This window comes from Chiroxiphia lanceolata, chromosome 13, assembly GCF_009829145.1.
Source record: "Chiroxiphia lanceolata isolate bChiLan1 chromosome 13, bChiLan1.pri, whole genome shotgun sequence".
NCBI lineage: Eukaryota > Metazoa > Chordata > Aves > Passeriformes > Pipridae > Chiroxiphia > Chiroxiphia lanceolata.
In genome coordinates this window covers 5,092,874-5,163,446 of record NC_045649.1, presented here as the reverse complement: position 1 = coordinate 5,163,446, position 70,573 = coordinate 5,092,874, and the positions used below count along the sequence as shown (strand labels likewise).

General features: G+C 42.8%; 4 protein-coding genes and 1 long non-coding RNA gene across 6 annotated transcripts; 2 read left to right on the top strand and 3 right to left on the bottom strand.

Moving 5' to 3' along the window:
* Positions 1-22,718: 22,718 nt before the first annotated feature.
* Positions 22,719-30,833, top strand: MPHOSPH6 (M-phase phosphoprotein 6). Its single transcript, XM_032701027.1, has 5 exons — positions 22,719-22,827; positions 26,526-26,638; positions 28,214-28,304; positions 29,328-29,425; positions 29,856-30,833. Exons 1-5 carry the CDS (start codon positions 22,777-22,779, stop codon positions 30,016-30,018), a joined length of 516 nt encoding a protein of 171 aa, XP_032556918.1. The 5' UTR covers positions 22,719-22,776; the 3' UTR covers positions 30,019-30,833.
* Positions 30,834-33,953: 3,120 nt separating this feature from the next.
* Positions 33,954-44,882, bottom strand: LOC116793287 (arylamine N-acetyltransferase, pineal gland isozyme NAT-10). The gene is made up of 3 exons (XM_032701023.1): positions 44,847-44,882; positions 39,479-42,044; positions 33,954-37,055 (listed from the first exon to the last, which is right to left on the bottom strand). Exon 3 carries the CDS (start codon positions 37,048-37,050, stop codon positions 36,178-36,180), a length of 873 nt encoding a protein of 290 aa, XP_032556914.1. The 5' UTR covers positions 37,051-37,055; positions 39,479-42,044; positions 44,847-44,882; the 3' UTR covers positions 33,954-36,177.
* LOC116793286 (arylamine N-acetyltransferase, liver isozyme-like) lies at positions 40,403-44,949 on the bottom strand. 2 transcript variants are annotated; one of them, XM_032701022.1, is made up of 3 exons: positions 44,847-44,873; positions 43,340-43,431; positions 40,403-42,044 (listed from the first exon to the last, which is right to left on the bottom strand). In XM_032701022.1, exon 3 carries the CDS (start codon positions 42,037-42,039, stop codon positions 41,146-41,148), a length of 894 nt encoding a protein of 297 aa, XP_032556913.1. In that variant the 5' UTR covers positions 42,040-42,044; positions 43,340-43,431; positions 44,847-44,873; the 3' UTR covers positions 40,403-41,145. The 2 variants fall into 2 exon arrangements, with proteins under 2 accessions (XP_032556913.1, XP_032556912.1); XM_032701021.1 differs by lacking the exon at positions 43,340-43,431 and having other exon boundaries at positions 44,847-44,949.
* On the top strand, positions 44,306-54,377 carry LOC116793290. Its single transcript, XR_004359436.1, has 5 exons — positions 44,306-44,518; positions 47,911-48,672; positions 51,281-51,992; positions 52,380-52,535; positions 53,169-54,377. It is a non-coding gene; the product is annotated as an uncharacterized LOC116793290 (long non-coding RNA).
* Positions 46,642-50,685, bottom strand: LOC116793288 (arylamine N-acetyltransferase, pineal gland isozyme NAT-3). Its single transcript, XM_032701024.1, has 2 exons — positions 50,569-50,685; positions 46,642-48,715 (listed from the first exon to the last, which is right to left on the bottom strand). Exon 2 carries the CDS (start codon positions 48,706-48,708, stop codon positions 47,836-47,838), a length of 873 nt encoding a protein of 290 aa, XP_032556915.1. The 5' UTR covers positions 48,709-48,715; positions 50,569-50,685; the 3' UTR covers positions 46,642-47,835.
* Positions 54,378-70,573: the final 16,196 nt, after the last annotated feature.

The window sequence follows — 70,573 nt, the reverse complement described above, 5'->3', positions numbered from 1 at the left end:
CATTATGTTCCTTTTTCTCCTCACCCTCGGTGGGTCAGCAGCACTTCAACGTGGTACTGCTGGCATGTCACCGAGTTCACAAAGTGCTTCAGTCAGCAGGTTGCTGCAGCAGAAGCCTCTTCTGCTCCCCACCAAGCAGCACTGCCCCAAAGCTTGATCCAGCCTTTGAACACCAGAGATATCAGCATCCTAAGGCTGGATCCTAGCCCGAGTTCCCTCCATAACAACCCAGCATGAGCCCAGATGAGCTGTCAAGCTGGCTGATGATGCTGTTTTAAATTCACGATAATATATTTTTCTAATTTAATCTCTCAAATGGAAGTGCACATTTCTGCTCATGATTTCCAACTTATCTTCTATTTCCTTTCAGCTTTTCAATGTTTCTGAAATGCCTTATGCTACAGGCAAAACACACTGATTATGATGGGGCTTTTCTTTCGGCAGCTGCCACTGAGCAATGTCACACATGGAGAAAATGGAAAGTTGACTCTGCCCAGTTGTGTCAAACATTTGAAAAGAAGAGAGAAAAAAGAACACGTGGTGAAATGCAGGTGGTAACTGTTGCTGTTGCACCCTGCTTTAAAGAAGGGATTTTTTAAGAATTTAGGCATGGTGAAACTCTATGATGTGAGTAATCTGATAAAAATCAGCCCATCAGAAATGCATGATATGTTAAGCACAGCGATTAATTGAGTTTTGGCTTTACAGCATGAAGACAAATGCATCTGTGTATCTTCGAGGAGGAAGGGAAGATAGGGAAGACATTAATTTCCATAATGTGACTGAAAGAAGTGTGGCCAAAACCTTGCTTATACCAATACAGCAAAGTCCTCCCCCTCCTCAACAGGATAGGGATGATTTTTATCTGGTCTAAGGGGTGAGTGACACTTTGGAATTTCAATTCTGAAATTAAAGTGAGTACATGTACCCCTCACTTTCACATTGTAGCCTTCGGAAAATACTAGTGATGTACATGTTTGCTGATCCCATCATCATCATTCACACCCAGAGAGACAACTGCAATTAGTATGAGAGCTGGGGGGCTCCCTAATGATTTGAAGCACATCATGCAGCACTGTGGGATGCAAGGCTTTCTGTTCTAGTGTGTCCTCTGCCTACAGTCAGGAGATACAGTACTTGTATCAAAACTGGGGAAAACGCAGCAAGACATGTAGTTACTTGTTGCCTTCAAATAGCAGCTGTTCTGAAGTAGCACATCTCTGCCTTTTTGCTGTCAAGAGACATTGCACTCTGCGAGGGCAACCTTGATTAGGAGCTGCTTGTTGTGACAGCCTGGGGAGAAGTCTGCGTTGGATCAAAAACTCCCGCTTTGTCTTTGGAGAAGAAGGTTCTCCCTCTCTTTTCCAAGGTAACCTTCTCTGAACCACTTCCATTTTTGGATGAAACTGTTGCCCTTTAGTGAGAAGCTGAGCCCAGCAGGTGACAGCCAGGTGAGAGGAACTCATCAAAACCAGCAGCTGAGCGTGACTTTCTTCCTGCAACAACAGTTTTGCAGCTGATTTTCAGTAGACTCAGTACCCTCAAACCGTCTGGGAGTGGGGACCTGGAATTTCTCCGTCTAATTACATGGCTAGAACTTTGACATTTCTTTGCTGTGAAAGAAGGGGCAGGGAATATCATGTAAGAAAAACCTGCCAGAGAAAGTAAAGCCAGAGAGAAACTCTAAACCCAGATTCTCCTTTGGGCTGTGTTTTTGAGCTGGGCACCACGATCAGTCACCACACAGCCCCAGATGGCACTGAACCATGGGTGAGGGCTGCTGGCTCTGCTGATGCACGGGAGGGTGGGAGCCAGGCTGGCACACCTGCAAAGAGGGCCTGCATAAGAGGCATCCTGGCAAGCCCTGCTCTGCTGAATCGGTGGCTTTCCAGCTCGCTCCTGGCCTCCACGAGGGCACCTACTGCCTGGCAGAGCCGGGGCACAGCTGCTTTTTGCAGTCATGTCTCTATCTCTTGGCCACCGCTCTCCCAGTGCCAAGGCAGCCCCTGCCTCTTCTGTCCTTTGAGCCCATAAATGCTGCTGGCTCGAAGGCAAGAGCACCAAGAGGCAACTCTGAACCCTGCGCAGCTGCACACTTTGCCTATGCGACGCATTTTGGAGGAGCGGGAGGCACTGTGTGCTCCCAAATTGCCACACAATTTTTTTCCCTCTCTAACCCTTTTCCCAACAGCTTGGATGTTTCATTTGGGGGATTGTGCAAAAAGCTTTCCCCAGAGTGAAAGCTGGAGGACATATCCCATGGGATGGACATCTGCCATCCCTGCCTAGGGCTCTGAATGCAGCGGAGCTGAGCTGTGCCAGGGCTCGATGGGAGTTAAACCCAGGGGACCCCATCTCCTCTCCTTTGCTTCAACCACTGTGGGAGCTGAAGTTCAAAACTGTTCCCTGCACTGTGAAAATGTGAGGGATTAATTTAGTCCCTCGAAATATTCCTGCCTCCCAAAGCACACAGAGCGAGCGCGGCTCCCGTTTAGTGCTCATGCTCAGTGAAGAGGTTTTCATCCTCGCCGCAGGGAAACAGGGGTTGTTTTTATTCAGAGCAAGCAAGAAAGGTGCATCTGATGTAGAGCAGACAAAAGATGCGATGAAGATGTAGTGCTGGGGAGGGAGGGAGATGGAGAAGTGCTCGTGGCGTGGCTTTCAATTAGGTGCCCTATTTTGCTGGCAGGGGTGGGGAGGCATTTTAATCTGTTCCGTAGGCAGGCAGTGATTGTGCAGGACCAGTGCCCTCTGCGAGGATGCTTATATCTCCATACCAAAGTGAAAGACAGAGGTACTATCAAACAAATGTTAAATAATGAGAGCAGCCACACAGCCCATTAACAGCTGGTGGAGTGCCGTCGCGGCCACGTTCCCGACAGATTGCTGTGCTTTCTACTTCATTCCACAATTCCGGAGATGTTCGTCACGTGCGTGGCTCAGCCGTCCCCCCCGGACTCCTCTTGGATTAGCAACACCTGGATCCAAGGCTTGTTTGCCACCAGCATTTGGTTTTCAGAGATTTAGAGTGGATTTGGCCTAGAAGGTGGGATTTGAGTGTTTGCTCCTACAAACTTGGTGGAGATCCTTACAGCGTGTTCACTAATAAACTTCATGTACTTTCAGAGTTGTTGAAGGCAGTTATTGAGATCTGCAAATAAATTCCTTATGTTCTTCTATTCACAGCTTCTTTAATATAGGATTTCTCTGGATTAAATTTCCATCATGAGATGTCCACGGATCTCCATATGGGCCATTCACTTAAGAGTTGGACTTGATGATCCTTGTGGGTCCTTTCCAACTCAGAATATTGTGTGATCCTGTGAATTTTCAAGTGTTGTCCAAAGTGAAGCAGCCGGTATCATGGCATTTCTTGCCTCCTCACAAGATAAATTATAGCACTGATTCACCCTGTGAATTTAACTTGTCCTAAATTTCTCTTTGCTTCGAGTTCCTGGCTGTAAAATGTTATACCTTAGGAAGTGTAATCATAAGGATAATTAATGAAATTACTGATTTAGGGGAGGTGGTGAACCTCCACCTCATTAGAAAGGGTCAGGAATAAATGGTCTAATGAAGAAGGTTTCTGGCATAACTGATCCTGTCCTGGTGCACAGGGGTGGAGGATCATTTCTCCTGAATTCTCTTTCTACCTTATTTTCTCTCAGTGGTCAACCACACACCTTCCTGAGAGGGGACTTCCCAGGAATAGGGAATATGTATCTAAGGAGCACGAGGAGAGCCTCATTAAGAGAATATGTCCCAGGAACCGTTATTTCTGTTCTCATCCAGCACTTGGATTTGGCATACTGTGCATCACTGGAGCTTGTTCTTTCCTTGCAAACAGAGGAAAAGGCAGAGAGAGTAGAAGCAGACAGGGATCCAGGAGCGGCCACACTCCTCCTCTGGCAGAGCCTGCAGCTTCTCATAGCTGACATTTGCATTGGCTCCACTGCAAGACCACATTCTGAGGATGGGGTTCACCTTGCCTAACTTTAAACACCTACAGTGATTTTTCTCTTCCCAGACTTGCTCAGATGAATTATACCTTGGAAGAAAACCCTTCTCCCTGTTTACTGTGGAGGGAGTATAGCCAAGGGCTCCACAACACAGCACTGGGAGACACACTGAGGCAGGATGAGCCCCTGCTGCCCAGTTCTCCCTGGGAACACTGTCTACACTGTAAGTTCCACTGGATAAAATTAGGTTTCCATAATGCATAGCCTCGTGGCAAAAACATCCAACTTAAAAGATGCACAAATCACTTTGGAGCAGCAGAATCCATAAAAACTCGTTACCAGTGTCATGCTGTCTGGAAATTGAGCTCTGGCTCTGATGCCTAATGAGAGCTAAACTAACACAGCAGAGGCTATGCCAGCAAGCCTGTATAAAAACTGGAGAAACTAAACATACCAAAGACTGTCCCCCTCAGCCAAATTTGACCGAAGTCAGCCCGTGGGTTCAAAATGTGCACAAGTACACGAAGCACAGTGGTGTTGTTTTAATTTCTGCTAAACCCAAAAGGAAACAAGGTTCTGATTCTGCTGAAGTCAATCACATCTCTGTGCCCAGGAGTTTCCTCAGAGCAAACCTAAATTATTTCTATCCACAATAAAGGGATGTTGCCAGCTGAGCTCTTTGGAATTGTAAATGCTTCCCCATAATGCTTTATTTTCCCATTATCTTGAGCACTCATAAACCTATTGCCTTAATTTTAATAAGATTACATACAGTTTGGTATAAATACCTTCTATCCATCACTATATTAGAGAAAAGAGAAACAATAATAACTTAATTATCTCTTATGCAGAAACTAATTATAATTCTCTGGATTCATAATCAATACTTTAAAGCTGTTCTATCTCAGAGAACACTTTGTCAATATTTTATATACTGTTAATAATTCATCGGTTTATTACACAATCAAAGAGGAATCTAACTGCAGAAGGTCTCAGCATAGGAGGAAACAGCACAGGAAAAAATGAAGTGGAAGAATGCAAAACCTCAGGGTATGAGGTGAGGGGCAGATTGACAACTGCTCATATACACCCTGCACCACCAGCTTGCTCCACCTCTGACAAGGGTAAAGCTGTGTTTGTATGACAGGAGAGTTGGTCAGAGGAAAGAAATATGTCAAAAATCCCCAGTGAAAGAACCAGTTAGAAGGGAAAAAAACCACTTTTCAAGCGCGATGTGAAAATTTAGTATCCGTCAAGCAGCATTGTCCTGGCTCAGCTGTATGATGGGCTCTGTCCTAAAAATGCAGAGACATAAATCACAGTCTCCTTCCTTAATATCCTTAAGCCAAACACTTGTCCAGCACTTGTCCTTTGTTACTGTAGTGCAGGAAGTGTTGGATCCATTGTCCACATGCCTGAACCCAAATCACCCAGGATGATGCAGTTTCTCAGTAACCTCTTCAACTGATCACCTCAGGAGATACAAAATCTGCCTAAAACCAAAGGGACACGTGGAAGCACAATCTCTGTGATGGGGGGGGGGGAAGTGAAATATTATTTATGGTGATCTAATTGGTATTTGAAAGAGCTCAACATCACTTTTGAAAGAGGAGAGAACCCAAGAAAATACAGGAGAGGAGAGCCCCTCAGGTCAGCCTGACATTTGCTGTCCCATGCGGGGGAAAACGCTTTCACTGAAAATAAGATGTTACAGTCATGAGGACTTGGAAGCAAACTGGGGAAAGTGTTGGCTGTGATCCTGAGCAATTAGGGACAGCTGCCTCTGCTCGTGGGCTAATGTGTGCTGTAGGAGAACATAGAGCCTGATGCAGAGACACAGTTCTGGAACCTGTACAGAGCTGTGATAAAAGATGCCTTCTGCCTTCAAAATTCTACGCAGATGCAGCACTGAGATCAAGGCTTAGCATCACCTCCTTACCAAAGAGAACCCCAGCAGTGAAGCAGCAAGTGCCCTCATTGGCACAGGGAGTGAGCAGCTCTCACTTCTAAGTTCTTTGCAGCATCTCTCACACAAAACCACCCTCTCTGTCAGTTTGGTTTACTTTAGTGAGTGCAGAATGGGTGTATTGGGTTTGCATGGCAAGGTTTTGGTGCCACAGGGATGGCAGAACCTTTCCCTGAGTCTGAGAGAGCCAATGCCAGCCAAGACAGATCCACCACTGGCCAAGGCTGAGCCCATCAGGGATGGTTGGTAGTGCCTCTGGGATAACAGATTTAAAAAGGGGGGAAAAGCTGTTGTGCAACAGCAGTTGAAAAAAGGAGTGAAAATTTGTGAAAGAAATGGCTCTGCAGACACCAAGGTCAGTGAAGAAAGAGGAGCAGGAGGTGCTCCAGGTACTGGAGCAGAGATTCCCCTGCAGCCCCTGGTGTAGCCTACGGAGAGGCAGCTGTGTCCCTGCAGCCCATGGGGGCCCATGGGGGCCCATGGGGGCCCATGGGGACAGAGATCCCCCTGCAGACCCTGGAGAACCCTACACTGGAGCAGGAGGATGCCAGAAGGATGCTGTGACCCACCACAATGGGAGTGCTCTCTCATTTTTCTCTCTCTTAGCATTTGCATTCCACTTCACGAGGAGCAGTTTTGGTACATGTGTAGTAGAGGTTGGGATAAAGTAGTTCTCAATGCACCCTGTCATTTTTGGTTTGATTACATTCTTTTTTTTTTTTTAATATCATTATCAACTTTTTCTAAGTGTCTTTAAAATAAGTGCAGGATAGTAAAAGTCTTCGGAGTAAGTAAATGGACTGGTGCTAAATGAGTTATGCCTTTGATGCTATTATCTCTAAATCAGCATAGATTATTCAGGCTAGGGGCTTTTAGAATCATAAGTGCCTGAGATCATTTCTCAGTTCATCATCCTATTACCCATAATGAGAAAATACTTCTAAATACAAAGATTACTCTTCCAAAAGATCCCTTGTGAACAATTCCCCAGGCGCTGACAATATTTATTAACTCTTTTCCTTCTGAATGGAAGGGACTGTGAGACACTCAAAATCCTCAAGGATTATCCTGAAGTGTTCAGCAACTCTGAATTTGCTATTGCTCTCCTGGGACCCCTTTGGCTCTGCACTCCCATCTCTAACAGCATTTGCTTCCACCTCTGCGGTGCTTTTCTGCAGTGTGTAAATCCAGCTGAACCTGGAGTGCAATAAAGCCTTTTAAAACTTCATTTCATTATTTTTGAGTGGCTCTGTTTATGCTGGTATTAAGTTTCCATTTCATCAAGCATAAGTTTTGCTGTTGCTCCAGCTGATGATTTCTACTTGCAAGCTTGACAAAGTGACAGCTCCCTTCCCTGCCCAAAGTGGGAAAGATCCTCAGCATAGCTGTGATGAAGCTTCCCTGTCATTCCTTCATTTTTACACACCATCACTGACTCATTTCCTTACAGTATGGGTAGAATTACCAGTTTTATTTATTGGGCTGCACATTTCTAAGAACGTATTTAATGCATAGTTTCATGAGACAGTTTTCATGGAATATAAACTTCATACTCCAGCTCTCAAGTAAGGATTCCTTTTACCTTCTGCTCACTAATACACAGTTCTGCAAAAAAATACCCTTTTTTTTCTTCGAGGTAAGGTGAGGTTTCAGCATTCCACACCTATGAGTTAATCCCATCCAGGAATGCTGCTGCTCTTGCTGAGTTTGGTCCCATTGCATTTCCATGGAAGAAGTTCAGGCCTGTGATTAAGGAGCTGATTAGGTGTCAAAAGCCTCCACACAGTCCTGTATGTCCCTTGTAACACCACTTTACATCAGCTTCTGCAAACTGCACTAGAGAATTCCCCCATAATGTCCATTTACCCAGGTAGTAAAAATCAAACCAGCTACGAAAGGTCAATGTCTGGCTGAGCTATCAATGACTGGGCATCTCAGTCCAAATCCTCTGCACTTCCTTGCAAAAATTACTCTGCTCAGGTTGGCCAAATTAGTGCCATTTCATCAGTGTATTTTCATTTGTGTAAAACCATACTTCTGTAAATCACAGATATAATATCTTTTCCTTTTATAAGAGGATGAGGTAAATGAAAATGCCTTTTTTTTTCTCCAGGTGAGCTGGTATATTTTGCATGTTATATAAAGAGTGACTGCTACCTCCAACTTCTGCCTGGCCTTGCTACAGTTTTCTTATTCTCTTTTCATGAAAAACTACCTGTTCTGGTCTAATTAGTTATTAAAAACTGTGTGTTACTGAGGTTTTGTCAGAGATCTGCATCTGCAAACAGCACATGATGTTTGCATTATTTCAGAATTGTTTGAAAGATTTTACAGGCAAACGCCAGCCTGGGTGTTGACAAGCAGCTCTTTGGTGGCAGTTCATGACAGACTTTTTTTGTATCATCACAGTAGTTGAAAGACTCTCTTGTTAGTACCATGTCATACCAGAAGCCTGAGGTTTACTTGCTGTAATCATTTAGCAATATAAAACATGGGTAGCAAGAATTTAAAAAAAAAAAAAAAAAAAAAAAAAGACTGAAATCTAGTGTGAAAGGTGAATAATTTGACAATATTTGACAATTGATTCCTGCGTGATCTTTACACTTTCAAGCACAGTGTTTCATGTTGGTTGCTGGCAGAGACAACATACTGGGTTAGGAGGACCCCACATCCAAGGCAGACAATCCACATTCATCAAAAATTGGTACTGGCTACTTGTCCAGTCTTTTATCATGAGATAATTTTTCTTAGTCCTTCCACGTAGCTCCATAATTACAGCCAGAGTACACTTGGAAAAACATCACTGGAACTACCAGTGTCTCCCAGACTTGTTCCCCCACAGTTTTGCACACACATGATGAGAGGCTTATACATTATGAAATTCAGTTTTTAAATTAAATGTGGAGGTTTTAACACATCTGTTTTACTTTGCAATGTCCTATTGTACTGAGTATTTGAAATTCTTTGTAATTCTGTGAAATCCTTGTTCTCTGCTTAGGCAAGGATGGATAAAGCAACAGGGCCACACATCTTGGATTCCTTGACAAAAGGTCAGAGCTCAGGCCATTCTTGTGCTATCATAAGTGCTGTGATCAACCACTGTGGGGGCAGAAACAACCACCCTGACTCTGCATTAGAACTACCAGCAAAGTAATGCTGTGCTGTGTGTTCATTTAAACAGCCCATGCCCATGGCCCCAAGCAGCTGAAAGCCCTTGCTGAGCCCCACAGCTGCTCTGGTTTTGACCAAAATACTCTTCAGGTTTTTTTAAAACTCACCTTAGTGGTGAGCTCGGTTCAGTGAGATGCAGCAGCAGCAGCACAGAGAGCAGCAAGGCAGAGGGGTGGGATGTCTGGGGGAAAGGGAACAGCCAGGTAGATCCAAGACAAACCCTGGAGCTTTGCTTAGCATTGACCTGGACTTCGCAGGGATGTGTCTGACCAGCCAATGGACCAGCTGGAGACTCCTCAGAGACTTGGAGAGAGTGCCAGAGGAAATCCAAAACCAATTGCACCCTTGCATGAACATTATTTCAGTAAGTACTGAATTGTACATTGTGTAGGATACCAGAGCTTGGGTTCTGTTTTTTCCTTGTGTAAGAAAGCACCCTCCTAAATAGTAAAAGTCCATTTATTTACACTGTGCTGGCATATGAGATGATAGTTGTCAGAGAGGAGATCACAGGGTGGGTCTGAACAGAATATAGTCCTGTTACATCCCTTCAAAGGATCCTTTCAGACACACTACCCTAGTCTTGAGATTATTTTTTTCTGAACCACATTACTGTTGATTTCTGAATTTAATGTGATACATAAATCAGCCAATTTCAGCTGCATTTAAGAGCCAGCAGTATTTCACTTTTCCTGCGTCTTGAAACCCACCATAAAGCTCACTAATTTTTCTTAAAACAATAATAATGAAAAATAGCCTATCTGTTTTCCAGAATAAATGCTTTTTATAATTTCAGAATGTCTTGTTTAATGATCGTTATCCAGCCATTTAATATAAAGTCTTTCAGGAAAGATGTCTTAAAGAAGATTTTAAATCGATTTTTCTATTTTTCATTGTTTAAGATTCAGCTCAAGAAAAGCAAAGGCTGCCTTTCAGCATAGACAGGCTCCCAACATGTGCTGCCAAAATCTGTACTTGTCATTTTCTTGGTGGAAAGAGTTGTTTTAGGAATGTTTATATATTATCAAAATTAGGTTCCAAAATGAGCTGCAGTATCTATTAAAAAAAGGGGATAATATTAAGGGGATAATATTATTTTAGGGAAACTAATTGGAAACTTGTTTTTAGCTAAAGTAGTTATTATTTCCATTATGACAAGCTGGAAGCAGAAGAAATTCACCTTTATCTTCCCGAGCCTGGTGTCTCACACTATTTATTCAAACTGAAATTAAAACCTGACAAAATCCCACTGAGGCATTTCACACCAGTTAAAGACTATTCTTGTGGAAATTAACTTTTGTTCAACAATTTCATTAAGTTGTTACAAATATAGTTATTATGAAAGGGGGACACAGTCAAAAGATACCTGGCCTTGCATATCTCCCTGTACTCCCCAAAAAAAACCCAAACAAAAAACCCCCAAAGCTTAAGATTGTACTTTTCCCAGGAAACTGAAGCTTTAAGAGAAAGTGACCATGAGTTCATAGAGTAAAGAAGGTGTGCTGCAGTACAAGGAAAACTGCCATGGGGACACAGATGCTCTGCCAGCTTTTGGCACCAACTGGACCCTCACTAGTGAGGGCAGAGTGGCAGAATCACAGAATATTCTGAGTTGGAAGGGACCCACGAGGATCACTGAGTCCAACTCTTAAGTGAATGGCCCATACAGGGGATTGAACCTGTGACCTTGGCATTATTAGCACCAAGTTTTAACCAGTTAGGCCAGAAAAGGCAGAAAATAAGAAAAAAAACCTCTGTTTGCTTCATCCTGCATTTATTCTGCTGTGCCAACCCGCAGCTGTGTGCCCAGAGAGAACTGGAGTGTCCTCCTTGGATCTGCACAAGAGAAAAGGGAGAATTTTGATCCTGCACATTGCATCGTTAAAACCAACACAAAATAGCAGCTGGATGTAATATTTACCAAGGGCTGTGCACACAGGTGTTATCTTCAGGTGAATTTAAAGCTCTGAGTCCTGTCCCCCCCGTGAAAAGTGGCCAACAACAAGGCCACACATCCCAGCACTGCTGTTGGGCAAACTTGCATATGGAAGCAACGGGGTGAAAAATTGTTTCTTACTCTGCTAACTAAAGGATATTAAGAGGGATAGGGCCACAGGGGTGTGGGTTACTTTTCATATTTAGCAGAAATTTTTCCAGAAGTGTAAAATGATAATTGCATGAGGAAAGGGCGGTTAATAATCTTCCCCGTTAATTCAAACGCACAAAAGTTAATTGCGGTTTGGCAGCCTGAGATATACAAATTAGGAGAGTTTAATTCTGCTAATCCTCATTTTAAGTTGTGGGGTATTGAATACAAATATGACTGTCTCACAAAGGGATGAATCCTGCCTCCAATTGGAGGAGCTTTCCCGTTGACTTCAGAAGGAGCTGAGTTCAGTCCCAGGCGTCTGGGTTAGCTGAGCACATGAGTCCTCAGAGAGACTAACATGATTTTTTCTCTCATAACGTGGGCCAAAAATTCCTTGAAGATCCTGAAAAACTTTGGAAAACTTCCCCAGCCCCACTATTCAATTCATGTAATTTTGGCTGCTCACATGCACTGCGAATGAAGTTGAGTTTTCTGTGTTTTCCATTTCCCACTTCATTGTCTGACTCATTAAATAGCCAATAACAAAAATCTCTAAAATTCAAGGGCTTTAACACAACCCGTGCCATTTTACATTCAACAGCCTGCAACAGTCCATCTGCTTTACCAAACTCTCCTCCTTCCCCGTATTCTGTTGCTAACACTTGTTTTTTTATACATCTCATTTGAGACCATGTTTTGTCCTGTGAGTAACCCCAGTGAAATCAGAAGAAAGCCAAGGAAACTTGCTGTCCAGAGGTTGGATATTCTGCTTTGATGGAAGTGAAAATTTTGCTGTTGGTTTCAGTGGATGTAGGATGAGCCTACATGTGATGGTGTAGGAAGACTGCAGTTCAGACCTCTGCCTCTGAGGTAGTACAACTTTTGGGGACAACTGTTGTCTTTGAACACCTCTAAAATGACAGTAAAGCTATTTATCCATCTTTGGAAAGCATACCTGTGTAGCTGAGAAGTGCAATTTAAGGTTGATCAAGTGAGAAGGATTTAATCTCTTATGGTGTGGTACATCTGGGCCAAAGCACCCTGCCGTCATTTAATCTGAATTCACGCCTACAAATGACATGACATAAATAGTACAAAGAATCAGTTCAATCAGAAATGTATACAGCTTGAAAATACCCATTTGGCTTGAAATATTGCAGGAAAATCAATCCAGGATCTCTACAGATCTGAATAAGAACACAAGTTACCAAATACATCTGATGTAAGTCAAACCTCCTCCTCTTGAGTTCAGCTATCACTGACCTTTCTGCTATTATTCATCAATTTAGGAGGAAAAGCTGAACCCAGATTGTTTTCAAAACCTGTATGGTATTTCCAAACACTTCTGTCTTCCTGGTGCTGATTATTATATGCTGTTCTAATTAAACAGCTCAATTTACATCTCCCATCACGAGAGGATAGGAGTAGCAGAGCAGATTTCTCTCTCTGGATCGCTTCCCTCAGTCACTGCTTGTAGCTGGGAGGCTGCAGCAGTATCTTCTCCTTGGACCTTCCAAACTGCAGAAGCAGAAATGCTCTGTGATTCTGAGTGAAATAATTTTGATGTCACAAAAAATGTCATTAAAACTGCTGCAGTCTTTTAATAAGCTCCTTCTTGGGAGAATGGATTTTCAGCCTCTTCGCACCAGCGCTCAGCAGAGTAACTACAGCGAAGCTTTGTGCCAGTGTCCCTGTTACAAAATCCACTTCTCAAGGGTTTATAATTACAACATGCCTATAAAAATTTACTTTAGTCTGAGGCCCAGGATATAGTTTCTCGTACGGGGAGGAAATATTGCTGGCTGAACTCGGTTTAAATCAATTTTGAGTTTCAACAATCCAAAAATAATAAGGTTTGTGGCTTTTATACTCTTTTTCTGTGGTTCTATAATTCAGAAAGAAATCACTTTGTAGAATAAAGTGTCATGTTTGTTTATAAAGTAGAGCGGGAGAAAAAAATAACACAGATAAAACTTTAGTGGCTACTGAAAATTCTAAAAAAACAATCTTCTCAAAGAATTTCCTTATAGTGTCCTCATACCCAAGCCTTGGCCTGAAAAGATATGATAATACATATTGCAAGAACTCAGTGGGTTGTGGAGAGCTCTTTTAAACAGCTGGATAGCTTCTACATCAGATGCTGCCTTGATGAAGATTAATCTGCTCTGTTCCCATATCCAGGAGAGGAGAAGAGTCATGGATGGGCAAGGATGCAAAAGGCCACATTGCTGTGACCCCCTGGCCCTGTGCTCACATGTATTTACAGGGCTGGTCACAGGACACTGATGTGTCAAAACTTACACTCAGAGCTAAGTCCAACAGGCATTTTCCTCATTCCATGTTATGGCAGTGAGAGGGAAAGCAGAATGTGCCCTTATAAAGATTGCTAATGGAAACATCAATAACTGGGCTGCACGCAACTGAGAGTTCTCATTTATATTGGCATTGCCAAATGTCTTGCAATATTTAGCCTTTGGCTTTTATCGATACAGAATATAATGGTGCTGCTAAACTGAAATATTGGTGATGCAAGCAAAGCCCAGCAAACACAGGCAGAAAAAAATAGACAGAAAACAAACCCTGTAAATCTAGGGTAATATTTTTAATTTCACTTCAAATTCGCAATCAAGTCAGTTTTATCCAATTCAGTGTTATTCAGTCTTTGTCAGCTCTTTCCTATTAGGCAAAATATTCCACTTCTCAATATTCTACTTCTGTATCAAATTTACAGGGTCATTTTTCACATGGCAGGCTGAGATTAAGGTGATATTAAACCACTTCAGATACAACAACCAAAAGCATGCTGGAAAAAAAACTGTTTTCTTCTTCTGGTGTCATTAAGGATGCCCCTTCTAGATATTTTGGTGGGTTCCTGAATATCTCCATGTTTTCCAACCCCAGGGGATACTGATATGATATTGCAGGTTTGGAAATTGAGGTTGGACCAGTAACACTCAATTTTTCCCATTAGCATAAAGCAAAAATATTTAGATTTCCCATTTTCAGCATAAAGCAGCAAAATTCAGCCAGTCTTAGGGGGGGTAACCTGAGGGCCCACTAACAGGCAGTACAGGGGTACCCCCAAAATCTTCCAAAACATATGCATTTGCTACAGGTGAGCTTTTTTCTTACATTTCAGGGAAAGGAGGGGAAGTGTTTTTAACTAGTTTGGTTAAATTATTAATTTTAAGACTAGAACTATGACTTCTTTAAAGTCAACCCATATAAGGAGAATTACCTCTTTTTGTGTGTGTTATTCCCACCTTGCAATGTATCAGGTATCTCACTGATACACAAAATGACTGAAAAAATGGTTTTTAAAAAAACCCACCTTTTTAAGGAGTACGGTTATAAATGCATTTGTCCTTCCTTCAACTTCAGGCTTTTAGCATTACTGACTCAGATCCCATATGTAAAGAAATATATTGAGTATGTGCGTGGGTGTAAGAGGAAGTATGTATATCTTCCACATCTGGCTGAAATCCAAAAGTGTTCCTAAATCCTAAAGAAATCCTGGTAGTGCAGTGTGGGAGTGTGTGACTGGGGGAAAGGGTGGGCTCTAATGAGGAGCAGACAGTCCTATGCAGAGAGATGCAATAATAAACTTGATGATGATGGTTTGCTCCAACCTAATGGTTGTCCAGGACTTTAAAAGCTTCATTTCTATAGCAGTTCTGGAAATTCTAGAGGAGATGTTGAACATAAAACAGATGTTTGGGTAATAGAGCCTCAGCCCTCTGGTGTTGTACCATGTTTGGTCATTTAACCAGCCCTGCAACTCAGCTCAGTCATGGCTGTAGGAAGAGGTGTTCTCTGCTGCTAAAAGCCATTAGAGGTCAGATTTTAGGGTAAATTTGGACTGAACCCATGAGGGCTTAACTATGCAACCATGTTTTCTGCAACAGCACAACAAAAACAGACACGGGAGCAATGTCATAAAATTAATCACTTGCTATAGAACCATGGCATGAAGCAATCAATACACCATGAAACTTCACTGTTTGACCACCGTTTCCTTTCAATATTTTCTTTTTAAATGTCATGGAAAGCTAAGCAGCCTGGTTTTTCCGAGTGAGCTTTTAAAAATACATTTTTCTTCCCTAATAGGAAGTTTCTCATGATCGCTCCTGTGCTTCCCTTCTTCTACAGTTTAGTTGGCAAAACAAAAGAGATATTCGCCCATATGAAAGGAGTGCCATGCAATGGTCCACTGCAAGAGAATTCAGGAAGAAAATTTAAAAAAAAAGCAACCTGTAAGAAAGGTAACCAGATAACAGATATACTTCCAAAATGAGGAAAAGTGAGATTCTCACTGGCCTTTTTCCCAGGGCAGCCCTAAGCCAGTAACTTTTCCCATTGTTTTACAATATTACTCCACTGCTTATATCCTCCTTTTAGACCCTGCAGTTTTTTGGCCAGAATTGCATAAGGTCAGGGAGGTTCATAGGGTCAGCTTTTCTCTGCTCTACAAGACTTTCAGACAGTGATTTTTTTTTTCGTTTCTCTTACTCAAGTGGTTTTGTAATGAAACATTAACTTGGAACCCATAAATCCAGTTACTTTCAAATAAGTTTCAGATGGGCATCAGGACTTTAAGGGGCATATTAAAAAAGAAATGGATTTTTTTCTGGGTTTGTCCAGTAGCATCTAGGACTCATAAAACTATATTAAATATCAGCTTCACTTTTTATAACATTGCAGTGATGGGAACTAGTTCAAAATTGATTTATTGATCCTAAAAAGACAGATATATAAGGTTATTAAGTTGATACGCCAATATGTGCAAAATCTATTATTTGAGCTTGTTAACATTCATGTGCTGGTTAACAGTGGATATAAGAAGGACAAGGCAGACACCTCCCCTCTGAAACAACTGCTCACAGACAAGAATTCAGTACTATGTCTTCTGAAGGGTATCTACATCTAGGCTGGAGTCACGGGGAAACATCAGTTGATGTTTAGTCCCTTCAAAAATGAAGTCATGTTGAAAATTTGGATTCCATTTTTCCAGTTTCAGTGTCTGTTGTGGTACCAGGATCTTCCACTTGTGTCTGAAACATTTGGCTCTTTTCCTAGGAAGTTACTTGCAAGGAGAAGAAGGGAATGTTCACTGTGTTGAAAATCAACCGCGAGCCAAAGAATGGATGGAAGGACTGCTGGATGTGCAGCTATGTGTATATTCAGAGAAAAGTGTTTCACTTCACAGATGTAAACAAAGTCCTTTTTCAGTCAGAGAAAGCAAGGCTCTTGTGGTCCTTCATTTTGAATCCATTACAGTTTTCAATAATTTATTCACATGTCGGGTTTCTGTCGCAGTGGGTTTGCTTTTGTCACATCACCTCAGTTTTTCTAATGAGTTGTTAATGAGAGGTCAATTACTTATGGAAATTAGAAAAACATTCATTGAGGAACTGTACTGAGGTAAAGTGTGCTAGCTCATAATGTCATGATATAAATCATTACAGCACTAATGAATATTTTACTTTTTCCATGTTACAGCTTATTTCCCAACCTATAAAATGGGCTTAAGATGATTTTGAAATGAACATGAGTAACTGCCCTAAAAATGTCACCATATTGTATTTACGATAACCGCAGAAGAATATCTTTTTGCTTTTGTTATTAAAGGTTTGCTCATGCATTAACATCTTGCTGTGAAATCTTCAGCTGATTGGAACAGCGGTGTTAGGAACACCAGATTTTTCATGGTGAGTCAGAGCACTGATCTGACTTCTACTGTCCCTGTTTCCAGGCACTATGGGGGGGAAATGGGCATCCTGTAAAGCACCTGGCCAGCTGGATCCTATCCAAACTGAGGCTTGTAAATAGTGCTCCTGATCCCAGGTATCCAGCACCAGCAGCACTGCAGGAAAACAACCAGAGCCTGCAGCACTTCATCCTGACCCCAGCGTTGGTGAACTCTACTCATCTTTTCAGTTAGAGACCGTCAGGAATTGGTGGCAGGTAATAACTTAAAACATTTGCTTCACAATTTGCCTTCTTCCTGGGCACCTACTTTGTGCTTTTTAAAGGTCTCGAATGAATGCTATAGAAACAGAAGAAAAGAGGCAAAAAGAATTCGAGGGACCAAGAGAGATAGTGGGTTATTTGCAGTACCATGCAATTAAATTTAGAGGCCAGGGATATAATTCACTGCTGAAATTCAGCTCTGCGCTGTTGTAAGTTATTATTTCAGAGTAGAAGCTGAAATGGCCAGAGAGGGGAAAGTGTACAAGCAGAAGTATAATTGGACTTCAGTATTTCATATTGATACCCTGAGACTTCCACTGCTAAGCACTGTTTCAGAGTCTGACCAGGGTAACACTGCAGTGTAAGATCTCCCATATTCAGGCCATTAGATTATTCTGTTTCCCCTGCAGGCACTGTAAATCAAAAGCAACAGACACCCTGTTATGTTCTACAAGACAGTTTTGTTGGCCTTTCTTTCCAAACACATTCTGAACACACATGTTTTTTATGTGAGTCTCATTTACTTCAGCTTTACTGTCTCGAATACAGGTTTAAATTGGGGGGAAGTGAAGGAAAGTAAAAAAAAAAAAAATCAGACCTTAAAAGCAAGCAGCTATACACAGAGAAGGAATGTGGTAGGTGGTTAAAAAAAAATGAATGCATCATCATGTGGATGTGATTTTCTCAGTTTCTAAAGAATTACAAGGTCTTTGTCCCATTGAACCAGGCTCAGTCTGGATTTAGGTGAAAACCCTGCAGTTATTTGACACTGTTGTGTTCACAGCCCATCATTTCACTGCACAGAAATCCATTGTGTGTATTAAGGGGTAAATCAGTTGGTCCAAAGTACAGTGCTGCCACTTACTCTTAATTTCACCTTGAGTAGGACTCACATTTATGTTCCTAATTCCCCCTCCCCTCCCTTCTTCTTGGAAAGATAAACATGTGAACAACAACAAGGTATCTGACTACTAATCGAAAGCAATATAGTGCTACACAGATCAGCTTCATGGTGGAATAAAGAAAAAGTGAGCATGGATGTAAGTACCTTCTCTTCATATCATAGGCTCTATGTTGTTTTCAGGAGCATTTCTGTCAGGCAGTGATGAAAGGCTGAGAACAAAGTGAACAAAATTTCCTTTTACTGCTTAAAAATCCTCAGCTGGTTTGCTGTATCAAAACGCCGTCTCTTTAAACAAATAGCATGGTTAAAAATGCCACCTTATAATTCAACAACCAACTCCAAAAATGACAATTTAATCAATCAGAACCAATGCTCCTGAAAAAGGGGGGGGGGGGGGACGAAAAGGAAAAAAATCTTAAGTCTTTCATGCAATGCGAGTGGTTGAAACTATAAAAAGGTTCAATCACTGTAGAACAAGCCTGGAGCATCAATGTTTATTAAAGTCAGGGGAGCCATTTATTGACCTGAGAAACAGCAAAGCACCAGCAGCACTGCCGGATTGCATTTTTACAGTTACCAAATGGAAGGCGATATTTTCCTTTTCTCTTTTAATTGTGATTCCATCAAATCCAAAAAGTTAAAAGCCTCCTGATTTTTAAAGGAAAGCAAAGAGGAGGACGTTCCACTGTGTTCTTCAGTCGTTCTCTCTGTTCTGACTCCTGGCGTGGGGATATATCAAATCATTGCAAACCAAGATCAAATTTTTAAGCTCAAGTTTTGAAGCTTATCTACATGCCAGCGGAATGACAGACTGGTGTGTGTTCCCACCACCACTTTAGGTCTAGGCAAAAGACAGGGAGCTACAATTATGAAGCTGGTTCTTTCTGTAGTCAAAAAGGGACTACTGTATTTATTCATACAAAGATCGCCCGCCCTGCCACGGGGACAGCCAAAAGCACTCAGAATGAATTGTCTTCTCCTAACCTGACAACAGACATTTCTCCAAAGACACATCTTGGTTGTTCTTGGAGATTTTGTAACTCTGTTTTGCTACAAATGCATTTTTTAGACACGCCTTTTCACTCTGCATGGATTGTGAACCACCTAAGGCTATTAAAAGAAAGTATCAGTTTGCAGATCCACGTCACCCAAATTATAGGAGTTGGGCTTCTGCTTCATCCTTTCCGTATTGTCCCCACCCACGGGAAGACTTGGGGTCCACCGAGGAACGCAGGGCAGGGATTTAAAACGTTGTGTGTGTGTGTGTGAGCTGCCACTTAACCCAGTGTCAATGCCAGAAAAGGGGACTTCAGAAGCTGAGAGGATGAGTCAGCGCAGGCTGAGCCGAGAGCTGTCGCTAACCCAAATCCTCCATGGATTAGGTACAAAGCGGGATGAGCAGCGCGGGGCCGGTGGGTTCCACACGCCCGCATCTAAGGGTGAGGAACATGGTAACAAATCCCCAGCCATCGGGACCCGAGCTCCTGTCAAAACGCCGCATGCATTAGCAGCTCAGAGCTTGGCGGGAGCAGGAGAGAGAGAAGACGAGTCCTCGACTTCAAAACGGCGTCTCTGCCACTTGGAGAATTTCACACCATCTCTGTAGGGAGCACAGGGTACAAAACTGCTTTCCTGATCCCGCCCAGTCGTACACAGCACTTCACACCTTCCTTTCAGGTTTGCAAACAGACCTCTGGCGGCTCTACTTCTCATTTTCTTTTCCTCATTCATAGAGAAAAACACATAATATCCCTACTTAAAACACAGTGGAGGAGTTTGACACAAATTAATGACTCACCTGTCATATTTTAAGAATTTTTACATTTGTGGGGGTGGGAGGGAAAGGCTTCAGGTATTCTGAGAGCTGTAAAAAGCTGCTTCAGAATTCAAAGACAGCTCATATCAAATCAAATGATGGCTTGGTCTAAGGTTTGAGATACCCATTTTGCACTAAAATCATTATACTACGAGAATATGAATAAGTAGAAGGTTACAGAAAAAGTAAGACGCGAGTTCCCCCTAAATTAGATCCCATTGGCGTGAAATTAGTTCACAGCTGTAACTTGTGTTGCTCCAAGAGAGATTATGCCTTAAATAATGTTAATGACAACTTTGATTTGACTTCTCTAATTAGTAGAGGGAGAAGGGACCACATTTCCTAGGAAGAAAAATATTTTATTTGCTTGTTTAATGTACAACCTTTGATGAGATGGATCTCCTTTCCCTCGAGTTATTTCCCTGAGTATTTTTGTTTTGAAAAAGAAATGGATTTCCCAGTTGAAAGTGGAGCTGCTGTGCAGAAGTCAGAGCTGCAGGAGCGGTGTCCAACTGCCATTTACAATGACCCTCAATTCTTCTCTAAACAGAGCATCTCTCCTACGTCTCCTCCTCACCCTCACTCTGCCTCACAAGCAGAAGTATTTACAGGGCTGGATTCTCTTCTGAGTTGCCTCCACCACCACCAGTAAATCATGAGAATTTCTCCTATAATCAATGGAGTGCCTTCAGATCTACCAGACAGTATAATCTGGTCCACGAGACAGCTGATTGTTATCTATAACCTCCCCATCCAATTCAAGTGATGGGAGATGTAATCCAAAAATTTCCTTTGGACTTTTTTACTGCCAAAATAGATCAAACTCCGTGGCAGCCTTTTTACAATCTCCACTTTTCTAAATAAATATCACAGAGCCTATAGTGCCTTTACTGCAAAGCACTTCTCCCTGCCTCTGTCGAGGCAGTTTGTTGGCTGATGTGCCGACACACAAGACAAACAGTGGCAGCATCTCTGTGCAAACCCGTAGTGAGGCATCAAGACATGGGGTGTAAGGGGGCTCAGGCTGTGGATTTTGAGTTCTCACTCACCAGGGAGCACCAGGAATAACTCTCACGGTTAGATGGGCTGAAAAGCCCTTGCACTCTCCCCCTCCCCGTTAGACACTGCATGGTGCCATAAATTATTAGACTCAGCTCCCAGAGAGCTGCTGGTATGATGCTCCTTCCCAAAAAAGACATCAGGCAGCTGATATGTGCTATGGCCTCATCCCAAACGGGCTGTAGGCAGTGCCTGTGGAGGAATTGTTGAGCTGGGATGTTCTGTGGGCAGGAAGGAGGGACGGGAACAGCTTTTACAAAGGGCACCAAGCAAAGCCAGGCAATGCTGTAGCTCAGTGGCTGCAGAAGTGCTGAGGTGCCTGCAATAATGTATTTAGAAGAAATCATTCAAAGTACGTTCCTGGACTGTAAATGAAGTGAAACTGCTCAGAGAAGCCCTGAGTGACATTGAAGGCCGTGCAATTAAAAACAGGCCTCTGATTTGCAATGATCAACAAAAAGCAAATACATTATTAGAATGCATGGAAATTAGAAAATAATATCAAAAATGGACAGATTATGACTGTACTGTGCCATTATAATAATTAACAGCTTTTCCCTATTGGTTTGTTCACTAAGATTCAAACACACTCATTCTTTGATGAACATTTGTATTCAGAAAACGGCAAATTTCTTCCCGGCCTTCTTTTGTTGGGAAGGGTTGATAGCTGTTAATGAGAAAGGGAACAGAGAAGGAGCTAAACAGGGTAGTTCTCACAGACACAAAGACACTTTCTTACTGGGGCCTTGAATTTCAGAGCAGCTTCAACTCATTTACAGAGCCTGGGAATGAAGATGCCTTCCCTATATGAAAATTAAATATTTTCTTGCAGTGTTATGACTTTGCCTTGAAGCATTTGTTGCCTCAGTGCTTCATTCACATTTCTGGTCATTTCAACCCACCGAGCTTAACTGTATAATAAGGATGTCTGCATGGGGATAATTCTTCCTCCTTTCCCTCTGCAATCAGGTTTTGCCCTTCATTATACCTTTCTGTGGACTCTATTAGAACATAAATCTTGACAGAGTTCTTCAAGCTTTTGACCTACACTTTGCAAATACAGGAACTTTTCTCCCTAGATTGTCTTTTGGAGCACACCAGTTCATTAAAGTTTTGAACACTGAACCCTCACTCTTATAGCTTTATCACCCAGTTTATGTGCCAAATGTCAAAACAGGCGTCAGAAATCTGATTTATGAGTGTATGTAGAGAAATTGTGGTACCCTGCTTGTGACTGGGAGTCAGCCGGCAATTTCCTATCAGAATTTCCTCCTCGGCTCCCAGGGCCCAGCCCGGCAGCCCAAAGACAGTGAATTCACAGATCATGATTCAGGGCTAACAAAGCTTTGAGGCGATTTATAATATCTTTGAATTTATGTGCTTTCCAGTTTTAATCACATCTGACCACTTTGTGATTGGTGGGATTTTATTGCAAGTCAAAGCCGGTGCTGATTGTAAAAAATGAGAGTTAAAGAAGTCGAGCAGTCTCCAAATGCCAGGGGAAGATTGACCTTATATACTCTTTTTCCTTCCTTTGAAGTATCAGAAAATCACGGGTGAAGCCACAAACTTGCAGCACCACAAGCGTTGATAAGACACATCGGGGTTTCCCTCTTAATTCATCAATTCACACCGGGGCGGATTTACGTCCCGCTCACACCCCCGGGCGTCCCTCGCCCCACACAGCCGCAAAGTTGTTAGTTTTACGGCTGTTTGTGCCTCCCCCGTGCCGTGGGCAGGCCCCGCTCCCCGGCCGGAGGTGGAGCCTCCCCGCTCCCCCCGCCCCTGCCGCGGCCTGGGCGCTACGCGAGCGCGGGGATCCGCCGCGGCCTGCGGGCCGCCATGGCCGCCGAGGTGAAATCCAAGCTGTCCAAGAACCTGCTGCGCATGAAGGTGAGGGGGGAAGCAGGGGCAAAGGGTGCCTGAGCCCCGCGCGGGGGTGAGGGGAGGCTGGAAGCGGCAGGATGGGGGGCCATGCCGGCAGCCGGTGGTCGGCGGCGGCCCCGGGGAGGGTGTGGGTGTCCCCCGGGCGAAGTGCCCTGGTTTGGAGCATTTCTCGTGTCCAGCCCGCGGTCCCGCTGTGCCAGGCGGCCATCGGTGCCTCCACGTTTGAAATCCAGTTTATGGATGGTGACCGGGCCTGCCCCCCCCCCCTCCTCCCCAGGATTCTGGGCTGCTCCTCTCCAGCTTCCCCAGCAAGAACTCGCTGCTTTAAACGCTCTCAGGGTTTAAACTGCAGGGTTTGGTGCCGCAGAGCAGCTTCGTGATTCCAGCGAAAGTGCCTCTTCAGGAGCCAACTGCAGTGCCCCTTTCGAGGGAGCTTTTCTTCCATCTGGCTCCTCTGGGTTGCTTTTTGTGAATATAAATTATAAGACTTGCCCCACCACCACGTGGAAATTAAAATGTTAATGCTGCTTGCTTTACTTGGGGGTGGGGCCTTTAATATAGGGCGGGGGAAGTTTCTTTTTTCTTTTTATTGTGTCCATTTTTCTCACTGTTTACATAGCTGGCTAATGAAATCCCCAACCTGAATGGCAGCATTAACCTCCTTTCCCGGTTTATAAATGTCAGGGAGCTTGGTAACATCCTGGTGTGCCTGTAACTCTTGGAATTGTGAATCTCGTGTCACCAATGTGAAATTAGTCTCTGCTTGCTGGCTAATGGATTCTGCTTCACACGATGTGGTACAATTCCTAATTCAGTAGAGTACATTCTCCTGTGATTGATAGTTCTTTATTGCTGGAAAACAACCAGTAAAATTGGAGTTCCCATTATTTTTTTTTTTTTGTTAATATCCATTCAATTTTTATAACTGAATATGATGGGGCCTTTGTGGCTTTTTGCTTGTAGTGGTGTTTTTTATGGTGTTTTATTTAACCATTTTTCCCCCCCCACACATATATATGGGGCTGTATTTCACATTCTAGCTGAAAAGAGTTTGGCTGACATCAGTTCAATCTTTAACATAAAGTGTACTCTGTTGCAGTAAAATGATGGAATATTTACCCCAATTAATAGATGCTGCCACTCATGAAAGATGAAAACTTGTACAGATGGGATGGAACACATCTTGCCTCCTCTCAGAAGAGAGTAGATGTTGAGTTAGCCAATAGTGTGACACTCAGACTCTTATAACCTGGATTGCAGCATCATTATTTTTTCTTATTTTTATATAATGCTCTTTAAAATTTTTACTCCTGTTGCTTGCCAGTTTATTAACCCCCTGGAGATTTCAAAAGCCAGTTTTTAGACTTTCTTCCACAGAAGGCCGTGAAGAACCAGCCTGTGACATTTGCAGGTTTACAGTCCGGGCAGGAGTAACCAGCTTTGAAGAGATGAGTAGGTTTTGAAAAGGTCATAGACAGACCTTGCATTTAGCACTTTCCTTCTGCGGGATCTTCTTGTTTACAAATGTTTTAATCAAGCCTTTAGCAGCTGCCTCTGCAGGTACTTCTACGATGGGTGAAGTGGCACCCAGAGGTGACACGTGGTCAGTGGTAGTGTTGGGAGGACCATTTGCACTAAGTATTGGGCCACAGGTACCCACCACATAAGGATGGCTCCCACTTTTACATCTTACACCATTTGATCCAGGTCCTGTTGCTTAGGGAAACTAATTCAACCAACCACTCAGTTACTGGCTTTGTGTCTAGCACAATGAGTATATATTTAATTCATCTCTGTGTGTTTACTTTTTAGATAAACGTGACTACATAATTTTTATCTAGTTATTCCTGTAGTAATCTTTAGGAACATAATCTTTAAAATGTAATGTGAAATGATTATTTAATTGGGTGCTTGTAGCAGAATTTCTCCTGTTGAGATTTCTGACTGGCTAACCAATTTCCTTGAGCAATGTGGTTTTCCACATGATAGATTCACTTATTTTCCTCAAGAAGATACTGTAATTTTAATTGGAAAGCTTTGACATATTCTGAATCGACTCAGAAAGCAAAAGTCAATTTTTCTTGCATTAAAGATTTTGCACAGTGGATGCAAATAGAAATATAAATGCAAAATGAGCTCTACTGGCTTTTACTTCAGAGTTTGGTTTGGTTAGCTTGGGCATTTTGTAAGGACTGAAAAGATGTGTGGGGTATATATAATACATATATTACACATCTGTATTACCTATATATTTTAAATAAACTCAGCAGTGCAGGGTTTTGTGGGAGGAAAGTGTTTTGTGATGCATTCTGGGTCTTTATCCCCAACCAAGCCCATTTTAGCTGGGACCTAAACTATGTTCAAGTGTAGTGTTCCCACTGACATGTTACCTGTTAGCCTGCAGGCTTATCTGAACATAACAATGTTGCAGCTCTAAATGAGAGGGGTAAAATTAATTGATATAAGATTCCTCTGCAGTGGTGCACATACAGGTATGCTTTGATAGCCACAAAACAGGTTTTATAGGACTGCCTGTAAACTGTACTCTATCTGAGAATTACATTCCTATAAATGTAGACCTGTGACAGGTACAGCTACTCAAACATTTTCTGGAGATCCTAAGGGAGGTCCCAGCTTCTAGGGGTGTGGGAATACAGGGATTATTTCTGTAACATTATGAAGAGTTCTGTTTTTTCCAGCTTGTTTCTTTGACATTGTTGAGACTTAATTGTCACTCAGTTCAGGCACCAGGCTTGAGACAAATGGAAATTACAGTGATGTTTCACAGACCTCAGGTGTGTAGTTCTGTGCTCTCAGCACTTTTTCAAAGGCTGTGACAGATGTCTTCTACTCCCAGCTGTTGAGAGGTTACTGTCCCTCCCTGCCTGTTCCCATCCTCTGACAGGGGTTATCACCGAGGAAGGGATTGACAGCAATGTCCTTGTATTTGGCAAAAGTAGCAGTCTTGCCCTAAACTTAATCATTGGTCTCAGCTATTTTGGCAGACTATTCCTGCAGTGGGTTCACAGGTGCTTATACACACACCACTCAACTGGTGCTTTGGTGGGTCATCAGTGAGAAGTGAAGAGCTGGTAACACCTTCCTTTAGCACAGCTGGACGCAGAAGACTTTTTTTCATAGTCTGGTTTCAAAGTCTCAGTTACTTTTTTTCCACTTCCAAAGGCAGGTTTGCACCTTCAGAGCTACAAATGCAATCCAGTTCATTAAATTAAATCTGAGAAGAGGATGGTTGAAAGTACAGGTGTTTCAAAAAAAGGACAGCCTGGTATGACCTACCTCTAGCTCTGAGTTGTGTGGGTGGAGTTGGCTTCTGATGTGCAGCAATAACTTCAACACCATTATGTTCTCTTTGGCCTTTGTTGAAACATTAGGAAAACCTTAGCAAAGTTACAGAGTGTGACAACTCAAATCCATCAAAACTAACCAGGAAAGCTGTTTCTTGATGTGTAAGTACAGATGTGACTCCCTGTTGACTTGCTGTGATCAGCAGCTGTTTAATTTTCCATGGCCTGTTTGCCCAGACTTAGACCAAACTCAGAGAAAAATAAAAAAAAAACATTTACTTTTTATCAACTGCTAAATGTTATGTAATGGATAGTTGCCATCATGTAATTATTGCATGTTCAGAACATACTCATGATGAAAAAAACTGACGCTGTGTGTTTATGTGTCTTTTTTTGTAGTTCATGCAAAGGGGTTTGGATTCACAAACTAAAAAACAATTAGAAGAGGAAGAAAAGAAGATAATTAGCGATGAACACTGGTATCTTGATGTACCAGACCTAAAGGAAAAAGAGTAAGTTGTAACCTTTTGTACTTCTTATCATCATTGGATTGTTTTGAAATGGAAATAGTATATTTGTATTTTTTTTCTATAAAATAAATATTACTAATGAACAGTTAACAGAAGCCAAAATAGTAAGGGACTGGCATTACAACTTTATTACTTACTTTCAGGGCTGTTCTCAAGGTTGCCTGGTGTAGTTTGACCTACTTTCAATTCTTGTGTGTGTTGTTTTCTTTCACTCACACATTGTTCTAGATGCATATAATTAGTTTCTTTCAGTCAGAGACCTATTCATTCACTGCTGCTTTTTCCCTTCATTTGAAAAAAAGAAGTTTGAAACTTTGTGTTTGTAAATTCAGCTTCAGTCACATGGTTAAGTTCATTCAGGACAGTTCTGTCTTCTTGTGTCCAGCTCACTTCAAATCCTGTTTTTGAAATAGGAGAGATAATGGCAAAAAGAAAGGAAGGCTTAGCTAACAAGGAAGAAAATGTCCTGCTCTTTAGAAACGTGCTTCAAATAGCAGGAAAACCACTTTTAAAACTGCTTGGGTTTCATCCTTTCACAAGTGTAAAAAAATTCCATTGAGGGAGAACATACATAATTTTGAAAAAGCTGGGGCCCAAGGAATTAACTGTAGTTGAATAAGGTCATTGATAAACTCTTTTCCATTGCTCTTGGTGGATATGACAAAAAGGTATTTGAGCTTCAGTTGCAGCAAGGCAGGTTGAAGCTGGACATTGGGAGAATTTTTCTAACAATAAGGCTATTGAAGCTCTGGAATAGATTGCCTGAGGAGACACTGGATTCTTCCTCATTGGAAGTCTTTTGAGGACAGGTTAGGTGGACCTCTGCAGCTCATGGTACATGTTTAACTGATACTGCCTTGAGGTAGGAGAATGAGCTTAATCTCTTCAGCCTAACTTCCTGTGGTCCTGAGAGTTTGTTTCACATGGGAGATGAAGAGGATGAGGGAAGAGGTACATACATGTGTGAGGAAAAGAAGGAAGGAACAATTCATGGAAATACTTTTATCTAGCACGTGTATTGTGAACACCTCAGGGTCATGTTTCTTTTCTCACTCCATGCTCATTAGAGGAGGAAAAAAAGGAGAGAGAAGGGGGAAATCTGTCCCTGCTGAACAGAGAATGACACAGTGTTTTATGTCCTGGCAGACTCAAACTAATGCCAGGTCTAACAGCACAATGAAAAATTAATTAGAAGCTTTTGCTAGTATAGTAATGCCACCTGGAGAGTGATATTTATGTGGCATTTTTATTCTGGCAAAAGTATTAATGTAGGTGGAATCATATCAGCAAAGAGTGCTTTTTGTCAGGAGAGTTAATTTTGCATGTGGAACTGGCACAGTCTTGCTGGCAAAAAGTATTCCTTTGCACTCCAAGCTCCTTGTGCTGACAGATTTATCAGAGCAATTAAGCTTCGGAAAGTGGTTGATGGTATAAAATACACTGTGGTTTTGTTTATTTGTGTGGGGGGGAAGGCAGCAAATCCTTTTTGCATTTGTTTAATTTGATTATTTTAAAGTGCACCATTTGACAAAATGCTGGGTTTGGGGTTTTGTGCAGGAGCTGTATAATAGAAGAGAGAAGCTTTGTGCGGTGTGAGGATCTAGTTTATGGCAGAATGTCCTTCAAAGGATTCAATCCAGAAATCGAGGTACTGTTTAAATGTCCTGCTTTGAGGTGGTCTCACATTAGGATTGAAAAGCCCTTGGGGGTGGGGATTTGAGTGTTCACACTGCATCCTGTTTGGCCTTTGCAGCACCTTCCATAAATCCTCTCATGTGCAGGAACTCCATGATTCAATCCAAAATGTTGGATCAATGCAGCATCTGGTAAATAGAAGCTTTTTATCTCCCTGTGCTGGTAGTCAGTAATTGCATGACTCCTGCAGATTTTCTCTCCCTGAAGTGAGGAAACCATCCCACATGCTGCTCACGAAAACAAAAGCTCACTTTTCCTCCTGACATTTAATGCAGAGTCCAACCTACAAACATTCAGCCCTATTTATTGAACGCTTACTTGTGTGAGGTCTTAGAGTTCCAAAGTGAAAGTGCTGGGAAAGAGAGTCTTTAATTTCTTTCTGGCATGATTCACGCTGATAGAACCGCACAGGGACAGTAATAAAAAGGTTACCCCTGAACTGAAGCAAGAGGATGAAGGTGTAAAGACTAAGAGGTTTGCAGAAGGCTATGCAAGATGATTTACTAGGGGATTCTTTTAGTTATTTTGAACTTGCTGTCCCTGTGACTCAGCATCTGATTGCTTCCTGGCTTTAACTGTGAATCCTTGCAGATATTCTTCCCTCTTAACAAAACTATTTCAAGGACTATGTGGTAACTTCACAATGCAAAATTAATTATGGTCTAATTCTCTGGTCTCCTGAAGATGTTTGGAGTGCCCCTTAGGATGTTTGAGTACCACAATACACTGAAAACACTCTCTCTGTGTGGCCTCTTTTCCCAAAGGCAAACTCTAAGCTCAGCTTAGCAACAAACAGGCATGTTGCCTTTTCTTCATGAGTTTTCACTACAATATGCTCAAACCTGGCCAGGCACAGCAAATAATTATTAAATTTGATTCTTACCTTTTGTGTGCTTCTCCTCCTACCTGTGAATTTCAGCACAGTTGCCATTGTGACATGGTTACATATTTAAGCTGTTTCTTACTTCATTTTCAGAAGTTAATGATCCAAATGAACTCCAAGTGCAAGGAAGAAGAAATTGAAGTGGATGATAAAATGGAAGCTGATGTGTCAGATGAAGAAATGGCCAGAAGGTAAGTTATATTTTATGGCATAATGAACACTAGCTAAGAATGTGATATGTTACTGTATTATTTGTGGGGAAATAAAACCCAAGAAACTAACAAACAAAATAAAACAAAAAAAACCAGACTCTACAGAACTGATTTTCCAGGAATGCCAATTTATTTTCAGTGGAATCTCCATCAGTTTTGGGGATAAAATAACTTCTGCTCTTTGATATCCAGGTATTCTATGCTGCTTTCCTCCTTGTTACCAATTGCTAACAATTCAGATTGTCAGAATGAATAATCTAATAAGCCATCATGTAATACTTGTGCTTCTCAGGCTTCTAATGACCAGGTTTTTTACACCACTTAAATTGTTGATTAGATTTCTGATTTGCTCCACTGAATTTTTTTCTGATTTTAATAAAAGGTGTAAAATTTTTTATTCTCTTTACAGATACGAAACATTAGTGGGAACAATAGGGAAGAAATTTTTGAGAAAGAGAGACCAACGTGTACTCAAGGATGATGATGAAGATGAGGAAGTTGATGAAGATAGGAATAGTAACATAATACCCAGGAAAAAAGCTAAGAAAATGTTCTTAAAACCTCAGGATTAATGTCAACTGCACAAGTGGAGCCAGTAGGAATGTTACCTAATGCCAGAGTATCACGGACTGGAGACTGTTTGGAGATTTTGCTATTTAATGTAAAGGGTGGATTTGTAAATCTGTTCTGTTCTCACTGAAATTTCAGCCATCCACAACAGACATTTTTCAAAGTGGATGTGTCTATGATGGATGTCATACATCCTTTCCTCCCTCAGCAGCTTTTAACGTGTGGGGCACTAATCCCAGCAGTCTCTTTAAATGTTGTGCATAACTAGATCAAGTGTCACATCCAATGGAGAGCCATGTTTTTTACAATTTAAGATAACATCTAAAAGAAGTATTCAGAGTAAAATGAGCTGTGTCCAATTCAGTAAGGCAGCTCAGCTTCCCCTGCTTTCTTTATTATGAAAATGAAAACTTTTTCTGTCTTCAAATTGAAAAAAGTCAGCAGAAACGTTTGTCTTGTGATTTTTTTTTGATTTTTTTTTTTTTACTGTGCTAAAAATAAGATGGGAGAAGAACAGAGAGATAAAATCCACTTTACTGAATTTTATTTTTTATAAAGTTTATTTAAAAACAGAGGATTTTGTAGTGCAACTTTTTTTTTATAGAGCAAGCCAAATATTGGGCAACATTTACAACTTGACATTTGAGCAGATTGTGAGTCTTAGTTTCTGTCTTCCAAAAGAAGTTTGCTCATCTTGCCTCTTTCTCAGCAAAAAAATCCAATCTTACAATTATCCAAGTCTTGTCATAAAAGCATAATAATGGCTTCAGAAACATGCTTGAAAGCTGAATAAAAACTGTGATTTTTTTGTGCTTTATGATTGTGGTTTAGCTTATTTAATGTAAAAAAAAAATGCTTAATACAGTCTGATATAAGAAGTGATCCTGTTTTGTGCTGGCCACAGATGTCCCAAATACTAGTTGAGTGCACTGATTTGTTCAGCATGTGATGAAGCCATCTGAAGTAATAGTAGGAGGAAGCATCATGTCCTTTGGTCAGTCAGTGCTCTGAAAAATGTCAGTGTGGTCTTGCCTAAAATCACAGCAGTTCTCTGTGAAATGCCATTCAACATAAAATATTGCTATTACTGCATTTGCTCAGGATGTCTGAGTTACTCAGCCTTAATGCTGACTCTCTGGAGAAAGAGGAATGGGTTAAACTGAAGTGAGGAGTGGCCTGTCATGGACACAAGAGGCTTTTTTTTTTTTTTTTGTTCTTTTTTTTTCTTCTTTTTTTAGCAGCTCAGTGAAGCAAGACACGAAACTCAATTATTTAAGGAAGGAGACACTGTGTCCTGCTGTATTTTGCATGTGATATATGAACTATAATCTATATATCAGGAGCACCTCATTAGATATTCAAGATGGATCACACATGGCAAGAGAAATATACTTTTAACCTAGTAAGGGGACCTCATGCAGGTGGAAAGGCTGTGATTCATGATCTGAGATAGTTTTTCGGAGCTAATTAAATGCTACTGGTTCAATTACTTAAAACCTGATCATATATTATTGCTAGCTGAAAAGAAGTTAATGATGGCAAGACATTTTTCTTCCCATGCAAGATGTGACCTGAGCTAAGAAATGATTTATTGTTGGTCGTCACAAGAAAAACTTGGAATATATCCCATTATTCTTTCTTGCTTATTAGTAGGAAAATGATTCCTCTCTCTCTCTCTCTGAGCACATTTCTTGAATGGAGAGTGAATTTCTGCATGGCTGTGCTGGATAGTTGAGGGGTAAAGTATGTTCTAGTGAACCACCAACAACCAGGAGATGTCACTACGATTGCATGTCCTGAGAGACAGTGCACTGGGGAAGTTCCTGGTGGTGCAACATAAAGGAGTTTTTTGGGTTATTCTGATAACCATAGTGGCTCAGATGAACTCCACATGAAGTCTGCCTTTGCCAAGGCTCTGTGCAAAGAGCTCTCCTGGATTGCAGCATCCTTTCCAGTCCAGTGGGGGGTAATTTTGAGCAGTTAAAGGGCATTCTGGCATATGTTGGTCCTTAATTTCGTGTCATTTCCCTAGGGATGGCTGGAAAGGTGAGTGGCATGGTGCCCGAATAAGCACATGAGTGAACACTAAACAGCTTCCCAGAAAATCCATGATTTTGGAATCAGGAGAGGGGGAGGGTAGTTTTGCTGTTTCCTAAATATGTTCAGCACCAACTGTGAAGAAATGGTAGATTTCAGTTTATTGTCTTTAAATCTGGGGGCTTTGCTGTTCACATTTAGCTGGTGGCTCAGTGAGCTACTGAAATGCTACAGTAAGAGCAGCTACTCATTTTTAGCACAATCTTTTATTCATGGGGAGTTCGTAAAATGTGCCTTTAAAAACACCATCCATAGTGCACTGTTGGGAGCAAGACAAAACCAAAAATCAGCCCTACATGACTTGAAATGTACTTTAGGTGCCCCAAGTTACAAGCAGGTGTATTATAATGGGATCTTCTGAAATACCTGTCTACATTTCCAATTGTATAAATACATATATATATGTATTTATATGTCTGACCCTAGCTTCCTACCCAAGGTGGAAACATTCTGCTGTACAAAATCTGTGCTTAAGTACTCTTGATAAAGATGTAAGTGTAGCAGTGAAATATTCATAAAGAGAACCTACAGTAATTCCAGCTTTCTTGGCTCTGACACAGACTCAAATGCATTTTCATGTGCAAGTTCCTAAGCTGTAGAACATGACCACGTGGTCTTGTTTCTAAATGAAAAGTGAGAAGAAAAGTTGGGTAAGTAGAATTTTTATTAAGGAAAGTGTCTCCCTGCAAAATGCAGCTGGTAAAGTGTTACCAGGCACCAGAAGTGTTTGTGCCTGTGACACTGAGGTACCTGTTGGGGTGAACAAAGCAAAGTGTGGGTGTAGTTGGTGCTCACAGTGTTAAGTCCGTCCCTTGTCAGGTGAAGTTTGGTCCTTTGGCAGGTTCATGGTGTTTATTTCTGGGGTTGGAACCACGGAAGTACTGAACAGTAAAACTTTGTCTTTCTTGCTGATGTTTCCCATTTTACTTTTATTCTGCTTAGTATTGGATCTTAAAAAGTCCAGGACCAGAGTCCAACTGAAGTGAGCCATCCTGTGTCCTCCCTTTAGTAATGCATGAGCTGACTAAACTTTGGTTCTTTGGGGAGGGGCAGGATGTTCAGTGGTGCCATGGAGTTTGAACCGTGTTTCTTCTGTCCTGTGTCTTGTTTTCTAATCAAACACTCCATTATGCAATGCTACAATGGCTGTCATTGCCACTGGGCATTGCGTGTGTGTGTAATGGGCAGCTGGGCTGGGATTCTGGGACTTAATCCAGCATTCAGACTTAGAAATTGTCTTGTCTTTCTCTTAATTGGAATACCATACTTTTAAATTGTATTTGGAATTAGACAAGTCTGGGGGCACAGGGGAGGTTTCTAAGCATTTGTTTTGCTTCATTTCAACAACAGTCCACAACTAAAACTGTAAAATCGTTTAGGCTCTTATTAAACCCTTCTCAGAGAGTGTTAATGAAGCAGAGTGGTGGTGAAGGATGTAACACATCCCACAGCTCTTTCCGCATGTGAATGCAAGTTTCTGTGAGAGCTGATGTTTTAAGGACTTGGGTGTTTCTTTTCAGGATGGGATAACATCAGCTTGTACAATAATGCCTTGCTAATGGAACCCCAGCATGAGGCCCCCGGGTTTGTTTGGTTTTGTTTGGTTTTATGACATTCTCATCTCACACCTTTGAGGTACTTTGGGTCTGGCATTCACACCTCAATAACCTGCTTTCCTCAGCTTTTGGGCAGCTTTGGTTAAACTGTGAACCTGTTTCTTAGCTGTATGCATTGGCATTTATTTGTGTGATTTGATGTTGCACAGTGAGGACCTGATTATAACTGTCACACCAAGAGGAGAAATCCCACTCAGAGTGGTTATCAACAGTCAAGGAGAGGGTTGAAGCTTCAGTCACTATAGATTTTTGATATGAACTGAACAGTAGAAGGAGTTGAATCCCATTATTGGAGGCACAGTTAAAAATGTTGATATTAGTCCACAGACCTCTGCTCAAGAAACCTTTGTATTATCACAACCCAAGCAATTATCTGGGAGCAACAGCAGGAACACCTCTAGAGAAGCTGGGAGGCAAAATAACCACTCTGTTAATGACTGTCCTCAAGAGGGAGCAGCACCAGAAAACAGCTGTAGTTCACTGCATACAGAAATATGGTTTGGTTACCTGGGTGAGCGCAGATGGGAATTTCCATCAGTTAGAATGAAGGTGGTGAGTGTTTTGAAGCTTGTAATGTTCCCTGAGGTCTCAGGGAACACCTTGTTATTATCAATCATTTAGAAAAGGGTAAACCCCCTTAATGGGACCTTAATATAAGAGGATAATATGAATACAAATTACCCAACAAATCCCATAGTTTCATTATTAATAGAAAAGCTGTGTTCTCACCTCAGTAAGATCTCTGTGTCCCCTGTCACCTCTTGCTTGGCCCTCAGTTCCTCGTCCCTGGGCAACATCAAGTGCACCCAGGCCATCAGCTGCCACCACGGTTGTAAAGGATTGGAACAGTCTGCCCAGGGAAGTGGTGGAGTCACCATCCCTGGAAGAGTTCAAGAAACATGTGGATGTGGCACTTGAGATCAGGGTTTAATGGTGAACCTGGTGCTGGGTTTGAGGGTTGGACTTGATGATCGTAAAGGTCTTTTCCAACCTTAATGATCCAAGGAAGTTTGAGATGGGAAGGGTTGCAGGTCGGTAGCAGGAGTGAACAGACCTCACTTAGCAGATGGTGTGTGCAGGAGTCATGCAGCTGGGGGCAGCTGTACTTAAAACAACTCTTAATGATTTTATTTTCCTTTTATTTATTTTCTGGTATACACTTAACAGCATTTGTGAGATTAACGATCAGGTGATGCCTTTGAGCAAACATACACTATCAGTGGGAGGAATCAACATTTGACCAATACTCAGGTTTATCATAGACTGGGGAAAAAGAGTGGTTTTCACTGCTTCTGCTATTTTTGTATGTATTTAAGAATGTTTCCCCTTTCTTAGTAGTTTCCTTGGTTGGGCTTTTTGCAGAGAAGCATGGTAGGAGGAACAATATTTTTTAAAAAATGGGGAAACCTGATTGTGAAATAATTCAAAAGAAAGAGTTTCTTTTAGATCTGGCTGGCTCCTGGTTTTGTTTTCACTTTGATACAGATGAGCAAACTCCCTTGTGACATTTAAGCTCCTGTGCTAAGCAGTTCCCAGGCAGGACAGCTACATGGACTCTCATGTTTGCTATACACAGAGAGTAGAGAATTAAGGATATAGTGGGCTTAGCTTCATTGTTCTACCTTTGTTATACAAATAAAATGCAATGCTAAAAATACAACATTTCCACCCCTTTTGGGACAAAAGTAAATCTAAGCCAGCTGTGACGTTTAATCACCGTTTATAGAACGATTACTTATCAGAAGCAAAGCTTGTAGTTATCTCCTTAGAGCCCATCAGCCACAATAACACTGCAATATATAGAATTTTCATCACTAGAAAAATCTGTACATACCAAAAATTACTTTTTGGTAGTTTAGTTTACTGCAGTAATGGCCAAAAGGGTGCACATGATGATAATTTTCATTTTGTACTATGTTTTGTCTAAGGATGATGGCGAAAGAATTATGCCTCCCCATGCTCCTTTCAAAGATGACAAAGGTAGAGAAATGACATGAGTGGTGAGTGGGTCGGATCTATGAAAAATGAAGTTTTAAATGTGTACTTCACTGTCTAAATGCTCACAGATGACTTGTCTCCCTATAATAACCACAGAAAATGTGTTGGCAGCACATCACAATCAATAATCCATACTCCTATTTGTGTGCTACAGGCAGTCCAATATACCCCAGACATATTTCTTACCCAAGCTTATAACCAGATTCAAATCAGATCCTACGTTTGTGCCAAAAATTGAACGGCAGCCATCTCACAGCAAATAATTCTATCTGACTGACTCAAGAGTCTTAAATTCCTAATTTTTCCCGAAGTGAAATTCGCTTTAATCCCATATTAATGTATTTGTCTTTCAGTCACCTGTAAATGAATCCCATAACCTTGCAGAAGGGATTGCACAGACAGTGGAAGGTACTGTACCTACGTAGTATTGTTGTAGGTTTTCCTGATCATCTAGATTGTGTAAGATCCTTTAACATTAATTGGGACAAGTTTTCTATCTAGGGTAATGTTGAATTTCTCTTTGAGGGTTTTTTCCACCTCTTCATCTTCAAGAGTTACAAACTCCACCAGATCCATGTTTTCCTTGTAGTTGTACGTGGTCTCAGTGAACGTCCACCCAATTAGCGCTCGGAAGCCATCGGTGGTCTGGAGGGTGCAGATGGACTTCTTTGTAAAGAGGGAATCTGGAGAGGTCTGAAGGTACGTGCACTGGAAACGGAAATCTTCCACTGTCCGTGGCTCAAGGCTGAACATATAAACCTTCCGACACTCTTTTTTCTCCAGCAGGTCAGAATTAGAGAAGTTCTGGTTGGGGATACACTGTTTCCGTCTCATTTTCTCAAGGTACCACACGGCGTTTTTTTCCGTGAAGCGGAAGACGCCGGGAGCCTGGGGCTGGTCTTTCCCCGACACAAGCTCCATGGGCTGCCACATCTGATAGGATACACCAAAGCCTCCGTCAACGATGTAGGCTTTGCCATCAATGACCACCTTTACCAGGAGATGGGTCATGATGGTGGCATATGCGTTTTGGTGGGGGTTGAACACATATGCTCCCAGGAAGCTGGTGTCGTATCCCAGGCGCTTCAGGACCCAGCCCAGCAGCTGGTTGTTTTCCATGCACCAGCCCCCCCGCTTCCTCTGCACGATTTTGTTGTAAACATGCTCCAGTTCCAAAGTAATTTTCTCGCCGCAGTGGATGCTGAGGTTTTCGAAGGGAACAGCGCGGATGTGGTGCTGGAATATATCAGTTAAGGTTTCCAAATCTTGCTTTTCAAGGGAGCCTTTATAGCCAGTTCTTGCAAAATACTCTTCAAGGTTCATGTCACCTGTAAAGGAAGGAACTGCGTTTTGGTTTGGTTTCTTTACATCAGTGATTTATGATGCTGTGAAAAGCTGCCCTGGCTCTGCCAGCAAAGATGCTTTAATCTACTGAACCTCATCAGAGCAGCTCTTAAAGGTACCAAGTATTCATATCAAATGGCTCCCCAGGCAAGGAGCAGTGCATGTGAGAGTTTGCTTTTGTCTGAGGGGCATCCCTATAGCAAACAGCTGATGCCTTTTCAGCTTCCTATCTGGTGCTTGTGAAATGGGGATTTGCTGTATTTGCATTGTAACAGCGGGGTTAAGAAGAAATAAAAGATCATGCTAGGGAGTATGTACAAGGGTTCATGAAAATGGTGTGATTTTCACCAATGGGTGAAAAATGGTCTAAATCCTCTGTTCGGTGCAAGGAGTGTCAGTGGGGGAAGCAGTGTCATCTGCCAGTTGGAGGGAGGATAATCTGAGCTCTTTACATGAGTCTGCCACTGATCAACGTGACAGTAAATTGCTTGTTCAGTACACGTCGCTCTTCCACCACTTACAAAAAGTTAAGATGATACTCCTGCACATTTTGTAGTGTCAAGTTTTATTTAGATAACTTTAGCTGGAAAAACTCTGACCTCTGAAAGAGTCACAGACCACTGATCTGCTCTGTTGCAGAAATGACTATTGTAGAAGCTCATTTTGGTGTTGGAATAATGAATCCTAATGGAAGTGAGTGACCCCAGAGACAAAGAGCACATCTGCCCTGCATCTCACAGGGTGCCTTGAAAATGGACATGGGCTGTGTTACACCTCTCTAGGCCTTTCTTAAAACTCACTTTAATCCTTCCAGAGAAGGCATGACTGAGAATTACCCAAGCCTCACACAGTGCAACCTCGGCCTGTGCTGACTCCTGACCTGCCTTGGTAGGACTCCTCATGGACAAGATTTCTGGATGAGGAACTACTCAACTTCATTCCTGCCTTCTAATACCATGAAAAGCCACTCACATTCATCTGGCTTTCAAGATGGCCCATCACAGTCCCTGGCTGGATCCTTGGTAGGTATCTGGTATCTGCTCTTTGTGAAATACACTGTAGATCATCTGCTTGGGTCTGGAGCTGGGCACAAAATGTTTTGAAGGCTTGAGCCTTTGCAAAGAGAGCACTGAGCGTTTCAGCAGCTCAGAGCTAGCGCAAAACTTTAGCTTCTTGCCAACACACGAAGCTACTCGGAGATCTTTTGTGCATACGCAGTAAGCTGAGGCTTAGACACGTCTTAGTGGCTCAGGAAGACTATTGTATTCAGATAAATTCAGCAGTGAACCAGTTACTGCAAACTGGAATTTCTCAAGATGACTCTCAGTGGCGGATTCGTGCTGTGCCTGTAGCTGGTGTAGAGGCAGCTGTCCAAAGTGCATGGAGAGCACCATCAAACCTACACTTATCTGCTGCAGAAAGGAATTTAGCTTCAAGTGATATCGCAGTGTATTGTAGTATTTGCTAAGTATAACGTAAGATTCAGGGCATTTTTGATTTGCAGAATCCAAGTATATCTGATCCTACTCGCTCTGTGAATGCTAAACAGATCACACCTGCATAAAGCTGGTTCTGGAGTTTATATTATTTGTAATTTCTCTCTGCAGCTCCATAACATGATTGATCAGCATTAGATCTGGACTGTAGGAGATGAAAGCTACTGTTCTTTTGAATTATGAGCAGGTCAGATGAAAAGGCAGGTACTGAAGGGGCAGGATACTGCAAAGGCAGGTGCTGAAAAGGTAGCCCCCCAAATGTGGCTGTGATTATGCAGAGAAAAACATCAGCAGAAGAACTTTAAAGAGCTGTTTCTAAATGTGCAAAAGAAGGTGCTCATGCAAAAATATTCCTTACCAGGATATACACACTATCAGCAATTCCATTGTTAGAAACATGTTATTTGTCTTCCTTTATCTTAATACCTCAGCACATGGATTTTCTGGGTTACACAACCTGCAGTTTGTAATTTTTTTAAAAAGTTGTTTTTATTCCCATAAAGCAGAATCTATCGATTATTAGACTGCACTTTTGCTTCCTTTGCACTTGCAATACTTTTAAATAAATTTAAAAATCTAAAAGCATCACTTCCATCAAGAGGTTGCAGTTCTAAATTTGTATCTAGTATTTATATCTAGTATTGTACCTAAACAAAAGAATCTATATCTCATAGTCAATTGAAGCCTCTCCTGAAGAGTGTAAGGTAGAAGAATTGAAATTGCATGTCACTTTTTTGCCCTCTTTAAGAGCTCCTGTTTAGCAGGTGATATTTTAGCTCTATATCCACACATTTTTAGAACATTTTTCCTAAAGAATATTGCTTACGTTATTGCCCATGACCTTTACCATCATAAGGAAAGCAGGGGGTTTGTTGCTTTGTTTGGAAGGATTTTTAAGAAAATAAACTTACCTCTTAAGAGATCACTTTTTATTTATTGTGGTATTCAGTTTCTGGGTGGTTTGTTACAGTCAGTGAAGCCAGGAGTGGATACAGATTGTGAGGGTTGTCTTTCTAAGCTCTGCTGGCCCTTGCTCCTGAATCTTAAATTCCAAGAAAGGGCAGAGTCCACCCAAAACAAATGCACATTTCTGGACTTCACTGATCCATGAGCAAATTAAACTTTGTTTCTTCTCTATTAGTAGATGTTTATGCCTTCCCCTGGTTAAGACCAGAATGAACTTGTTTTCCATGTAAAATAATTACAGTGGGCAGTTGCAAACGGCTTTGTAACTTTTTAAAATTAAATTATGGTTATTTTGCAAACCAGCACTTTGTGGTGGAGGATGGTATCTGTGTCCTGGTGGGTCCACTGAATTGCTGAGGCATTGCAGGCTGGGTGTTCCCATGCTCCATGGATGCACAAAATGACACTTCTTTGCCCTTTTTATCTGTTCAAATTTCAGCTGCAGCAGGTAGTTATTTTGGAGCTGCCACACCTAACAAATACCATCACAAATACTTATTTGCACAAAGTAATGCATTTCCTCCTTCTGCATCCTTAAAGAGTTGCAGTGCTGCTTATTTAATTCTCTCCCTGTCAAGCATGTCCCCTCTTCATTTGATGGAGGTGGAATGTCAGAGCAGGTCCTTTTTGGGAAGGCAAAGAGCACATTAGGCTACATCTGGGAAAGCACCCGAGTTTTAGGCACATCAGGTGTTCCGTGGGTCTTGTGTGGTTGACTGAAACAAGCATCAAAGTCTTTTCCTTGGCTGAAGACCGATGCTCTTCTATCTATAATACCGTCATGCCCTCTTGACATCACAAGAAGGTTTGGTCCTAAAAGTTTAGATTATATTTTGCAAAGGGTAATCTAACTTTGATTTCCCCCCCCCCCCCAGGTTTGATAGCAAAAGCCTGATTTTTGAGAACTGTTGAATCATCTTGCTTTCTATGAATTTTGCTTCAGATTTAGAGACACAGAAATATCAGACTCAGAAAAAATGGGATGTTCAAAATTAGACAGCTTCTGGGGGGTTTTAGGTGCCCTTGTATAAATAGCTCACTTTAAGTCAATTCCTGGTAAGAGAATAGGATCAAGTCTTTCAATTTATCTCATCAGAAGCTAATCAGCACCTAATGGTGTCTTGTTTTGAGACACTCTTAACCTTTCTTTTTTTCTAGTAAGTCTTTGAAAGCCAAATTCAGCTCAACTTTCAGACTTTTGAAGGAAGTGAATAATTTGTAAAACTCTGCTGAGAAGATTGGAAATAACAGCAAAGAGGGTTAGAGGTCTTCTGTGTAAAATGGTAACAGCTTCTCCTTCTGCATCATTTTGGTCTCCTTTGACGCAAAATATACCTGCAATAAAATGAGTTCCAGAGAGGTGGAACAAAATGTTAAGGAGTCAAAAAGCAATTTCTATATGAGCAAATCAGAGGTAGTAAGATGTCTTAGTCTCCAAAGTGGGAGAAGCTTAAGAAAAATTATGCAAATGGTACAGGCAGTTAACTAGCAAGGTACTTGAATTTACCAAGCTTTGTGTCTAGTTCAACTTCAGAATCAATTAATGTAATTAATGTTAATTTTAGAACTTTTCTGTTGGATACTTACAGATCCATCTAGCACAGTGCTAGAGTTAGATCTTATCCACTAAATTAGGTGGCAAGCCATGAACATTTACTGGTACAAGTTTGTTCTCCAGTACTATATTGAATTTATCTTTCAGTGTCTTCTCGAGCTCTTCATCTGTAAGAGTTGTGATGTGCACCAGGTCCATGTCCTCTGTGTAATTATACTTCATTTCAGTCAAGGTCCATCCAACTAAGCCAATGAGCCCTTCAGTGGTCTGGAGACTGCAGAGGGATTTCTTCCGAAGTATGTTATCTGGAGACACTTGTAGGTATGTGTTTAACTCCTGAAAGTCATTTATATGTCGTGGCTCAAGAGTGAATCTATGTATTTTTCTGATGTTCCCCAATCCTGGAGTGTCAGTGAAGTAAGGAGTCTCACTTTGCTCAGGAATATAATGCTTCCTTTTGACCTTCTCAAAGTACCAGGTGCCATTGTCTTCCACGAAGCGGAAGATTCCAGGCACCTGGGGTTGATCCTTCCCAGAAATCAGCCTCAGTGGCTGCCACATCTGGTAGGCACCACCAAAACCGGCATCCACAATGTAGGAATTTCCCTGGATCACCACCTTCAGCAGGATATGGTTCATCTCAGCAGTGTATGCCCTCTCTGCTGGGTCATAGCTATTCGCACCAAGAATGCAGATGTCATACCCTAATTCTTGCAAGGCCCAAAATAAAAGGTAGTTGGTTTCCAGGCACCATCCACCACGTTTCTTTCGCACGATCTTATTGTAAATAGGCTCTAAATCCAGTTCGATGGTCTCCCCACAATGCATGCTGAGGTTCTCAAAAGGAATGGCCTGGATGTGATGCTGGAAGATGGCTTTTAAGGTTTGCAAGTCTGCATCTTTATGGGGCTTGTTGTAAGATATTCTTCCGAAATACTCTTGAATGTTCATTTTGCCTGTGTGGACAGAAAAACAGCCAGTTACTGCTGAGTAGTTGTCAAGGGCTTCACTCCTATTTCTGTAACACTGGTTAACCAGCCTGCAAACATAGCCTGGGCCATTTTATTGAGGATTTGAAAGAAACTTTTGCCCCTGATAGGAGACAAATGCAGGCTAGACCTGCCTTTGCCGTTTGTATTTCTTGAAAAAGAGACAAGGATGGAAGCAGGTGACAATAATGCTTTCCCTCTCTCAGGTGTTGCCTTCAAACCAGATGGATGTCTTTCCAGTGGGAAGACACAGCACAGAGTCTCTGGCCACAGATGAGGATCCCACATGACAAAAGTTTTCTAAAACAACAGGTTTGCAGAAAAGCTGTTAAGACCATACCAGCATAAAAGTCACAGCAAGTTCCCACTGTTTCTTTTACCAGGTAAGCAATTCTTTCTTTATCCCACAGGTAATTTAACCAGAAGGTTTTACATTCATGGCTTCATTTAACTGGGATTAACATCTCAGTGTGTCACCATTTTAGACAGGCTTCCATGTGAAGTAGATTGTTGTTTTTGTAATCTCTTAAATTTCCCTGTGGAGTTTAGGCAGGGCTTTGGCCCTGGCTGTGAAAGGAAGGAACTGTTAATTTTTCTAACCTAAGGATCAGAGGAACTGGTAATTACTAAGAATACATACAAGGTGTATTCATCATCTTTTGGGGTTTTTTTACCATCTTGTACAAACAAAAACCTTCTCTCTCAGCTCGAATTATTGGAAATATTTTGCGTCTTTAGGTCTTTGATCCCCTTTCATTATGAGAAAGATGCTGTCATTGGTACAGGCTGTGTGGTCAAGGTGCAAAAGGCTCCCTGTGACACTTCTAACCCACTGACTCATCCGGTCTCTGCAAGGATTTCTCTCGCCTTTAGTTTAGATTTAATTTGGCTTTTTTCCTTGGAAGGATATTTGTTTTCCAGAACAATTCACAATCTGCTAAGGGCTGTAGTGATTTCTAAAAAGTCCTAGATTTCTTGCTCAAAGTCGGTCACGTGTTCCCTGGGAAGATTTTCCAAAAATCATTTGATGTGGATGAGATACAAGAAACTCCCTTCTGGTGACTATTCTCAGCTTTGGTCCCACTGCTCCCCCCAGCAGTTTGACCCTGTGCCCATGCCAGCACTCCAGGGAGTGCTGGGAGCTTGTGAAAATCCCACCTCAAAGCCATGGGCGGAAATGCCCCTGCCCCAGCAGATGTGCACATCAGACGACCTGATCTCTAGACTTTAACCCCAACCTTGATGCCAGCAGCACAACTCACATGACTTAGTTTGTGTTGCTCCTGATCTGCACTGGTACCAGGGTTCAGACTGGCTGATGCAAAGCCACAGGAAAATGCGGTAGAATAGAGGCCTATCCCAATAAGGGAATAAGAAACAAACATTTTTCACTTCAAAAGGACCCGAGGAGGCTACATGAAAAAACAGTAATGTCTCTTTGATACTGCATTTTGTGGGTTTTTTCCATCCCTTTTTTAGGACAAAGGCACTCATCTTCAGCAGGATCTGCTTTGAAACACTTGTAGGAAGCTATTCCCTCCCCAACACATAGTGCACAAGTATGCTGGCAGGTTCATCCTGTGGTCCTCTGGTTTATTTTTCTTTCTATTCCCACTTTTAGCAATTTTGCATAGCAAGATAGAAACACCTTTTCCCTGTGAAGGTGTTGAGCTGAATCTCTGTGACCAAGAGGGCTCCAGGAGAGCCCATTAATTAGCCTGGTGGGTGTGATACGATTGAAATTTGCCTTCAAGCAAAAACTCGATGAGTCCCTGCTCTGGTCCAGCAGCAGAAGACCTGATGCTCTCCCTATAACCCATCTCCTGTGTCTGGGTGTTCCCACTGCTCCACTGACAGCTCAGCATATAACCAGTTCCTCTCTTCTATCCATGAGCAACCTCCCAATGGAGAGCCTCCATGGGGGGCTGGCAATAAGGCTTTAGGAAAACAGATTTTGGGAAATTCTTGGCCTGTGCCTCAGTTTCCTCAGCTGCCCCTTCTCTGGCCTCATCAGTGTAAAGGCTGGATCAGAGACAGCCTTTGGTGGCTGACAAAACGTGCTCTGATCTCAGTGAATACTTAAAGAGGTTTAAGGATAATAAAGCTGCACTACAACATCAGCGACATCAGGGAGCACCCACATAAATCAGTGTTTACTCCCTCGCCTTCCCAAGGGCAGATTTTTTTTCTTGGCACCACCATTCCCACAGGGCGAGCGCTGAGGCTGCAGCAGTGAGCAAGCCCTCGCCCAGGGGAGAGTTTTTGTTCCAAAACTGAGTTGCCAAATATCCCAAGCCTCAGTTCAGCCTTGTTTACTTCTGCTCGTGCAGCAGCTGAGCTTCACTCAGCATTCATGCAGCCTGGGGGGTAGTGAGATTCAGACATTAGTTCTGCCTGCCTGGAAGAGCCCCTGGGGATCGCTGTGTCCTTCCATAATTAGGGTGAGTATTAGCAACAGTTCTTCTCTGCTAAAAATCATGAGGGACTTCCAAGGCTGGATCCTCTTGCATGTGCCTGTGCTATTTGTTTGATTTTTAAGTCATGATGTCAGTCAGTAGCTGGCTCAGCATAAAGGGGTTAGTTTAACTCTCAAAGAATTGCTGTACTTGGAAAATACCCTTGCCATGCAACACACGCTGTTGGCCCCTGTGTTCCTGTAATGGTATGCACATGGTATGCAAACCCACAGGGGTGGGCTTTCCCAAACTGAACTTCTGGGCTGACCCAAGGCTGCAGGGTGAAGTTAAAGATCAGGCACTCAGCGCTTACCTCTCAGGCAGTCAGCTCAGGCTTTCCACGCTGTTTGCTCCAAAGTTCCCAGGAAGAGCTGCACTGGGAACTGCTGCTCTTAAAGGTCCAGGCTGGCTTTACTGCCTGTCAGGGACAGTGTTATTCTCTGTGTTATTTTCAGTGTTATTCACAGCAGTAAAAGAGGTGAGAATTTCTTCTTTTGTAACAGTTTATATTCTAATTGTTTTATTGGTTTATTTATACGGGCATATGTGTAGATAGCCCTGTCATGGCAGAGAGCCTGAAAATGATCCAGCCCCCATATTGCTTACAATATTGAGTAGATTTTAACCTTCCACGTTACTGAATGAGAACTGAAGCCCTGCAGAAGTACAAAGGAAAAAAGCAGTATGAGTGTCATGACCAATTTTTGTAAGTAGTTATAACCTATAAACCCATCCCTGACCCTGCAGGTCACCCAGGGGCTTCAGTCCGTGGGGCACCTTGATGGGTGCTCCCAAGCTACAGCAGCAAAGAAATAGTGCAAATTTTGATACACATCTTATATTGTTGACACTCATGTAGTCTGGATTCCTGTTGGAAGTGACTAGTGATAGTTACCCAAGGCAAGAAGTCACTGTTTCATTGATAGGAATGGCAGCTGTTGAATTAAGTACACATATTCCTCGTGGCTGGTACCAGCCCTCCCCAAAGCAAGAAGATCAGATTTGCCAAGTCAGGTAGCTGTTTAAATCCTCTTGGGTTCAAAAAGAAGCCCTGTTCTCCAGCACCAAGGACACTGCTCCCAGAGAAGTCTGTGCTCCCTGAGCCTGCTGTGCCTTTAAGGATTTGCCTCCAAAGTTAGCGACAAGGAAAAAACAAACCAGTGCAATTGGAGATGAAGAGCCTCTTTTTTTTTTTTTTCCCTTCCAACTGCAAGTTTCATTTGGTTGCTCAGCAATAAAATCTGCCTCTGTGGGTGTGCTGAGCAGGGGCCAGGAGTGCTGAGCTGTGCTGTGGAGGGACAGCAGCCCTGGCAGTGGCCGGGGCACACGGTCCAGGAGATGTGTCAGCAGAAAGAAAGTGGGTTTCCCTGTTGTTGCCCTTCACATGCCAAATCTCTGGGGCAATGGATGTAATGCTCTACTCTGATCTTAAAGGTCTGTAATTTTATGGTTCTGTAGTCCTTGCCCTGAGCCTATGGAACAGTATAAAGTGCAAGAAACACCCAGGCGCACAGGGAGAGGAGCTGGCACAGCCCCTTCTAGGTGTTTCCTATGTCTGTTGCCAAAAAGGATGGAGCTTCTTGGCTCTGCATGGACCTCCTTCTGCTCCACAACTTTGCAAGACCTGCTTGGACTTTTGCCTGCATCCCAATGCTTTGCCCCAGCTGCCAGGCTGCTACAAGGACAAACCTCCTGAGTTTAGCTCCTTTAGCTCTTCCACTATTGCAGGGACCACAGAAAGACACAGACCACCAACAAGCCATATCCTGGGACAATTCCTTCTGATCATCTGTGTTGCAAGCTGCTGGTCCACACCATAGGAAACCCCTTTTTCTTCTGCAACCCACTACAGGATGTCATTAACATTTCATTTCCCTATGGGGTGGGAGAGCCTCATATGCTATAAAGGACTATTGCACACCCACAGCCAAGCACATATAGATGAGTTTGAACTCTGGGGAGATGGGGATTTGGGGAGCTTGTTGTGTCTCTATGAAATACACTTTGAACGTGCAGAATAGCAGCAGCTTTTATTCACCATAAATTGCTAGTTATAGAAAGCTGCACATACTGCATACCAAGTAAAAAAGGTCCAGTGAGTTATTGTGTTTTTTAAAAGCCTTCACTGCAAAATATTAGCACATAAAAATAATCAGGACAACTGCAGTGATTAATGACATTTTTTACTTTGGGAATACATACTGTAATTTGGGGGGGAAAATGTCTGAATAATTCTACCACACAATGCTTGATTTTTTGTAAATCACTTATATCATTTACTAAATTATAAGTGCATAGTTGTAATGCTTCCAAGATTTGTACATGAAGGAACATCAAGTATCTTCTCAAAGGGCAAAGTGATCACATTTGAGTAATTTCTCCTACTAGAAATCTTAGCCTTTAGGTATGTGATTAAGATTCATCGTTTCTCCTTTTATCAATATAATTTGTATCACTGCAAACACATCCTCAGTAGAACAGATATATTTCAGATAAATAATTCTGTGCCTGTTTTTGGGTTCAACCATAATAACTAATGTGCAATAACACTCAGAGTGACGAGAGGAACATGTATTCCCAGCAGTCTGCTGCTGGGTGGTAGCAAACGAAATGCTAAGGAAATGCTTTAAGTTTGAAGAAATACTGCTTTTTGGTTATGTCACTCAGAGAACAGGAGTCCAGTAAAGTCTGGAACAAGACAGAATTGTCGCTAATATTTCTTGTCATCTGTTTTAGGCCATAAATAACCTGTCCTTAAGTATTCTCACGGTGCAGCACAGGTATGACACCATCTGACTGCCACGTGAGAGGGTGTTGTGGATGCAGGAGCAAAAAGGACAGGCTCGTGGAGCAAACTCAGCACAGGATGTCTTTGTTTTTCTGGCTGTTAAATTCCCAAAATAGTGTTCATTTAAGAGGTGGATATGATTTTCCCCAGGTGGCAGCACCAGGTAATAAAGAAAGAGCCATGCAGTTCCATCGGTCTGCCCAGCTGCTCTGGGTGTGTTTAGAGAAGCTTTTTAGAGATGAAAGGAATGGGGAATGGGCAGACTGTGCTCCCTGCTAAGCACAAACAGAGGACAGTGATTTGATTGAGCTGGGAAGGAGTTATTTATACCCAAATCAAAAAGAGATGCAGGAATAGTTGTGAAAATCCATTTCTTTTCCAGATTCGTGCTAGTATGTTCTGCTTTACACTGGTGTAGATGGAAGGGAAAAGCTTAACCTTTAGAGGCTTGTCAGAAAGAGGGGGAGGAATTCCCTGTAATGCCCCTGAATTGAATTATAATTCAGGCAGTGAGTTAGAACAGAGACAACCTGCTTGTATTGACGGGTACAAATTTCTTGTCTAGCGTTATATTGAATTTCTCTTTCAGTGTTTTCTCTATTTCTTCATCTGCAAGCATTCTGATTTCCACAAGATCCATATTGTCCCTGTAATTGTACTTCATCTCAGTGAGTTTCCACCCCACCAGTGCCCGGATGCCGTCGGCAGTCTGCAGGCTGCAGATAGACTTGGTCACGAAGAGCGAGTCGGGTGCTGTCTGCAGCTGGGCATTGCAGCCTCTGAACTCTTCAATGTCTCGTGGCTGAAGGGTAAAGAGGTAAATCCGACGGCAAACTTCATCTTCCACGTTGTGGGAAGTGGAGGCACCTTGGTTGGGAACCCACTGCTTCCTTTTCACCTTCTCGAGGTACCAGGTCCCGCTCTCCTCCAGGAAGCGAAAGACCCCGGGAGTCTGCGGTTGATCTGTCCCTGAAATCAGCTCCATTGGCTGCCACAGCTGGTAGGCCATCCCAAACCCCCCATCCACGATGTAGGATTTGCCATCAAGCACCACTTTTAGCAGCAGATGATCCATTTCCTCTGGGTAGGCGTCGTGCTCCGGGACATAAACTTTTGCTCCCAGAAGGGTGACGTCATAGCCAAGAGTTTTCAGGACCCAAGACAAAAGGTAGTTGTTTTCCATGCACCAGCCCCCACGTTTCTTCCTTACTATCTTGTTGTAGGTCGCTTCCAGGTCCAGCTCAATCGTTTCCCCACAGTGGATGCTGAGGTTTTCAAAAGGGACAGCTTGGATGTGGTGCTGGAATATATCTGACATAGTACCCAGGTCTGGCTTATTGTGGGAGCCCCGGTAAGAAATTCTGGCAAAATATTCCTTGATGTCCATTCTGCCTCTGAGAGAAGGGTGGGAAAAAATAATAGGTTGTGTCAGAAGTGATGGAAGGCTCTTCCCATTCCTTATAATGGGGCACTCGGAAGAGGAGCAGGATTTGACTAATGTCTGTCTCAAAGGCAGCTGAGTATTAGCGCTGAGAGAAGCCAATGGGATGCTGCTGATGAGCACAAATGTTATTTTTATTTGCTTCTTTTACAGCTGTGATGAGAGGCTCCAGCTGTGCTAAGCACATTTCAGCAGAGTTCCTGCCCAGCAAAGCTACAAATCTCCATAGGAAGGAACAAAAGCAGTAGCAGAGATGTTTCCCTGCTAGAAACAATAGGAACTGAGACTCTCCAGATCTGAACTGCTCATGGTTTGACTCATCGAAGCAGAAGCAGAAAACAAACCCTCCCACTCTTGCAGAGCAATCCAGAGCCTCCTCTGCAACCAAACATGAAACAAATCTGTCCTGCTGTGGTATTTCTTCATTATTTAGGCAGCCTGGCACGAGCTGGTCTCACCTGCTCCTGCTCTCTGTGCCGGCAGTAGCAGATGTGACCTGGAGTGCAAAAGGCTGCTTTAGGGCAGAAAAGGCTGTGGGAGGTTTTTTGCTGCATCTGCTGTGAGCTGCCTCCCCCCAGCACAGCTTAGCTCCCCAGCTCTGCTAGTCAGAGCCCCATGCCAGCAGCAGGAGAAATCCAAGGTTTGGGCCAAAACTATGAATTTCAGGGGGTCTCAGATTTTCTGGCATCATTTTTTGGGATGCATTTGCTCCTTCTACTCATGGTCACCCCAGCAGTGGGTGTCTGCCCATGGGTAAGGGAGCAGGCATTGCCCACCCTGGGATGGCAGAGGGCTCAGCGTGAGGCTGTTTCATAAATATGGGGGTGGAAAGCAGCTCAAACCCTCCCAGCCCTCCGTGGAAGGAATGGGATTTTGATGGAGCCAAGTACTTTTGTTGTTCCTCCCCAGGCACTGCAAAAATTCAGGCAACTGTAAATATGGAGCAGTGCTGTTCAGATTGTTAACCCAAGAGGTCCCAAAATGTTCTCAAGTTCCTGTATACAACTCTCAAAGTAAAATCATAAGATAAACTCCAACAGTTCCAACAGGATTATATTCTCAATCTGATGAAAAATGGCACAGCCAAAATTGTATGGGAATTTTGGAAAGATACTTGCAGTACATAAACTAAGCAATGAAAATTAAAAATTCCCATTTGGTGCAATACCCTGGCAGAAGCAGAGGGTATTGCACCCTTTAAGATAGAAGCTTTACAGAACTCTTAACTGTTGCATCATGGCCACTCCCATGTTTCAACATCCTACAAGCAGGCCTGAGTGATCCACTGTGGGGTTAAGAGCATCAGATTTAGGGCATTCTCTTTGTCCAGCTTTTGCCTGTTCCCAAGATTTTCCCCAAAGCCCCAGAACTACAACTCTATTCATTCCTGAAAACTTGGCATAAGCTTAGTTGTTGCCGTGTGAATTTTAAACCAGCATCACCAGCAATGAGCTGTTTTTCCCTTTTTTTCTCCCTTCCTTTCCCTTTAGCACAGCAGGCAGAACACATGTAGTAACTTTTACTTGCAGGGAGAATGTTGATGTGGGCTTTGTCTGTCTGTCTGTCCGCCTCTTGCAGGTGTTTATAAGGCTGTTTTAACTGAAATAAGGCAGATGGCACAAATGCCCGAGCTGCTTCAGGCAGACAGTTGAGTAAATAAACCAGTGTATCTACGACACTGAGCAGCTGAGCTCTCCCTGCTCTGCCCTTACACCATTTCTGCTGTGTTTTGTCTCCAGCCAGATTTAACTTCCTGGTTAGACAGCGCTCAGCTACAAAGATCCAGGGGTTAAAATAAAGGCTTACCTGGAAAATCAGTTCAAGCACCAGGATACCTCCGGGGTTTGGGGGGGTGGTTCTAGGCTAAAGCAAGTGGAGTGGCTGTCTGTCCTCTGCCCAGCACAGGCAGGGCTAGGACTGCTCTCCAGCTGCTTTTCAGGGGAATGTCTTCTCCCTGAACTCGCTTTCACCCGCCTCTGTCAGATTGCAAAAGCTGAAAAAAAAAAAAAAAACCAACAAACCAAACAACCTCAAAGGGTGGAGCGTGAGAGCTGGAGTGAGCCAGCAAAGCCAGCAGCACAGCTCGACACACGTGCAAACCTGGCAGTTAGAGCAGAGGCTGCTTCACATTTTCACCTGTTTCTCTCTGTGGGGGCCAGCTCAGGCTGTCACCAGAAGGGTATGTTTTTGTTCCAGTAGCTTGCTGGATGCACTCAGGTGACACTTTTTTTTTTTCTGCCAGGTATTAGGTTACTGTTTGTTTGGAAACGTGGGGAATAAATCTTGCACGCGTTCAACCTGAGAAGAGTTTTGCACTGTTTCTGAAAATCAGCAAGATTTTGGTACAGTAACCTGCACCTGCAACCCCCTTGCCCCAGTCAGCAGCTCGAGAACTTCAGCACTGGTTTTCCTTTGTTTGCTTTCTGTGATTTACATGTATTTTTTGATTACTGTAAATGTCATAGAATATAAGGAAGCACTGGGACAGCAGTGTCTCTTCTTTGGTCTTTGCCCACAGGTATCACCTGTGGATGCCATGGTGGCGAAGATGTTTTTGGCAAAGTGATGGCTATGAAGTGTCAGCACACAGGGAGATCCATCCTTTCACCATGTTTCATGTTGCTTTTGTATCCATCAATTTTGCTTGCATTTTGCCAAGAGAAGTCTTTTTCATTCTCTGACATACACAGCTGGATTTTTTCCTGTTAGTTCTCCAAAAGTAATGCCAGTCCTTCACATTTAGTATCAATGGCAAGTTCCATTCAAACACTGATTTATTGGGATAATTAGCAGAGATAATAAATCAGATGAAGCAGACACAATAAATCAGATGAAACGGAGATATCTGTGGTAACCCATTACACAGATCCACTCCCATATCATAAATTGGCTCTTTATCATCCCATCAGTGGCCAGTGTTTGACCCCACAAGCGAGAACTGATGCCCAAGCCAAGAGGCACTGAGAGGAATGGATAACCTGCCCTTGTCAGGCTCCTCTGGGCAGGTGCTGTACATGGAGTAATCTCATCCCACAATCTAGGAGCCCCTCGTTTTGACAGAGAGAAGCCCAAAGCTGAGCAGCCAGACCCCAGTGCTGGTGGGAACCGCACAGAAAGAAGCCCTTAGACCCGTCACTGTGTGGTGTGTGAGCAGACCTGGCTGTGCTCCTTCCAGAGTCATTCGGGACCACAGATGGTGCCAAAAGTGGACACGTTCTGTGCTCCCTCAGGTGAAGTGGCTGGGGATCTGTTCCAGCTAATTTTGGGGTTCCAAAAGTCACAAGTGTTTTCTAACCAAGTAGGAGTGAAATCCGTTTCCCCCGGTGCTTGGATACTCAGCTTTTCTCAATTCCTCTCCCTAAAACGTAGATGATATTGAGCATTTTCTTCCATGTCTTTCAAATCCTCATCCCAACTCACTACCCTATGCCATTATTCCTGCATATCACTCTGTTTTTTCTTCCCATCCTGCACATTTTGGTCCCCAGGCCATTAAAACCACCCTCCCTAGGCATGCCTAAAGGCCATCGCAGGGCAAAGCTCAGTCAGGGAGCACTGAAGGGAAGGAAAGGCTGATCTTGATCCCAAAGCCTTGATGAAGTCTCTTTGCCTTTCAGCACTGTGCCAGCTGGGTTGTGGAGAACATGACCACAGAGAGAATGTGGAAATGGGAATGTCCTTGGAAAGGACGTTGCTGTCCACCTGGACACTGAGATGCCATTTCCCGTGGCAGGAGCTGAAGCTGCCTGAGCTTTTTCTAGAAGATCCTCAATGTAATTGCACTCAATTTTATTTATTTATAAATTTAAACTGCTGACAGCATTTAATTTATTACTGAAATCCTCCTCTCATCCTAACTCTCCTGAGAGGCCTCATCAAATATCCCTCCCTCCCCGCTTTAATGGAGTATTATATGCTGCAATATTTGCCTGGGGAAATAAAAGCATTAGATTCCCTATTTGGGGAAAAAGTCAAGGGTCTGCCCCCTTCTATGATCACCTCTCTGGCACACTGTATAACAAAGCAAGGTATATTAGATTATCTCATATTATAACCAGAATTCTTAATATACAAATTATCTAGTATGCTACTTAACTATCTGGTTTTGATGAGAAGATTAAAAAAGAGACTTCTAAAGTAATAAAGCAATTGAGGTGCTTTAAATGGAATTAGTATGAAATCTTAAATTCTAACACAAGGTCAGATCCTGCTGAGCTCCTGGAAAGGGAAACACTGCACACCCTGAACCAAGTGGCTGGCTCTTGCCTTTCATTTCCAAAGAGAATTTAATAGAAGCAGGCTACCCTAGTCCAAGACTGGTAAATAATATTCACGCTTATAAACATATTCATAATGGCAAAACTCCCTCATGGTTGACATTCATTGTCTTCCTTATTTAATTCTAGATATTAAATAGCTGTGGCTACATATCCTTCTGGGTTTGTATCTGCAACATCCACCACGTGAAGTTGGGTGGTGTCCATCCCACTGGCCAAAGGATGAGTCTGCAACTACAGCAGCATCTTTTGCTCATGGAACTACAGAGGGGAGCAGCTGTGCTGGACATTTCTTGGCTTTTTCTCAGTGGTGAAGAGACCAAATCTTGATTTTAGCATTTCCACTGTCTGAGGCATCTTTCTGAGGTCTGGTGACTGTCAGAAGTTTTGTCCTCTGTTTATTTTGCCCTGCCAATATGAGGTTTTTCACACAAGCCAAATCTGAGGCTGTTAATGCAGAGCAAAGAGCCCATGTTGGTCTGCAGGTCCTTCCATCCCTGAGGGTTTCAGCGTAAATGTCTTACATGTAAATGGTCGTAATTCAGCTAAATTCCATTACAAGGGGAACAATCTGCTTTTCTGCATGAATGGCTTTATTTCCTATAAGTTTTGAAGGAAAAATAGAACATTTTATGTAAGTGGTGAAAAGCATCTGCCTGTTAGGAAGAAGTTGCTTCCATTTCACAAGAAATGATCACACCCTCAACGTGCCCTTCCTGTTTCCATCTCGTGGGCCTCTTCTCCTGGAAGATGCCAGAGGTGTTGTCAAACCATGAAAATGCTGAGGAGAAAGTTCTGAAGGCTGGAAAGGAAAGTTGTGCTGGTTTCTCTGAACGTGTTGGTAGCTGGGTCTGTGAGAGCTGGCGAGCAGCTGGGGAGGCTCCAAGCCGTGATAACAACGGCTTTACTGGCATTTGGAGACAAAGTGTTGGAGAGCACTGATGAGGAAGATGAAGACAAGGAGAGCAAGGTGGTGTAAATGCTCCCATAATTAACCAGTTAATAATTAAATTCTCACTGGCTAATGAAAGTATGAGAGTGTAATATGTAATGGGGCATCAGCGTTGCTGGCTGGACCCTGAGACAGTTTCATTTCACACATCCCAATGAGAACTGTCCATCACGCTGTCAAAAGCCTACTCTGGATATTTTCCAAAGAGAAAAATTTAGAAATTTGGAAAAATTTAAGGCTGAAGTGCTGTTACAGAGCTACAGCCGGGCAAAATGGGCATCCATGGCAGAGCCTGCAAATAAAGCAGATGTTCTGTGCGGAAATACTGTTTAAAACTCTTTAATTTCACCACATTTTCACCTTTAATGTCCAGCACTCATCATGATTACCATTACCCAGGAGCTGCCCAGGTACTTCTTGGGTAATTGCAGGGCAATGCATTCTCCTATGCGGGGAAAAAAGGTCTCATTTGAAATATAGATATTATGTTGGTCTAGTCCAAAAGTCAACATAATACATCCTGTTACAATTAATTAGCTGATAATCTGCAAAAACCCTGTACAGTTGCTAATCAAATACATAAAATAGCCTGTGACCTCAGCACACATAATTCCACCCATTTAGGTACGAGGTGCCAAACAAAGAGGGTTTGCAAGTCAACAGTTTCCATCACTGTCAGGCCCAGAAATGGCTGAGTGTTCCAGCCTGTGCACCATATTGTGGCACCAAAAAATTATTGTTGCAAGATATTTTAAGAGGAAAATACTCCCTAATAATGAAAAGGTACAACAACCAAAGGAGAGTTATATGTGTATGAATACAAGGGGGTAATGAGCATTCATTCAGCCTCTGAAATTCCTTTGGTGATCCATACATATATACTATATTTTTTTATATATATAAGCTGTAAAAAAAAAATCTTTGTACATGTACCTAAATGCAGCAACAATCACCATTTATGAGCAGGGAAACTACCAGGCCCCATCCTCAGCAGGGTTAAATTGTCCTCATTCCACCACAGCCATGGAGCAATGCTGCTTCCACTCTCCTGACTTTGAGCCTGCTCCTCCAAAAAGCTCCTCTAACACCAAACTGCTGTTCCAGTGCAAAGACTCTCATGGAGTTCATTGGGAATTTGGATCAGTCATAATTCAGGCAATCAGCCTGGAAGCATGCAAAGCAGGAACAATTACACGAGTTCTGTCATTCCCATTACTCAGATTTTTTTTTTTTTTTAATTTTTTTTTTTGGAGGTAGGTGGGAGGGAAACCTTTTATCTCAGTGAAGAGTAGGAAACAGAACGTTACAGTGACAGCAAAGGGGAAAAAAGCAACTGTGCCTTTGGAAAACACATTTTCATTACAATGTACTAACATGCATCACAGAAATAATATATGTTTGTGATGACACTGTATTGCTGCCACTCCACTGCTGACTTTGGAGTGCAATTGGGGAAAAGAAAGAAGAGATGCTCTGGATTCAAAACGCTTCCCTAGACTTACCTTTATTGGAATTTTTTTGGCTTTCCTCCCTGCAGTGTGCTCATGGGGGACACAGGTGTGACTTCCAAGTGGCACTGCAGGAACTCATGCACAGGTAAATACACTTTCCACTGTTTCTTTCTGCCTCCCTGGTATGTCCACAGCTGGTATGTACAGCACAAATTACTGTGCACCACGTATAGTGTTTGGGAAAGAAGAGAGATGGACTATTCACACCTGGAGCAGGAAGGCAGCAATTGGAGCTGGGAAGAATCACCTGTGGATTTGCTGGCTGGCAGCCTGCACACTGCAGCATCCAAGAAGGGATGGAAGGAGGAATGCAGCCCTCCAGGGCTTAGGGAAGGACTGAAAGCTGGGAAGCAGATTTTAGATTAGGTCAGTGCGGGGATTGCAGAGCGGGGAAAGAAATTCCAGGTAAATTGTCATAGCTGGTGGAATCTCAAACCACATCCACTTCTGCATCGCTCGGCTGGGAGCTGAGTGAACCTTTTAAAAAGAAAATTTCAAGTTGCTGAATCTAATCATCTTCCATGAATCAAGCTATGCCGAAAAGCAGCCCTTTCCCAAACAACAGCTCCACACCTGCTGTGCTGACTCACACATTACCCACAATATTATTACTTTTTTTTTCTAGCAAGGAGCAGTTTGGTCCTTGATCATATGAACTAGTGAATGGCCTTTGCTGTGAAATGATGAACCTGATTAAATTGACATCAACCCTGGGCATTTTCATCCCATAAGGTAAAAGGCAAGTAATTTCCTTGCAATGGCAATGGTACTTTCTTTTCCTCATCAAACCATTGCAAATAGATGCTGCACCCAGGTCAATGTTTCCTTACTGGCAGATGCTGAGGATGCTGTCATACTGGAATATTGTCCTCCACCTTCCACACCTTTATTTAATAGAAGTTGTAGTATGAAATTCTGGTCAAATAGTCCTTGAAAAGTAACCACTTGCTTTTTAAGCATCTGGAGACACAACTCTTCTGTTCCTCTATTTAAAATAAATAGACCTGCCATGGAGAAAAACCTACGGTTTAGCCACACACCGTGTAGTCCCTCTGAGACCAAACCCAACAGTAGATTTGTCAATTCACAGTGATGTTATTTTTAATTGCTTTCTCAGCAGTTGTGCTGGGAGCCCGGCCGGCACCAGGCGCTGCACCTCGTGTTCCAGCACAGCTCCTCCCAGCACAGATCACATCCCCCTGGGCCAGAACAAATGTGATGCTGACAAATACAGTGTTGTCACTGGGGCTGGAGTCTGGGACCCTGACCCCGGGATGGTGGTGGAGGACAGTGCCTTCAACTCAGGAAAGCTTTCTGCTGAAATATCAGAGCTCTGCAAACCCTTTGGGAAATTTTCCGGTTGTAGCAGGACTCAGCAAAGCAGCTGCAATGTCCTTTTTCCTCACTTTCCAGCTTTCAGGGGGGGCACCAGGTGCTCCCCAGCCCTGCAGGGAAGATGGGGTGAGCAGGTCTGTAAATCCTTCAGCAAGTGAACCCTATCCCCTTCATCACCCACGAAAGCACTAAACAACCTCACCAAAGCAATCACCGGTCCCCTCATCTGTCTTTGCCAGGTCCTCACTCAATTTTGCAATTATTCTTCTAATTCCTGTCTATGCCAGCATAGCTAATAATTTTTCAGACAGCGTTGTATCAAAATCTTTACTGAAATGCAGCACCTGAAGTCCCACTACACATTTTTTCCCTGTAGAAAATCGCGTACCTAGTCATAGAAACCCAGTAGTTAATTTGGGCCACTATTTTTAATAAACTCCCATTCTGTGGTTATTGCTCACAACAGTCAGAGACAGAGATGTGCCTGGACTTGTCTCTCCCCTTATGCATCTATCCGAGGGAAATTCTCCAGCGGCCTCTGAAATCAGACGGTGGGAATGTATATTCTGCTCTCAGCTAATAATTGAGAGACTAAACCTGCCTGGCTGCTGGGGGCTCAAGGGAAGGGCTTGGAAATTGGCTGAGAGCTTCCTTCTCAACTTTTGTCAAAGCAGCTCCTGAATGTTTCATCACAGGAAAATTTGCCTGCATATTTATGTGGCCACAAAGATACCTGGTTTAAATCTGCAAAATCAATTCACCAATTGCATCAGTTCTCTCTCTCTGTTGTTACTCAGCTAACACTTCTGGTTCAGTTTTCTTCACTCTGCACAATGAAGATGTAAATAGGCAATGCCCTGCCCCATCCTCCTTGGAGAAAGAGTTTCTCTTAATCCTTTGCTCATTAATGTACCATTTTTCATACCTAATGGTACTTGGTCAGGACAGCAGAAGTGAAGCCCAGCCTGACCAAGTGGGCAGACTCAGAACCTGAAGAAAAATCCTTTTTTTTTTTTTTTAACTGTCAGCAGTCAATCAGTGACCTGGAGTAGAAAACAGTCAATCAACATCACAAAACCAGTTAGTTCCTAATGCTGCCAAGTACAAACCCAAATCTCACTTTGGTTCAAGATGCAAACCTGAATCATAGCTCTGATGCCCAGCTGGCATTCCCTCTTTATTTGCTTTTTCCTTAGTGTCTGTCCAGTACTGAGGCAGAGCTGCTGCCACACCACATATTCCAGCCTCGGAACAGGGTTAATTCTGCTCTTCCCTCCCTGGGGACTAGCACATACTTTCAACACTGCACATCATTTTATCAGTTCTATTCCCGGTCTCCAAAACATCGAGTTTCTTTTATATGAATGTGCTGCAATTTGGTACCATCAGCAAACTCTGCTGAAACAGTGAGAAATGCAGACCTAGGAAAGATCCCTGTGGAAATCCACCCCCAGCCCTTCAACAGCACCAGCACTTTGCTCTCTGTCAGCCCTGCAGCACTTTAATTCACATAATCTACTCTCATTTGTTTCCCACCTCTTTCCCTGGCCTCCATCAATGATCTGGGGGTTTGTGTTATGTGTTTAAAATGCTAACTAATAATACGTACATGTTTGCTTTTTCCACGGGTAGCAAGCACCTCTGTGAAATATTAGTGATCACTAGATGTCACTGTAATTTTACTCTGTCTCCAGCCCCACTGAACCAACCTGATCCCTGGGCTCTAGTGAGCTTGCTTTCAAATCCTTTTGAAGAATTTATTAGTGATCAGAAATCTACCCAGCTGCCATCCAGACAGAGGCTTTCCTGGGGCGGGAGGGAAGGACAGGTTGAACACACAGTAGTTCTGCTCAACACATGAAAGTCTTGTTAATTTTATGCTGAATTATTGAATCTCTCAGGTGTGTGCCTGCAGCAAATCATGTGTGAGGCCCCACAGCGCCCTGGTACATCCATAATGTCCCTCTGCAGATTTCCCTGCAGCTTTAATGGCCAAATGCCCTTAAAATTTTGTTGTTGTTCCTTAATAATCACCCCACTTTTCTCCCAGACACACAGCCCAGATTCCTTCACCGTCATCTAAGCACTCCTGTCTCCTTCCTTTTCATCCAGCCATCCCATTCCTTCTGTAAATTCAGTTAATCCCACAGGTTTTAGAACTCAGAAGACTCCACAGAAGTATCTTGTCTCTTTCCCTTGCCTTAAAAGATTTTACAGAATATATTTCTTCAAGGCCAACTCAAATCAACACTCCCTATTTCCTGAATTGTTGATTTCTTCATTGTACTCATCCTTTGGGATATAGCAATTTAAATATTATAGACCACACTCCTGCACAGGCACACATGGGATTTATTCTTTTTTCTTTTCTTTTTTTTTTTTTTTAATTGGAAAAATTCACCACTGAAATTAGCAGAAACGCCTGCTTAAAAATCATTTGTCTCCATCTGATGACATTATCCAGATCAGCAGAATAAGACTTCACTCTGCACTCCGGTCCCACTGGGGAATATGCCAAAATCAGGTCGTTCAAGAAAAATCAGTTATTGGGTGTACAGTGCTGGCAGCTGAGCCCGAGGAACCAAAGCTCTTTGCTGGCACCTTTTGGCGAGCAGGGAGAAAGGACCAAGGGCCACAGCTGCCTCAACCCCCGAGGGATGGGTGGCAGAGCCTGGCCACGTCCAAGGGAGGTTTGCAGCCGGGAAAATGCCTTTGCTGTGAAGCAGTTACAGGGAGCCACAGCAGTCCAAGGGATGCTGGGGTGATGTGAGCTCAGTGGAAGCCAATTGAAACGTCTGTAAAAACATATTTCCCTCTGAACTCACCCGCTTTGGCTCTGCAGCCATCTGTTCTGCTGACAGCAGGGTTTTAAAGGCTTGTGGGTACTGCCACTCCTACAGGCTGTAGCAAGAGTTGGGCTGTCTGTGCAGGGGGTAATGCCACAAATAAAGGCACCTGCTGGTTTGCTGCTTTTACCCAAATTATACAGCCTTCCCATCTCAATCCCAACATTGGCTGCTCTAATACATTACATTCTGGTATCAAAATCATCTCACTTTTGATGAGCCTTTCTGTTCAGGATTCATCAAAGAGAACCTGAGTGTACAATAATGCTTATGGACAAGCATTTTGTTTTTCTGTGGAGACACCAGAGATTTGTTGGTTCCCAGGAGGTCAAATACCTCTTGTCTTCTGTGTCAGCCACAGCCAGGAAAGTCCTAAATTTTCACTGAGTTCTGTTAATTAGTTGAAGCGATGCAGTTCCCTCTTTAGAAACTCTCCTCCAATTCCCACCCAACAGCACAGACCACATTTTGTCTGAGGAGTAACAGCAACAGACAAATTAGAAGATAAAGAGACTATTAAAAGTTTTGCCACTCAGTTTAGACAAATGTTAAGATTATGCTGCTGACCCTAAAACATTACTTGGAGTCTTGTTATAACATTACAACACACCTGTATTAGATTACTGCCCAGTACACAGAAGTCCTTGTTAATTGGAGATTAATTATTTCTGGGATAAAGCTAATGTAGAGTCATTGGTGCTTTGTCTGGGGCAAAATGGATTTGGGGTGCAAATGGCTTTGCACGCACCCACTTGTTTGGCTCAGGGCTGTGAGAAATGATGTCTGTGATGGACACATGGATTCATGCCAGCTCTCTCATTGCTTTCCTCTATCAGGAACAGCACTGAAAGGTCTTCCCCAAAGATAACTGGTAGAAAAGGCAAGGAGAGACAGAGAAACCAAAGGACTAAAGCGATTAGCTGATGAAAACACCATCCTGGGTCTGTTTTTGTAGATATAGCAGGCTCCCCTTAAGGAATTGCATCAATTTTCTTACTTCTTTTGAAGGGCTATAAATTACTTTGGAGCCTGATTGTGCATATATAAAATGTGTTGAAAGAGTTTCAATTATAGGTGTGACAACTTTAAGCCCCACTTAAATATGGGCAACCCTCTACACAAGGAATGTCTCTCCAGGTCATTGACTTACTTCAACATAACTCAGCTCAATCAGGAACCCTTTCAACAAAACCCAACACAAACTGCTGTCAATCCGAAGTGAGGGACTGCATATTAAGAGTTAGCACACATTTCATTTCAACAGTTGGAAAACAGATTAGTATTACATGGAAAATGGTTCAAAACAAGACTAAAGTTATGCAGAACACCCTCACATAAACATTACTGTAAATCATATTTTTGAACAGATTTAATCTTTGTTTACCCAGAAATACCCCAGAAGACTAACTTGAACAATGCAGGGCTATGAATTCATAGCACAGATTAGTTAAAGCAGATGGTGAGCCTGTGTGGATGCGCTCCATCAGAGAAAATGTGGCCATAATTGGATTTATTTTAATTCACTTATATTTTGACTCCAGGAGAAATGCGGGTAGAGTTCCTCATGCAGACAAGCCCTGAGGTTAAGGCTTCCAGGGAGCCTTGCTCTCAACTCCATTTTGAAAATTGGACTTAAATGCAAAAATAACATTAGGTGTTCATAAACGAAAGTGAATCCCCAGTCTTAAAACCTTTATTCATGGTCAGATCTTGCCTCCTTAATTCACTCTGACTGGCACTTTATGCAAGTAGCCTTGAAGGAAATCATATTCTCCATAAACAGATCTCACTTATCAAAGTGTTTTGCACAGCTGAGGCTGACACGGGCTGTGGGAGTCCCCATCGCTCACCTCCAGCGGGTTCAATTTTCACTTGCTTTGCAGCAGAGGAAGGAGACAAGTTGCCATCAGTAGGTGCCACTCCTGCCATGCAGTGCAGAGCCAGGGGACGGCAGGCAAGAGCCTTCTCCAGCCACATCTGCTGCTGCTGCCTTGGATGTGCACCATTCCCACCTCTGCAGCTTGAGCCCTTCAGGGATTTTCTTTCCACCTCTTTATTTGTAGGGTTCTTGTGTTCCCACATAGCCTGTCTGCTGTCTGGATGGTACCTAATCATCCCTGTTCACCCGGGTTCCTGTTAAAAAGAAGACTATTTGCTTTTTCCTCCTAGAAAGGTGCTGGTGGTCTGAGCCCTGACTATGCAGAAGATGTGCATCGTGGCTGGGAGCACCCCAGCCAGAAAGGGGAAGGGCCTCACTTCTCTCTGTACTGGGCTGTAGTGGGTGTAAATATATCCAGTAATAACAGGCATATTGCTGTGCAAACACATAATAATTGCAGCTCTCATTTCCTTATGAATTATCCATAATGGGCCTCCCCCATGAAGAACTGGACCACACGTTGTGCTGACTGGCCGTGCTGAAACCTGCCAACAGCACCCTCACGAGCCTCAGTTTCCCTTATAATTTCCCAAATGTTCTCACTTTCAAACTGCCCCAGCAAACCACGAGTGCAGGACACGTGTGAGCTGCTGCCCAGCTGCCAGTGCCCCTCAGCCAAGCCAGCTGGATGACCACGGGAGCACAGGGAGGTGTGGGGCTGCAGAGGCAGATGGCGCATGGGAAGGAATGACCTGCCTGGACATACACCTCTGGTATCTCTTTATTCCTCCACATTTCATTGGTACTGGTTGTCTGTGTGTGTGTGTGCTTATTGTGTGTTTTAATCTGAGAAATCCTGGCTGGGTGAGGCAGTGCCCAGCTAACAACAGGCTGTGGTTTCATGCTGAAGCATGGAGAGCACACCAGCAGAAACACAGCGCTGCCACACGTGCCAGCCTTGTCTGTGGGTCAGTCACTCTGAAATTACTGCTGATTCGCTCAAATATGATTTTAATCACTCATCACTACAAAAATCAAAGTATGTTTCCCCATTCAAGGCGTAGAGCAATGAGAAAAGACCAAGGTGGCATCTGTGCTCAGCCTTGGTGAGGGTGCTCCCCTGAGACTGCCCTGGGGGAAACAGCTGCCACCAGCCCTCCAACACACAGGTGTTGCCTCCTTCCTGCATTTGTTTTTTTCAAACCTTTTCTTAACTACATACTGCTGACACACATTGGCAGTAGCCTGTTCTTGCAGGCTGCCCAAACTATGTCTCTAAACTCAAATCACATCAATGTTCCTTGTCTAAGTACCAGCTTTACTTGGCATGAAATCAGCCTGTGTTCTAGCACCCGCCCCAGATCTTCCAGCTTCACAGAGTATTTCCTTTTGGATTTGGTAATTAACACATAATGCAATGTTCCTTGCAATTTGGCTTTTCAAAACATTTCTGTAATTGGCCTAAATTTCTCTCACTAGACATCTGCAAACTAATCTTCCTGTGATGGGTTTCAGCACACTGTGGGTGCATCATCCACTCAGAGCCAGGCAGTGGGATGTGGGAGGCTGTTCTAAAGGAAAACAGGCTTTGGGGTACAAGAGGCCACTTTGGTGACATCACCTATTTTTTGTGTCTCCAAAGCATCACAGGAACATGAGACAGGACTGCTTGGACAGCTGCACCATTCAAAGAAATTCCAGCAATATTGTCCTTGAGCAAGATGGGGAGGTCTCTAAATTCAGGTTGTGGAAGTTTGCTGGTCTCAAAAGGCTCAATATTTCCATCTCTGTTTCGTGCACAGCAGGCTTAAATGTGCAGAGGGAAGACATTCTCACCTCTAATGCCACGGTGGATTCCCAGCAGCCACTAGATGTCACCAGGATTTTACTTGCTTGCTAGTGAATGCCCGGCCAGGGATCATAAGAAAACGAGGTAAATAAGTAATCATTAATAATAAAAAAATCCACCTATTACAATGAACACAGAGCTCAGAGAAGGGGGAAGTGACCCAGAATCCTGCTTCTGTGTGTCCCATCTCTAAGAGGACTTACACAGAGCACCTGTACACACAGATATGACTTTTGTCTCTTGATGGCAGGATAGTTTGGTATTAAAAATAGAGTTTCTCCAGCTGGGCATCAGGCTAAAAGTTACTTTTGTTAATGCATTTATGGGACCCCTGTTTAATTATCCAACATTGCTATCTGCAAAGCTATCCCTCCCCCACTAGGTAATCCTGCCCAGACAGATGCAGCTAATGGAGAATAGCATCAACTGGGAAGTAAGGTGGACAAGGGAATGTTTGGGGATGAGGTGGACAAAATGGTTTCAGCTACAAAGAAATCAGCAAAGCCACTTCTGGGAATTCCTCTGTTTCCAAAATGTGTGAAGCCATAGGAAAACAAAGGGCAGTTTCAAGAAAAAGATCAGTGCAGCTGACACATTTATCTCCATTAACCTTCACTGTTAATTATTAACCTGTAACCACACCATTCATAATCTGGGGGATAAAGATTAGATACTGTGTTTGTAACCCCAGGAGGATCCACGTTATCTCTCACCTCACAGGCACACAATCACAGAAAGGTAGCCCCAGGCAGAGGTGGGATTTTGGCAGCCTACCACTGGCTGGGTGAGCACTGGAGCCTCATCCAGTGTCCCAATTTCCACACCTGTGCCAGTATATACTGTGCCAGTATATAATGCCAAATACTAGCACTATGCCTGCCAGTTGCTCTTTGGCTGTTCAATTCTCCATCCAGCTCATCCTTGTCCTGTTGTTTTGCTTCTTTGGGTCCAAGAGGTTTGTGCAAGTCCATCCCCCTCACTTACCCCAAAGCCCAGCAACATAAAAGTTCTTCGAAAGGAACTGAGATACCAACCTCAGTTCACACAGGAATTCAGCAGGCCCCTGTGAGACTGCCTGGCTTTGGATAAGCCCTGAAAGGCACAAATTACTGTAAATAGGGGTCTCCCTGAATACATTTCCTTCAAGATTTCCATAGCAAGATGAAAGTACCCATACCCCCCCATCAGCCCCAGATACATCCCATTTCTCTGCTCACATCTGAAGGTTTATACCCCACATCAATAATTACTGGAGGTGCACACATCTGCTTAAAGGATCATTCTAGCCCTCCTACAGCACATATTATTTCAATCTGAAGTCTGCTGTCTCCCAAGAAAAGTCAAACAAAACAGACTTTACAGCTCTGTCTGAAGACAGTTTTTTAAATTAGGTCCAGAGTTATTTTAATTTTTGCCTCATGACGCATAATATATGTAATACAAAAGAAAATATGCGTGGCTTGGACCTTCAGCCAAAGATGACAAGTCCAAAATTGTCTCAACTTAGAAGTATTACTACTTAGGTTATTAGTCTGAGGTTTGGTTTATGATCATTTCTTCCAGCAGTGTCTCTACACTTGGAATTAATTGCAGTTTGTGTATTTTCTGTAGAGAAGAAGGTGGAACAGAATATGCATTTAATGGTGACTTTTTGCACAAATATAAAAAGAGCAAAAGTTGCTTATTTTAATGCTTTCATGCAAGAATATCTGTAATTTTGTCTCTTTGTACCCTGCTACTGGTTATGGAATTGATGTAGGTTATCTTTCATTTCACGGTTCTCCTTAAGAAAGAAGGAAGTATCCCTCTTTTAGGATTAAGAAGTTCATTTAAATTTCAAATTACCTTCTTTGACAAAACCTCTTCAGTTTGTTATGATACTAAAACCTGTGTAACACCCAGTGGGACTGGCCAGAGCTCACTTCCATAAGGAAGACAAAAAGAAGTGCCTCTCTATCTTTTGTGCCGTATTTTCCATAATCCTCTTTTCTTGCTTCCCCCACCACCCTGCCCAGCATAGACACAGGTCCCACCTGTGATAACCCTTCAAAGAATCAGAGTCACAGGGCCTCTGCTCAGAAATCAGACATCACTCAAAATCCCCAGATTTGGGCACTGAGATTTACCTTTTTTTTTTCTTTTTTTCTTTTTTTCTTCTGTTTGTTTAAACCAGGCAGGTGTGTCCTTCCAGGGCTATGGTTTCTTAAGAGGTGAAAAAACCCTACCATTTTATTCCTTATATCTAACAAGAGGTGATGGATCCTTCCCATATGCTGATGACACCACCAGATGAGATAGGTCACCACTGGGGTAAACTCTGTCCCAGGCAATGGCACTGCTGTTTTCAGCAGGAGATGGTCACCTCAGTCTGTGAGCTCTGATTCACAGCCAACACTTAAAAAAATACAACTGCAAATGGCACAGATGGGCAATTCCTTCTCTACTAAATCACCAAGCCAAAACCCTGGTGTCTCAGTGCCAGGAGGATCCTAAAATTTTCCACAACACCCCCAGTCCCTTTAACAAGTTGCCCTCCCCTAAAGCAAGTGTCAGAGTGAGCGATGGGTGCTGGGGAGGTGGCTGGTGTAGAGGACCTGCTGCTTCCATGAGTGATACTATGGAGCAATGCACCTTGCCATTTCTCAGCCCTGTTAGTTTAACACAACTTATTTAACTTGTCCATTTGCATTAGGCCCAACACTTTGGATGCCTTGATGTATTTTATGATAGTTTCTTGCTGTTGCGTTTGATGGTCCTATTTGTGATTCAGCAAATAGTACCTAAGTAATCAATATTCTGTCTGGGTGGACATTTTATTTATCTACAGAACCACCATATGAATTCAGTTGGTTTACTGGAGGTCAAACACTTTTCATCTTCTCCACGAGCCAAAGAAAATTGGAAGATTTAAAACCCCTTTGAATTCCTTTGATTAACTCAGGGAAAATATCACACTTTTTTTCAAACTCAGAAGCAGAATTATCCTCACTATAAATCTACTTCATTTTGACACATTGATCTCTGCATAATGGGTAACATCAAGTGTTGAGGCATAAACCAGAAGACGACAAAGCTGAGGAAGAGTTATGAATGGTGCTGTTAGCAATTATCACCCATACATACACATTTCCTTTGGGTTGGTTTAAAAAGAAACAACAAACCATAAAATGGATAAGAGCTCTATAATTAGCTGTGGGGGAACAAGGCCTGGATTTCATTTGGGAGTGGCACAAAGCACCCACACTGTATCAATAAATGGTACATCAGTGTTCCATACTTACATCAGTCTCATCCCTCCCAGCTGGACCAAATCCAGACCATCCAAGGGCATGCTTTCATCATGCTGTTTGAAAAGCAAGATAAATCCATTATGTTTCAGAAATGTGGAGGAAAAGAGAAGCTGAAGACCAGATTTCAGCTCCTTCACACCTACCTCATGCAGCTCCACAGTGCCCCAGCTTGCAGGGCCGACAGGCACAGGGAAAACCAATGACTGAACCAACTGAACAATGAAAATACCATCCTGGATCTCTCTCATATGCTTCTACTGCTGGCTTCTCTGATTGTTTAATAATTTGTAAGGTTTTAGAGCTAAATTTTTAAGATTGCTTAAATGATCCAAACCTTTGCACGTGAAAATTGCATCATTTTAAATAAAAGCATGACTTAAACCCCATTCAGTTAATCAGGGAAATTCCTATACAGATGTATTTATATCAGTTTTCATGACTTTTTCCTAGTTATTGCATTTGACCTGGAACTGGTTTAAGATTAATTAAAATAAGCCACTCTCTCAATACACTACAACTTGCATTCATTTAGCAAAATTAATGTGAAAAGTGGAGTCAGGTTAAACAAGGCCAAATTCTTCACTTTGGCAGGACTTAATGGCACTTCTCAGTGTGATTTAGACACTACTGCCCAGGACCACAGAAACTTCAAATACACTTAGTTTAATCAGCCTATCCTTTATGCAAGTGAGAACTGACTTCTTCCAGTACAATTCACAGCCTGAGCACCAGTACAAAACATCCATAAGTTTTCCCTGGATAGTTTTCAGGGATTAAGAGCTGAGGTCACAACAGTTGCAGGGATGCAGGATATGGGATGGCAAGAGCAGATGGGCTCCCAGCCCCTGCACTGGGGCAGACTCAAATAGAGCACACAGGCACTGTGTAGGAGAAGAATTAAAGAAATCCTGCACATTGCAACAGCAAATCCCAGTTTTGGCAGGAGGAGGCAGTGACCTGCCTCACCCCTGCACCTCCCACCCATCCAGCCCCAGTTCTGCCATGCCAGCTCCCTCCTGCTCCCCATCATTCACCTTCAGTCATCTCAGCCAAAGAGTTTGCTGCCCTTCCTCAGCTGTCTCCCTTATGGACTAAACAAACCCTGTTTTAGCCACAGATTCTGATATGGGATTTATTTTAGAAAGTCTGAATTATTTTTGTCATTTTTCCTCCGGGGTTCTTTCTCCCCCTCAGTGCACCCCCTCCCTTGTGATGCACAAAAAGACTCAACACATCTTTGCCTCTAAATCATTGCAGTAATTGAGCCTTTTCTTGCTGCTCTTTGTAAAATAATCTTTCTGTTTCTATACATCCACTTCAGTGTAACTTTTTTTAGCCTGTATTTCCTCTACTGGTTTAAAGGAATGTCACAAAAGTCCTGTGAGGATCAAGGCAGATCAATGCATACTGCAGCTCCATCTTCAAAATAAATTAGATTAGCTTGAAATATTTTGCTCTCAGAAATCTCTTTAGCAGTGTGTTTTCCTGTAGACATTTATATGTCTTTCAATAAGGCTTTCCAGTAACATACCGATGAAAAAGGGAATACATGGGAACAAAAGTCATGCAGGTGAACCAGTGGAGCTGAAGGGTGAGGAAACCTGGTGGATGCCACTCTGCAGTTCCTTAGGTAGTTTCAATGGAATTCTTCAGTTCTCTCTTCATTCAAACATAAGGAATGCTTTTATGCAACTTGGGTGTATTTTTCTGGAGCACTGACACGTGTTTAACCCTTGGCTGCCACGAGAAGGTGGATGTTTGCACATCCCCAAAACCCTGTCCTACGGCTCTGCACCTTTGGGCTCATTCCTACTCTCTGCTCAAACTGTCTCACACTTCACTGCCACCACTTCTGACCATGGTTTATAAGAGTTACACGTTTGCAGCATCTGTTGGGTGTTTGTTTTGTCCCTGCACTGCTGGCTGGGTGAACACCCGTGGTGGACAGCCAGCCCCTTCCTCACAGCCATCACCAACAGTTTCCACAACAAATTATGCCTAAGAAAACAACACTGTTGAATCCTTATTGCATTTCCCCTCAGTGGGAAAGCAAAATCAGCTCTTGGCTTTCATGTCTCTGCTGTAACACTGCGTGACCCTGCAAACATCTCTGGTTTGTGTAGCAGTGATGGTGAGGGATCTCACTGGAGCACAGAAGCTGCAGATATGAAATGCATTTGTCAACACCACAGCAGTAACAGGAGGTTGCAGCAAGGTCAAGCAAGAAGTGTCCAGAATACGGGTAACAAGCGGGCAGCCAGGAGCAAGGGAGGTCATGGCTGTGCAGGATGCAGCCCCCGGCTCTCTGGGAATGGCATCACTTCACCAAGCTTTTTTATGTCCTTAGAAGACTTGAGTGAGTGAGTTTCTGTATCCAACCAACTGCCAGGTAATAACAATTTGTTTGCTACCAACCATCTGACACAGAGGTGCTTGGCAGCGCCATGCAGGAGTACCAGGGTTTTTCCTTCTGTCAGAGCCCAAGCTAAAAAGAGACAATCTGCCTCAATCCAATTTGGCCATGAAAATGCTTGTCAGGCATTCACAGCAGCCCTGTCCTGAGAGCAATTTGGCTCTGAAGACCTTCAACAGCGTTTCTGGCCACCTGATTTTCTGCGACTGGGACAAGATGATGGTGATGGTGAAGGAGGGGAAAAAGCAAGAGAGGACTGAAGCAACTTATGAGTGGTGATAAGTCTCATCTCAGTGAGCACAACAAGGTGACCTCCATCTCAGTAGCCTGAATGATGTTCTGACAGCGTTTGGGGTTTGATTTTTTTTTTAAGAGATGATCCTTCACTGTGTTGAAATACTCTTCCACTGAACCTTTAAAAACATTTCCTGGTGACCTGACTCACAGCTCCGTGAATCATCAGACGTTCAATCAATCATGAACGTTTGTTTTTTGTAAAATAGCTATTGATGTTGTATGTTATTAGTTTCTTGGCACCTTATACTATGCTTTCATCAAAGCAAAATGCTGATGCAATTAGCAAAGGATATCAATTTATGCAGCAATTCACATTGTCCCTCAAAGCTTCATTAGCCTCAGAAGCTCAGGCACTGGAGGGAAAATTTGGGGAAGTGCTCTGTTACCTTCTGCAGCTCAGCCCATCTGTGCTGCTGCAGCTCTCCCGCATTGGGCTGCCCTTCGAGGCTGGCAAAGGGAGATTTGGCAGCTCCTGGCTCCACAGCACAGGGATAACAACTGCCTCCACCAGCCCAGCTCAGCCTGAAGACCTGCTTGCTCATTTTGCACGGGTCAAAGCTATTGTGTGGGACTGAGCATGTTTCAACAGGCAGAGTCAGAGCAGCCGGAGGCATTATTTGCAAGGAAAAAAATTACACTAAAACTCAAGTTTCTTGTCCCAGAGACAGCCTGGAGCTCCTGCTGCTGGGTGATGCTCTGCTGCTGTGCCAGTATGCCCTGACCAAGTCGTGCTTCTCTTCTTGTTTCCTGCAACAACTCCTGAGGTCAACAAGGCATAATTGCCCCATTATTTCACAGAAAAGCCACTGACTTCAGCAGAAAGCAGCTGGTGGTGGGATGGAAACCTCACTTAGTGGCCCTTTTGCTGGGAAGGTAATTTGGCCTTTAAAACTCTGAACACAACCACTTCTTTATACCTGTTTCACTGCATTTACCAGCAAACATTTGGTCTCCGGGTTTTTGGTTTAGGGGTTTTTTTCCCTTTCAGCTGAATAACTTTTATTATGTTGATCCACGTTGTTGTCTGTCTCTCTGCAATTCTGAATACAAGCCTTGCCCTTGACTACACAGCACAAAGAAAGCCTTCAGGTCACAGCTTTCAAAACACTTGATATTGTTTTTTCTTTCTGGAAAGAATAAATAATGTTAACCTCCCTTTTAG

Coding starts and splice junctions, on each gene's coding strand:
- LOC116793287 (XM_032701023.1), bottom strand. CDS start 37,050: ATGAACCTTGAAGAGTATTTTGCAAGAACTGGCTATAAAGGCTCCCTT.
- LOC116793286 (XM_032701021.1), bottom strand. CDS start 42,039: ATGAACATTCAAGAGTATTTCGGAAGAATATCTTACAACAAGCCCCAT.
- MPHOSPH6 (XM_032701027.1), top strand. CDS start 22,777: ATGGCCGCCGAGGTGAAATCCAAGCTGTCCAAGAACCTGCTGCGCATG. Junction 22,828..26,525: donor AGAACCTGCTGCGCATGAAG/GTGAGGGGGGAA, acceptor CTTTTTTTGTAG/TTCATGCAAAGGGGTTTGGA. Junction 29,426..29,855: donor GATGAAGAAATGGCCAGAAG/GTAAGTTATATT, acceptor TTCTCTTTACAG/ATACGAAACATTAGTGGGAA.
- LOC116793288 (XM_032701024.1), bottom strand. CDS start 48,708: ATGGACATCAAGGAATATTTTGCCAGAATTTCTTACCGGGGCTCCCAC.